Below are 62,703 nucleotides of genomic sequence, written 5' to 3'. Positions count from 1 at the left end.
CCTCGTACCGATGCAGATCAGCTCGAGACCGAGAACATGCTTCTCGATGAACCGTTACGGCCTACGTAAGAAAGAAGAAAAGAAGTTAGAGAAGAATAAAAAACATAAAAGTAATATCAACGAATGGAGTTAAAGCTTACTCGATTCAGAGCTTGTTGCACTTCACAGAAAAGGCCCGACACATCACTAGGGCCAGCAACATCCTCGACTCCAGTAAACAAATCACAGAAGGGGTCCTCCCCTTCATGAGACCGGTTTATCTCGAGGGCCTCCAAAGCTTGGGCTTCCCGAATCACCCCTTTGGAAAAGGCAAGGAGAGTGGGCGAGTCTCAGATTATTATTTCCCCAAGCGACTCGCTTGGGGCGTTCTCCTCATTTCGAAGAGCTTCAGGACTGACCCCTTCTGATATACCCACCGTTTGTTGACTTCGGTGGGAAGCATCCTCGATCTCTAACGATTCAGGGACTCTGCCCGAACCTTTCTCCGATATCTCCTCAGTCCGAGGTAGAGCTTTATAAATCAACATCGATTCAGCTGCCTTTGGGGAATTGATGGTTTTCTTCACTCGGGCCACCAGCACGGACCCGTCATTTTCTTCTTCTTCTTCTTCTTCTTTTTCTTCTTCTTCTTCTTCTTCTTCTTCTTCTTCTTCGTTTCCATCCCTTAGACGCAGAACTTCTATGGTCAAAGATATGGTATTCTTCATCGGCTTACGAGCCATTCTCATCTTCGGTTTTGGATCTTCGAAAGCGGAGGCTCTTTTTCTCTTATTATCCTTCACTGGTTTTGGAACAGAGGCCGAAGCCTCTTCCTCAACGGATGGGGGCCTCAAAATCGCATCTTTGCCCAGGCCTACATAAAAGAAAATTGATTTAAGTATATGGAGAGCATCTCGTTCGAACTACCAAAGATACGAGAAAGAGGCTTACCATGATTTTTGGCCTCCCATCGGCCCGTTGACAAATCACACCATGAGCACTCGGCATATGTAGAGGTCGAAGCTAGACCTCGTACCCAATTCTTGAGGTTAGGAACTGCACCGGGCATCCAAGGAACCGCTGCATCACAAAAGGGGGATATTAGTGAAGAAGAAATAAAAGGGCAAAACAGTAGGAGATATCAGTAGAATTACACTTACGCTTCATGTTCCACTCTTCGGAAAATGGCATCTTTTAAGATGAAATCAGGTCCGAAGTCTTCACTCGAACGAACCTGCCCAGCCAGCCTCGATCCTTGTCCTCGTCTATGCTCGAGAACAAAACCTTGGAATCCCGGCGCTAAAGTTTTATTAACCCACCTCGAAAGAGGCGAGGGCAGTACAATCGAATGAGATGGTCGAGGGTGAAAGGCATCCCCTCGATTTTGTTCATGAAGAAACAAATCAAAATAACGATCCGCCAAGAAGAAGGATGGATCTGGCCTAGAGTTATTTGGTATTGACGGCAGAAATCAATAATAACAGGGTCAAGAGGACCTAACGTGAAAGGGTAAGTATACACGCTTAAAAATTCTTTCACGTGAGTGGTGATATCTTCTTCAGGGGTCGGGATTACTACTTTTTTATTCTCCCAATTGCAATCTTTCCTTATCTGTTCGAGGTACCCCTCAGTTATCGAACACTTATACCTCGATACTGGCTCACATCGGCCGGGAATCGACGAGCCTTTGTAGACCTTAAAATTAGAGGTAAGAACACACGCTCCAGGAACGCACTCCTCAGGCCGTGGCTCCACCGGTATTTTGTCGGCGGCAGAATGTGAAGAAGAAGCTTTTTCTTTTTGAGGAATGATTTTTGATGTTTTCGCCATTTTGGATTTAAAGATCGAAATAGAAGGAGGTAACGAAGATTTGGTATTTTTGAAGAAAGATTTTGCAATAAAAAATCACAGATTTACAGATAAACTCAAAAGAAGAACTTGGAAAATTTGGAGATTTAAGATGTAAAAGTAATAAATGGTAAAATGAGGGACTATTTATAGATTGAGCAATGGCGGTTCAACATCAGCGGTGGCCGACCACCGTCTGACACGCATTAAATGCCTTGGAAAACTGAACCGATGGGACAGCTATCACATACGTCATGGTCGGGCTCGATGCAAACGCCAGTGCATATCCAATCGAACCGTTGGAAAATCATATCGTTTCTCGCCACATCCTTCCCGAGAAATGAGAGGACTATCTGTATATGGTCGAAACTAATTTCGGCCTTCGTACGACTGATCGAGATGGTATCATAATTAACCGAAGAAAGTCTTCATAATATCGAGATGGATCCGAAGACGGCACAAACGAGCTTCAAATTTTAGGTACAGCTCAAATACCGAGCTCGAAGTCATTATCGAGCTCGGGTCCGAATCAAACTATGATGAGATGTGTTAGAATCGAGCTTAAGGGTCAGAGGCCAATCAATACCGAGCCCAAGTCATTACCGGACCCCGAGTCAGCATCGACCTCAAACCCGCATCGAGTTCTAAAATTGGAAACCGAACAATATCGACCAATACCGAGTCTGATCAAGATCGAGCTCATAGACAAGAGCCGTTGCAGCCGCACTAAGGGAGAGAATCTCGGCGAGAATTAGGGAAAAATTAATTTATCATGGGTTCCTCACTATATATTTTTAATTATATCTAAAGTAGGATCCCCCACTATAAAAAGGATGGCTATATTTCTGTATAGGAGGAAGTTATTCATACATTGTAACTCAGATATCATACACTCCCATATTGAAGAATTATCCTTTTTTTAGTTTCATAGATTGATTCATCTTGCTTAATCCATAAATTATCATCTTCTCAACTTTGCTTATTTTTCATTCTTTATAGTCAATATTTGATATTTCTATTTACTCTTACGATTTGTATCAAGTTACACCACATACCCTTAGAACTACGTACACATTCAACTCTATCCGTTTTTTGGGTAAACAGAACTTTTTTTTTTCAATTCTGTTCGTTATCCGTTTTCGAGCTCCGACTAATTTGAATTTACGTCGTGTAAAATTCACTAAAGGAGAAAGAGCTCCTTATCTTGGTTATCACTAGTAAATATCATATAAATGATCTGACTGTGTAAATATCTTTTATACTGTTAGTATATCGTATATAAGTGGTTTGATTGTAGTACTTAGATGACCCCTTTTGTAGTATAGCAATGTTCTCCCTCTCTCCTGCAATATAATATGTGAAATAACTATTGTTCTTCGATTCTAAAACGTTAAATGAGTTAGTTGGACTTTATGATACTTATATTCTCGGGATAAATTAAGAAGAAAAGAGATTTGATTCAAAATTTTGAGTTTATGGGTTCTAGATTCTAAAATAAACAACTTACTGCATTATATTTTTTATTTATGTATATTTAATAGATTTCTTAAAATAAATATAGAGTTTCGACCAAAATTATTGAGTTCTGCCAAACCAGTAGCTAAAACTCTAGTTTCACTAGTTCACATGTGACACCAAATAAAAGAAAATTCTAATGCTACGCTTAATTGTAACACAATTTATCATCTAAAACCTATGACCTCCTCTGCCTCCAACTTTAGAGACAATGCCTAGAAAACAAAGGCATAATTTCATAAAAGTATTAGATTTTAGATTCAACTTCTTGTGAATTACTTTAAAATTTACATACATATATAAATAAATATGTGTGGGAGAGCGATAGTATACATTCTATGATGAAAATAAATGTTTTTTCTTCAAACACATTTCACATATGCAACTACCTAGCCAACTAATCTAGATTTGTGTCGTACATGAAGAACCCATCATATATGAGGGTTTTAGTGCCCCTTACTAAAGCAAATTTTATTCCCAGGACTCAAACGCTAGGCATTTGATTAAGTGTAAAAATAAGGTTTATTATTCCATCACACCCTTCAGTGGATGACGGTGATAAGATTCTTGTGGAGATCATTGAGCTTTGACAAATTAGTATCTAGAGGTTTAACTAACCACATTAATTTTATGTCGAAAATACTCACTAAAAGAGATAAAATGCTTCCTACTAAATATTATTTATTCATCACAAATCTTAATTAAAATATGAGCTTTTAGTTAAAAAAGAAGGAGATTGTTATCATCCTATGATATTTTTTGATGACAAAACATCTATATATTTTTTTTGTTGGATTTATCTACTCGGCGTTCGGTATCTGCTTTGGAGTTCGATTATATCCGGATTCACACACCGTAAAATTTATTTAAGGGAAAAGTACTTCCTAAAGTAATTTCGTACATATTCAGATATTCACGCTCGAACTTGCAACCTCTAATTAAGGGTGAAAGAGCAAAACAACTGTTTCATAAACGTGGCGTTGCTTGGAGTTGCAAAAAAGGTGGAAAGGCTCTCTTAGATGACGGCGAAAATTAAGCGAAATGTCTTAAATAGGCCATTAAATACGTGGCTTTTGGGATAGAGACACAAGGGCAATCTTGACTTTTTGGCACTCAAAGATCTTAATTATAACTTTTGTCCCACGCAACCTAATTAGCAAGCTCTATTATTTATATTTATTTTTTCAAGTATAATTCAAAGTCCCATCCATGTCATTATTTAGTATACCTACAATCCTATTAATTATTTATGATGAGAATGATTAGACAATGACAATATTATACTTTTTGTCCTGATTTTTCATTATTATTGCCCTTTGCCTTTAATATATCAATTCTATTCAAACTCTTGAAACTAGAATAATTGGCGGCGGATCGCAAAATCTTGTTGATCATCTCTATCTGATGAAGAGGAAGTTCGCTTTAAAATTATCCTCCGATAATATTTTTAACTATTACTTAGTTTTAATTTATATGGTAAAAATTTAACTCGATACGAAATTTAAAAAAGAGAGAAGAACTTTTGAAACATATGATTTTAAACCTATAGTAACATTTTTGTGGTTATAAAGTAGTATATATTTAAGGTCAAAATGATAAGTTAAAAGTAAAATTATAAATACAAACATGACTCATTCTTTTTAAAATGGATTAATAAGAATTTCTTTGGCATAAAAAACAAGTACATGATTTAACATCTTTATCACCCTATCCAATCTTTAAAAGGTATGATAGAGATGCAACACAATAATTAGTTCACTTATGTTTTTTGTGTGTGGTGTATATAGTGTTTGATTTCTTAGATAAATTTTACATATCCAGTAATTACATGAAAATGTTATAATTTATAAATATTTACAGTTAGAAATATTTTAAAGTCCTTAAATTTGCTGATTCTCAACATAGTATTGGAATTATTCATGGGAAAGTTTTCAATTCTTAATTATGATGTTTGTATTATTATTATTATTATTATTATTATTATTATTATTAGTCCATCATTATTGGTAGATCCGAAAGATATATTACTGTTCACTTCCTCGGATTATAACATGGTCCCGAAATTCATTAATCCGACTAATACATATTCACACCTATATGTCGGGTGAATCTAAGGGGAAAACACACTCTTTCTCGGGAGTTTCTTTATTCTCAGGGTTAAACCCGAGATACTCGAGCTAGAGGTGAAGGAATCTCATCTATCTCACCATATCCCTTGTGAGCAAATTAACCCAAAGTAGATGTACAAAATTAATATCCTTTGCTCACCATTTCTTTGTAAAATATTTTCAACTATCAGATCATGCAAAGGATATTTACGAGTACACCTCCATAATAATAGAATTTTATGATCTTGAAAATTAGGCGATTACTCGCTAAAATAGGTAAATTATAATTTGATGGTGTAAATAATTTTACAATGAATGTATATATAACATAAACTCTACATTTATTTGTGACCACTGATCAAGCAAAACCATCATTAAAACACCTCTTGATTAAGATATTGTTGAACATTAAAGACTTAAAAGTGACCTAATTATTTGTTGGACCAATCATTTTACAATCATAAAGAAGTGAGGTATTTATTTCTGTGATTCATAAATGATTGAGAACTAGTGACAGCTTGTATTATGTTGCTAAATATTACTACTACTTGAAATGCGTGTTTCCTTTTTTTGAAATACTATCTTAAGCTCATCCTTACCTCTGCCTGACATCAAACAAATGGTAAAAACTAATAGATTTTTTTTAAAATATTTATAATAATTAAAAGATTAAAGGTATGTACACTGACAATGAATTTTTTTTATATGATAATAAGTTACTTATTATTTTAATAATATTCAAGCAAACTAGTTAATAATTAACATAGAGCTGTTTACATGTATTACTTTATATTGGTATGATTTTGTAAATATGTTTTACCTGTCGTTTGGTCGGTGGAATAACGAATAATAATTTCAGAATTAGATGCAGGACTATTTTATTTCGTATTGGGTTAAATTTTTAAATTCGGAATTAGCAATTCCGGGATTAATTTATACCACAAGTGTGGTATTATTCTATCTCATATTAAGAGTGAGATAATAATCTTAGAATTACTTAATCATGGGATAAAATATTACAATGACAAAGATCCTCCTTTTCAAGTCTCTTCCCCCAAAGTCCTTTTGAAAAATTAAAGGTTCAAATTGAAAGTAAAAGTTTATCACAATTTATAATATAGTATACACCAAAGTCCAAACACATATTTTATATTATACCTCATATATCCCATTTTTAGTCCAATAACCAAATATCTCCCACAAAAATATATCCACTAAATAATTCTGTCACTATTTAATTCTCGTATTATATTTCAGTCATTATAATTTTAGGATAACTTATTCCCCAATCAAACTATCCTTTTAGAATATAGAACTTAAAACTCTAATTAAAGGAGTTTCTTGGAAGTTTCTCTCTCCTACATAATTATTTATACTTGATAAAATAGTACTCCTTTAATATTTGCATTATTTATATAAATATGTAATTGATATCCTGATAAAAAATGATAATTAATGAAGAATTAACCTAAATAGTTGTCCACCCAATCAATTAAACTAAAAATAACCGGTGGAGGTATAAGATATGCATAATTTATGTATTATATATGTATAATTATGGATAATCAATGTATATTGCTAGAAAAAGTAAACAGAGCGAATATGACCGACAATTTGTGTAAAAACTGCTACTTTTACCTTTAGTGTATAACTTAAATCCCTGGATCTATTCCCTTAACTATGGCAAAAAAAAGGAAGATTTCTTGTGACTTTGGTTTTTCATGAAAGTTCCAAGAATATACAATAACGAACTTACATACAAAAAACATAAGCTGCTAAAATTAAGTAACAAATTCCAAGTGGATCTTGCCCTGTATATAAATACATACCTTTGCTTCTCTATATATAATATAAATATATTTATCAATGAAAGAAATGAAAGCTTCTTTTAGACTACCAACTTCCATCTTCCATTAAACAAAAATCTCAACAAGAAATTATTCCCTTTCTCTTTCCAAATCCAGAAAATTTTATTGAAGTTCTACTTTTTTCTTACCAAATCAATTTATTCCAAAAAACAAATGGGTTTAAGAGATATTGGAGCAACTTTGCCACCAGGATTTAGATTCTTTCCTAGTGATGAAGAATTAATTTGTGATTATCTTTACAAGAAAATTGCTAATCAAGAGGTTCTTAAAGGTACTTTAGTGGAAGTTGATCTTCATACTTGTGAGCCATGGCAACTTCCTGGTAGGTTTCTCTCCTTAATTCTTCTTCATGTTTTTTTTATCTGTATATTCAAAATTTACTGACCCGACTGATTGTCCAAATTTCATAACATGTTCTTCTTGTAATTTTTCTTCTTCTTCGTATCTTTTTAGATCATATGTGTATCCAAAATTTACTGATCCGACTAATTATCCAGATTTCATGACATGTATATCTTTATGTTCTTTGTTTTCTTGTACTACTACTACTTCTTCATTCTTCTTCTTCTTCTTCTTCTAGGTTATTTGTGTATTCAAAATTTACCGACTCGACTATTGTATGAATTTCATGGCATGTTCTTCGTCTTCTTGTAATTCTTCTTCTTCTTTGTATTTTTTTAGATCATATGCGTATCCAAAATTTACTTACTTGGCTAATTATCTAGATTTTATGACATGTACATCTTCATGTTCTTTGTTTTCTTGTAATTCTAATTCTTCTTCTTCTCCTTCTTCTTTGTATTTTTTTAGATCATATGTGTATCCCAAATTTACTAATTATCCAGATTTAATGATATATACATCTTAATGTTCTTTGTTTTGTTGTAATTCTTGTTCTTCTCCTTCTTCTTCATGTTTGGTTTTTATTTGGTCATCTACGTATCCAAAAGAAAATTAATTCTAATTTTTCCATTTAAAAAGAAATTAATTTTCCATAACTGTTTGAAGATTTTGTTTCGAGAAACTTGTACAATATTTCCAGGAATTTTTTAAACCAAACACCGTTAAGAGAAAAGTTTTTTGATCGATTTCTGCCCAAAAAAACTGAAAAACACATAGGAAAGTAGCATTTTTTGAGTGTTTGCAAAACTGTTAACCTTTATCGATACTATTTATTAATTTATCTTCTTTATAGAAAAAGGACCTTTTTTATCTGGATAATGCATGCTCACTTATAATTCGTACAAAGCCTATTTTGCATCTCTTTTCCTTTTCTTTGGAAATAGATTAAATTTTATCCACCGACACGTAATATATATAGAGAATACATCTTTTTAAACACCTTTTTTCTTCTTTCTGTTTTCTCCTGAAAGTGAAATTGATTTGAAGGAACCTTCCTAAGTTATGTGGACACACTTTTTTGTTTGGTTTTTATTTCCATTCAATGTCCGATACTTTGATATTCGCTTTTGATCCTGATTAATTTACATTCTTGTTACCTAAGGTTCATTAAAGTGAAAAGCGCTCTCGATCAAAATTCTTTCGATTCTTAAAACTTGAACCCGGGACTTTAATTAAGGTATAAAGATCCTATATATTCTATCATAATCCTCGATAGTTAGAGGATACACTAACTTCAAAGAAAAGGATGCCTTTTTCCTCTTTTTTTTTTTATGGAGTAAAAATAGATAAAATTTGGGTTCAATGGATTTGGTTCACATGTAGCATCTGCATAGAGTAGCTACAAGCCTAGCTACTACTCTAATAAAATTAGCAATTTCACAGGAGGAAAATGGATAAAAGAGGAAATTAATATGCTTTTAAGAAATATTCATTTAAAAGCTCCTTTTATGTCTAATTATAATAGCTGTGTCTATAACTTTTTATTTATGAGTCTTGTGCTTGCTGGTTTTGCTCTTGTTGTTCTTACATAGAAGCGAGCTAAAATTTCAACCTTATGAGTTTTGAATTTTAAAACGACGACTTCACCTGTTAATGACTGAGTTCAGAATTTAATATTTCTATTTAATGAATTTCTTAAAATAAAATACAAAAAACAATTAGGTTCGGCCGAACCCGTAACTTGACTTTTGAATCCGCCCGTCATATATATATATATATAGAGTGTGTGTGGTGGGTGTCCCGTGTTATTAATTGAGCACAAATTAGTCCGAACACTACAGTTATCAAATAAAAAAAGCTTGAAATAATAGATCTCCCTTTTCTGTAATGCAGTGCTTATTTAATCATAAGTTGCTGATTTTTATTCAACTAGCTGGATCACTCTCCTCCTTTTGTGTACAGAAAAAAGAGATCGTAAACAATATATGTAGTGTTGTGGGGAGTTTTTCAGTTTTTGAAAATTTTGAAAAAATGAGGGAAAATCTTTAAACTTTGGATCTCTTTATGCTCAAATACTGTATTAAATTATGCGATCATCTTACAAATCTGTGTTTTTCTAATATACAATATACTTTTGTTAAATTAGAGGTGGCAAAGCTAAACTCCAGTGAATGGTACTTCTTCAGTTTTCGAGATCGCAAATATGCTACTGGTTTTCGAACAAATAGGGCAACAATTTCTGGCTATTGGAAAGCTACAGGCAAAGATCGAACTGTGCTTGATCCTCGAACAGGTGAGTGACGAAATCAGGAATATATAAATAAATTTTAACTTATATATAGTATAATTTTTATATATCTAATATAATTTTTCGATAAAGGGCGTTCAACTGAACACTTGTATTGTAAGTGATTTCGTTATTGGAACAGGTGCTCTCATAGGCATGAGAAAAACTTTGGTGTTTTACAAGAATAGAGCTCCTAACGGGATTAAAACTGGCTGGATTATGCATGAATTTCGTTTGGAGAATCCTCATATACCTCCTAAGGTAATATAATCTTCTTCTTTTTTTATTATATTGCCATGCAAATTTTAAATTTTAATTTCAAGTGATAGAGAATACTTTCAACTGGCCTAGAATAGAGTAGAAGTCAAGTGTCTTATTACGCGGAGAGGTGGAGTTAGAAGCTCGGTCGAACCCAATAACTTTTGCTTAAATAGAATTACGAAATTTATTAAATATATACAATTATTAAATTTAGAACTCAATTATTAACACTTGGAATCGTTCGTTCTAAAAGAACTCGTAAAATTGAAATTCGGACGCGGTATGTTTGAAAACTTATTGTCGAGTCAAAGTGACGACGACAAAAATGTCTTTGTAAGAAACTTCTTAGAAACCTCCTAGTTAAGATTTGAGACAAAGGTACGAGACAATGGGTAATAGGTGAAAATAATTGATGGTGTCTAAGCTAGAATCTGATTTAAGTCATACACAGGTACGAAAGACTTTGTACACCAACAATGTAGTTTACAACAACAATAATATACTCGGTGTAACTTCACAAGTGGGATCTAGGGAGGATAAAGAATACACAATCTTATTCCTACTTTGTGCAGGTAAAGATGCTATTTCGATAGGTTATTGGCTCTAAGCAAACATGCATAATCACACCAGTATAGAGAAAAGATATGCAATAGTGAAAAAATCAAGGAATCAATAATAACAACAAGATAATAGTAAAACAAACACATCATTATCGGATAGTATAGAAATCTATAATATGGAAATACGAGAATAATGCTACCACTACTGGAATGAAAGAAAAGACGCTCGACTCTCTGCTACCCCTCTACCCTGATTCTCGCCTCCCTACACCAACAATGTAGTTTAATAATAATGTAATAACATATTAATAAAAAAAATCGCATTTATTTAGGTACCTAGAAGTAAGTTCAATATTGTGTGTGTGTATATTGACGGTGTAAAATTTTGTTACTTGTAACAGGTAGCTTGCTATATTTTTAGGTTCTTAATCCTACTTATGGACGGTTGAATTACTTTTAGTTATCTTTTAGATGAACTGATAGTATAAAGATTTTACTGGTGTAGTGTTAGTATATAAAAGGTAAACTCAGTTCAATAATATTGTTACATTTAAAAGACCTAACCTTATGTTGTCTATGATCATTGAACAGGAAGATTGGGTATTATGTCGAGTATTTCACAAAGGTACTAAAGATGATCAGAACAACACTAGTAACAATCTTAGCCCAGAAAACATGTACGAGGCTAGTGTCACTTCTCCAGAATTTGTTGTATCTCCTCTCAACAATATGGACAACCATGGATCCACCATGCCTAAGTTATTGCACTACGGCGACGGCTACTGCCCGTCGACTGCCAATTTCTCGAGTAACTCTGCCCATCAAAACCAAAAATCTAGCAACTTTCAGTTGTCACAAGAAATAAATAAAGTTTTGGCTAATGACATGGTTCACACAAAATGTGGCAAGGAAGATGAGTTTGGGTTCTTGTATGATATGAATTTTGAAGAATATTCAAGTTTACAAGATGGAGGAGTTCATAATTCATGCATTGGGGATATGAGATTTGAGGATGAAAATAGTTTGGTTTTTATTTAAAATTATTACTCATAATTATTTGTTGGATTGATGTTTGTAGAAAAAAAAATTAAATATTAAATCTTAATTATTTGTAGAAAATGTACAAACTTTAGTGTTTGCTTTTGTGTATAAGATATGATTGATTGGATGGTCCTTTTTTATTTCACTAGCTAGATAGATTTATAAGATCTTAAGGATATTCCATTGTTCATACAATTTGTTTTTCTAAACTTTTGACTTTTGGTGTGAATGGGAACAGTCATAATATTCTTTCCGTTACGTTCCTTTTGATGAGTTTCTTATATTTGAAAGATATTCATATATTCTATAAATGTTTTGGTCAATGTAATTAGTTTCGGCTAACCGACCAATTTTTTCCTTAATAATTGCTTCTTTTGCTTCACTCAACTTTGTTTTTTGGTTTCAAGAATTCAAGAGTAAAAATCCATTAACAATAATTAGATACATTCACAACGTATAATTAATAATATTGCATAACGAATTCGAACACTTTTCCTATAGTACTTAATTGCTGCTGCTGCTGCTTCTTCTTTTTTTCTTTTTTTTTTGGGTTTCACTTATAGTGTTTGGTACCTGTAGTAGCTCCTGATTAATCCAAATTTGTAGTGCATAGCGTTCCCTATTATAAAAAAATTTCTTCGAGCCTCAAATCTGAAACCTTTAATTATAGGTGAGGATTCAATTTATCATGCCACAACCCTCCGTGGTATAGTACTTCTCCCCCCCTAAACAGTGCACTTCATAAACTTAACGCAACATGATATATTACATAGTATATTACATAGAGTAAAGATGGACTATTATAAATTGAGTTAATAGTAGAGTATATGATATTACAAAATTATACTATAGGATAAAGTAGTAGTAGTAGTAGAGAGTGTGGTATTCTTATCTTCTTTCCTTTTTTGATCTTTAATGATGTTTATCATTACAAATTTAAATAATATTGGGTGAATTAAAAAGGAAATTAAAAACTCAATTGTTGGAATTTTTAAAACCTTGAAAACAATTTATTGAGAGTTTAGATAAATTGATGATTGATGTTCGTTGGGATGTTATTTTATAGTTGCGGTTAAAATTTAAAGTTATTTCATAAAGATTTGAGTTATTTGGTGATTTTTTCGTGAATTGAACTTCGTAGGAGACGAAACTTAGTCCCGACTGGTCGTTTTGAGCTCTAGCGCGTCGTTCGGCGGTTTGAGGCCTTGAGTAGCTTCACTTCGGGTATTATGACTTGTACGTGTGGCCGGAATTGAATTTCGGGAAGTTCGGGATGGATTTGGAAAGAAAATTCTAATTTCGAAGCTTTAAGTTGGAAGAATTTGCTAAGATGTGACTTTGAGTAAACGACCTCGGAATCGGAAATTTGAAGGTTCCAATAGGTTCGTATGATGATTTCGGACTTGGGCGTATGTTCAGGTTGAGTATTGGATCACTCGGGAGCATTTCAGCGTTTATTATGGAAAGTTAACATTTTCGAAGGTTTAAGAATTTCATAAGTTTGGTTTGAAGTGGATTTTGATGTTATCGATATCTGTTTGGGGTTCCGAGCCTTGGAATAGTTTTGTTATGTCATTTATGACTCGTGTATGAAATTTGAAGTCATTCCGGATTGATTTGATACGTTTCGGCACAAGATATAGAATTTTGAAATTTGAAAATTTATAAGTTTGATTCGAGGCGCGATTCATGATATTAATGTTGTTTGACGTGATTTAAGGCTTCGGCTAAGTTCGTATTGTATTTTGGAGCATGTTGGTATATTTGGTTAAGGTCCCGAGGGTCTCGGGTGGATTCCGGATGGTTAACGGATTGAATTTGGCCTTATGAAAATGTTGGTGGCAGCATATATGGTGTAACCGCAACTGCGAGATTTTGGCCGCAGGTGCGGAGCCGCAGAAGCGGCCAAGAGGGTCGCAGAAGCGATTCCGGGCGAGTAGGGCAGTGGCGCAGGTGCGAGACCATTTCCGCATCTGTGATGGCACAGTTGCAGCGTCCTTGAGCGCAGAAGCGGGATGGCTGGAGATCTCTGCGGAAGAGGATCAAGTTGGCCCTTGCGAACAGCTTGATACATTATCTCCCTTCAACCCTTTGAGCGAAATGCGGCAAAAGAAAAGGAAGGAAAATCCATGGACCGACCCCATAGGAACTACGAGATTACCCCAAGGACGCCTTCGGCATCCAGGGGTCACGGACTGACCATAGAACCATGTTTAATAAGTGGAACACATTAGTTGTCCGCTATCTGTCTTGAGTTAGACAAGCACATGCCTATCTTAGCTTCCTGTGACCTGCTTCGGAGACCCGCAAATGCGGTCGAGTTCCGCAGAAGCGGAACCGCACCTGCGCATGAGAAGCCGCAGAAGCGAAGGCGCAGATGCGCTGGAGGGGCCGCAGATGCAGAGGTTGAGGGACCTGAGGGGAGCCGCAGAAGCAGACTCGGAGCCGCAGAAGCGGCTAAGGTTCCGTAGATGCGAAAGTCACTGGGCAGTGGGGGTATTTTTAATCCGAGACTTAGCCCATTTCTCTCATATTTTTATTTGGTTGGAAGATTTTTGGAGCTCTTGGAGGGGAGATTTTCATCATATATGTCAAGGTAAGTAATTCCCGCATATTGTGAATTAAATATAAGGTTTATATAAGGATTTAAACATGAAAATTAGTAAAAATTTGGAATTTTGGTAGAAAACTTAGAAATTGGTATTTTTGGAATTTGACTACGAAATTGGACATGAAATTAGGAAAAAATTATATATTTGAGTTCGTGGTGTTATGGGTAAAGTTTATCTTCAAAATTTTCGGAATCCGGGCGCGTGGGTTTGAGGGTTGACTTTGATGGATTTTAAGCGAAGCTGGGAATCATTATAACTTGTTAAATTATGGGTGTTAGAGTATATTTTGATTGGGTTGCACCTTGTTTGACTAGTTTTGGATCGACGGGCATCGGTTTAAGATGTTAGAGAGGCTTTGGAGCCGGTTATGGAACTTCGGAGCGAGGTATGTCTCATGTCTAACTCTGTGAGGGGAAAACTACCTCTAGGTGATATATTTGTTATGTGTTACTTATTGCGGGGGCTACGTACGCACAAGGTGACGAGAGTACGTGCGTAGCTAGATTCATGTTATGTCGGTTCACACCATGCTATAGCTATACTACTTGAGTTGTCTCCTACCTATTAAATTCCTTTATTTTACGTTGCGACTTGAGACTAGACTTGTGTAGAGTGATAGACTCGATATGGTAGAGATTCGACGGGCTTCATGATTATCCGCGAAATGATTGTACTCCTCTTACGAAATTCTTCCGTGTATCACGTTTCACCGAAAGGTTTCCCTTAATATACATAACTCACACGTCTACTCGTGAGTGGGGTCAAGGACCCGTCAAAGCTTCATATTCTAATGGGATCGGGCCGTTCACCTTGGCAGGATAGATACATCTATGGTGTCGTTCGACCCTCGGCAGTGCGCACACTATGATGGATCGGGTCGTACGCCTCGGCAGAATTTTGTACCACACTCTCATGGGAGCAGGCCGTTTGCCTCGGCAATAAAATAGATGTATCTATGGTTCTTAAATGTTATGATGGATCGGGTCGTACGCCTCGGCATTTCTATAAAATACTCTTATGAAATCGTGCGTAATAATTTGGCAAGAAGCCAGGATATATGTGAGTTGTTCCTGATTGAACTGTGATGACTTATTTGGTAAGGTCTATTATATATATACTCTGATTGAGGAGGTAGCTAATAGCTAAGAGTTTGAGTTATTGCTGAGAGGAGGATTCTACCACGTATATTATACTTGTTATTTCGCTTATTTACTCTGTCTCACACCTGTTTACCTCTATTGCATCTGTCTTATTGGACCGCTAGTAAGTGTTGATGTCAACCCCTCGTCACTACTTCTATGGGGTTAGGCTAGATACTTACTGGGCACGCATTGACTTACGTACTCATGCTACACTTGCTGCACTATTCGTGCAGGTACATATATGTCTGGTGGTCTTTTGGGCGCAGAGACGTGGCTATTGCGGGGACTTTACCGTGAGCTGCATTTCATGTTACGACCTGCAGCCTGTAGAGTCTCAGAGTTATTTATATTCTCCTCTCTAATTTGTATTCCAGACAGATGTTGTATTTTATTATATTTTCTAGTTGATGCTCATGCAATTGTGACACTAGGTTTTGGGGGTTCCTTCAGGTTATTCATTAATGTGGTTTGTCTAAATATTTTCATTTACTTTGTAAATCCTATTTTATACTGTTCAATTAAGAAAAATTATGATTTCAAAATACTAAAAGGGAGTAATTAAATTGATAAATCACTGTTGGCTTTTCTGACAACGGTGTTAAGCGCCATCACGACCTATAGTAGATTTTGGGTTGTGACATATATAGTATTATAATAAGTGTATAATATCGTATATCGGGTATATAAACAATATTATAAAAAATAATGGACTATGCAGCTGGAAACTTAAAAATATGACTACTAGGTGCAATATAGTATGTTAGACTTGTATAGGGTAAAATATTCTATGATGCGTGGTTTCCCAAAAGAGGGACACGTGGAACCCAAGACGGGGGATGGCCAAGATCGAAGACAACTGTTCCGTTTGTCACCGGAAATAATAACGCTCATAAAGATGTGATGAATACTCTTCACCCGGTAGCATTTAATAGAAAATATTCCGTGGCATTAAGAATGATTGCCCGTTACAGGAAATTTAGCATTTTATGTTCACTGTTACATCTTCATCAATGACCCTCATAATTGACATTAAAGAGGGGCACGATCCTAGGACCTCCTTCCCTAGACATAGTTGTAATTAGTGAGCTCAATTATCTTTGTATAGGGGAATTTTTGGACAAACTCGTGCAATATTCTATTCGAAGCTTAATACAATTTTATCTTCTTGCTTTTTGATTTCGCTGTTGTTGTACCCAGAAATCCTATTTCCGGAACTGTTATTTCTGTTATTTCGTCTCCATCTCAAGACTAAGTATTGCATAATTCTTCAATTATTTTATTAATTCAGGATCAAATTAATTCACTTGTCTAGAAACCACGTATAAATTCAACTGTACCATTTAAGGGTAAATAGTTTGGCGCCCACCGTGGGGCCTAGACAGTCGTGCGATTAAATTGATCCTTGTCTTTGTTACTAACATGTTTTGATTATTTTGTCCTAGAAAAAATCGTAACAAATGGCAGATAACGTTGTTAACAACACGCACAATCCCGAGATTCGAGGGGACCAACCTCATTTCGAGGACTCAATCAGTGACATCCACAATGAGGGGAATGGCGCCACACCGATGCATGACATGCAGTATCCTCGACATGTTTGAGATATAACTCCCGATGGTGCTGAGGAGGAACATGTAGTTAACGCGGTAAAGGTCTTGCAAGAGCAACATGTGATCATTCTAGACCACCTCACGCGACATGATAAGGTTATGACGGAGTTGAAGCAGGCGTTGTCGGGGGCTTCGAATAATGCGAATAGACGAGATTTGATTCCTCCCAATGCTCCCGCGAATTAAACAGCGCATAGGGTCGACAACAACACTCCTAAAGGCGAAGTTGGCTCTGGTCGGACTGGGGGGGGAGTGGATCCGGCCTAAATAACGAGAACGATCCTTTCAAGAATGAACTTTTACGGTTTATGAGGGAAGTGAACGACCGCATGGACCAAATCCTGGGCACGCCACCAGTGCTGAAAGGTCGAGACTCAAAAAAGTATACTCAATTGCCATACAAGCCAAGTGTGGCACCAGAATTATTCCTGAAGCGGTTCAAAATGTCCGATGTGCCAAGGTATGATGGAACTTCAGACCCTCAAGAGCACGTTACCACTTACACAACGACGGTGAAAGGAAATGATTTAGCTCCTCACAAAATTGAATCTGTTTTGCTGAAAAGTTTTGGAGAAACTCTCACGAGGGGAGCGTTGATGTGGTATTCACTGTTACCCTAGCATTCCATAGACTCCTTTGATATGCTCGCGGACTCTTTCATCAAGGCTCATGCTGAGGCCAGAAAAGTACAGGCCTGAAAGGACGACATATTCAGGATTGCGCAAGGAGAGTCCGAGTTACTACGAGAATTTGTTACCCGATTCTAGAAGGAGAAAATGTTGCTCCCAGCTGTCCCGGATGAATGGGAGGCTGAAGCATTCACCAAGGGATTGAATCCGAGAAGTTCAGACGCTTCCCGGAAACTGAAGGAAAGCCTGCTTGAGTTTCAAGCAACGACTTGGGCGGATGTCCACAACCGGTACGAGTCAAAGATAAGGATCGAAGATGATCAGGTTGATTTTCCATCGTCGACCAAAGGACGGGAGAAGAATAGAGAAAAATCAAAAGACGATTACGACATGGACATACAGACTTCAAGGGGTCGATTTTTGCCCTATGAACGGACCGAAGGCCGCGGCAGAGGCTTCCGGACAGTGGATAGGTTCGTTGTTGATAGAAGGACTGATCGCGGTCGGAACAATAGATCACTGCAGGATAAAGAAGCGTTAGGGTCACGAGATCCTTCTTACCCCAAGTTATCGGAATACAACTTCAACGTCAATATAGTGGAGTTGATGTCAACCATCAGAAACATCAAAGAAGCACGGTTCCCAAAACCAATGAGATATGATCCCAGCCAGAGGGATCCCAACTTATGGTGTGAATACCATGGGACGAATGGTCACCGGATACAGGACTGCCGACACCTCAGGGAAGAAGTGGAAACATTATTGAAGAAAGGTCACCTCAGAGAATTCTTGAGTGACTGGGCTAAGAACAATTATGGTCGTAACTGGGACAAAGCGAAATCCTCGAAAGAAGGAGAAGATCCTCCGCGCCAAATGATCAATATGATCTTTAGAGGAAACAAGATCAACGGGGTCACCTTTTCGGCAGCAAAAATGACGAAAGTATCAATAACTCATAGCAAAAGGCTCCGGAAAGACGATATCACTTTTACGGAGGAGGATGCAGACGGATTGCTGCTACCACACAATGACGCACTGTAATTTCTTTAAATGTGCTAGATTTAAAGATTAAACGTGTTATAGTGGATCAAGGAAGTTCTGTTAATATCATACAATGAAGAATATTGGAGCAAGCTAAACTCACCGAAAGCATTATTCCGGCCACAAAGTTCCTCGCCAGATTCAACCTCGCGAGCGTGACAACCCGAGGAGAAATTTTATTACTTAAAAATGCTAAAGGAGTAATAAAAACAACTCTCTTCGAAGTGGTAGATGGTGATATGGGATATAACGTCATTTTGGGAAGGCCATGGTTGCACGAGATGAAAGTTGTACCATCAACATATCATCAATTGCTGAAGTTTCCAACACCTGAAAGAATTAAGCAGATAAGGGGTGACCAACCGGCGGCAATGGAGATAAATGCAATTTTGGTCTCCAGTAGCAAAGGAAAGGAACACACGGCATAGCAATTACAGGAACTGGCACCTGCTCCCGAACTAGATGAAGTTAGCCCGGAGGCAAAGGCATCGAAATATTATCAGGTGCCGAGATATTTCCAGGTTCCAGAATAGACGGATGCAACGAAATCCACAGCATAAGAGCTTGAGCATGTTGCATTGTTCGAAGAATTCCTAGAAAGGAAGTTCCACTTGGAGACAAGACTGCACCCGAAGCTCAGGTCTGACTTTATTAAATTCCTTAAATCTAATGCCGATTGTTTTGCATGGTCGCATGAGGATATGACAGGTATCCCGACAGAGGTAGCCGTACACAAGTTAAGTTTGGATCCCACCATACCTCCGGCAAGACAAAGAAACTCCCTATTGTCGAAGCCAGGAATAAATTCATCAAAGAAGAGGTAACCGGCTTACTTAATATCGGTTCGATCCGAGAGGTAAAATATCCAGACTTGTTAGCCAATATAGTAGTAGTTCTTAAGAAGAACAATAAATTTCGCATGTGTGTAGATTATAAAGATCTTAATAAGGCATGCCCAAAGGACTTGTTCCCACTGCCAAACATCGATCAAATGATTTATGCCACGACCAGGCATGAGTTAATGAGTTTCCTTGATACTTATTCCGGGTACAACCAAATTAAGATGAACCCGGAGGATCAGGAAAAGACTTCGTTTATAACGAATTTCGGTACATATTGCTACAATGTGATGCCCTTCGGGTTAAAAAATGCCAGAGCCACTTATCAACAGCTCGTGAAAAGGATGTTTGAAAATCAAATAGGAAAAACTATGGAAGTTTATATAGACGATATGCTCGTTAAGTATTTGAATGCAGGTGATCACCTTAAACATCCGCAAGAAACTTTTGACATCCTAAGGAAGCATAATATGAAACTTAACCCCGAGAAATTCGCGTTTGGGGTTAACTCTGGTAAGTTTTTGGGATTTCTGGTATCGCAAAAGGGAATTGAGGTAAACCCCGATAAGATTAAGGCCATAGAAGACATCCCGGACCAACTGTCAAACGTGAAGGAAGTCCAAAGACTCATGGGGAGATTGGCAGCTTTGAGCAGGTTCGTTTCCTGATCATCAAAAAAATGTCATCATTTCTTCGCACTGCTCAAAAAGAAAAATAATTTCGAATGGACCCCGGAGTGCTAGTAGGCTTTGAGTGATTTGATAAAGTACTTGTGAAGCCCTCCATTGTTTTCAAAACCAAAAGAAGGTGAAACGTTGTTAGTCTACCTCGCGGTCTCGAAAGTCGCGGTAAGTGCGGTTTTAGTCCGTAAGGACGAAGGAACGTAATCTCCTACTTATTATGTTAGTAAAATTTTAACGGGAGCAGAAAATCGCTACCAATATTTGGAGAAACTGGCCTTAGCTCTCGTAGTCGCCGCTTGGAAGCTGAGGCCCTACTTCCAATGCCACCCGATAGCCGTGGTAACCACTTTCCCTTTGCGAAACACCCTCCATAAACCCGAGATCTCGGGTAGATTGGACAAATGGGCCATCAAAATGAGTGAGTTTGACATAGAATATAAACCAAGGACTGCAATTAAGCAGCAAGTCTTGGATGACTTCGTGGCCGATTTCAGTCCAAGATTACTGCCTCTGGCAACCAAGGAGGTAGTAATGGTGTAGGAATCAACATCAGGGGTTTGGAGCTTATTTACGGACGGAGCTTCCAACATAAAAAGGTCCGGGCTTGGTATAGTCTTAATCATGCCTTCGGGGGAAACCCTAAGGCAAGCCATTAGAACAGTCTCTTTATCTAACAATGAAGCAGAGTATGAAGCTTTGATTGCAAGGATCGAATTGGCCCGGGGACTTGACTACGAGGTCATCGAAATCAAATGTGACTCACAACTGGTGGTAAATCAGGTCTACGAGATCTTCGAAACCAAAAAGGAGCGCATGAAACAATACGTGGTAAAGGTACATGCTCTGTTGGCACGATTTGGGGAGTGGTCGATTACTCATATTCCGAGGGAAGATAATGTAGAAGCAGACACATTGGCTAAACTTGGATCATCGATGGGAATAAAGGGATCGGAATCCGGGATGGTAGTACAAACTGATGAACTCAGTCCTGGATACATATGGTTATTATGAGGTAAATGCGACTAATTTTATCTAGGACTGGAGAAATTAAGTCATCTATTATCTCGAGCACGGAAAGCTACCCGAAGACCCCAAAGCATCCCGTGCACTGCGAGCCAAAGCAGCGCGATATAGTTTCAAGAGAGGCCAATTGTATAGAAAATCTTTCCAAGGCCCGCTGGACCGATGCCTAGGGGCATCCGAAGCTAACTATGTCGTGAGAGAGGTTAAAAAAGGGATATGCGGCAATCATTTGGACGCATATTTCTTAGTACTGAAGTTGGTAGGGGCATGATATTATTGGCCCCGCATGGAACAAGGTGCCAAAGACTTCGTACGAAAATATGATAAGTGCCAACGCTACGCACCACTGGTGCATCAATCGGCAGAGCCCTTACATTCGATTTTGTCCCGGTGGTCGTTCATGAAATGGGGGATGGACATCGTCGGACCACTACCGCCGGCTCCCGGAAAGGTAAGATTTTTTTTAATTTTGAGTGGCTATTTTTCTAAGTGGGTGGAAGTAGGTCCTTATCAGAAGATCGACAAGAGCTAAGAGGTGGATTTCTTGTGGGAAAATATAATTTGCAGGTTCAGAATACCAAAAGAGAAAGCATGCGATAATGGGCCACAATTTATCAATGCAAAAGTTACAAAGTTCCTCGAAGATTTAAAAATAAAGAGGATCACATCTCCACCCTATCATCCGAGCGCAAACAACCAAGCAGAGTCAACGAACAAAGTAATTATTCAAACCCTCAAGAAAAGGTTGGAAGCGGCAAAAGGTAATTAGCCCGAGGAATTATCCGGCGTTCTATAGGCATACCGAACAGCGACCAAATCGAGCACAAGAGAAACTCCCTTTTCCCTTGTGTACGGTGCAAAAGCTTTAATCCCGGTAGAATTAGGGGAACCCATCTTGAGATATTTCCAAGCAAAAGAAGAATCAAACAGCGAAGCAATGTTAGTCAACTTGGAGCTACTTGATGAGCGCAGGGACTTGGCTTATATAAGAATGGCAGCCCAAAAGCAGAGAATGAAGCGGCATTATAATCGAAGATCCAACCTCCGTTATTTCAAAGTAGGAGACTCGATCCTAAGGAAAGTAACTCAAAACACCCGGGAGCCCAACACAGGGAAGTTAGGCCCAACGTGGAAGGCCCCTACCGGGTTTCAGCTGTCACCAGAAAAGGTTCATATGAATTGGAGAACCAAAATGGATAAAAGTTGCCCAGCAACTGGAACGTGGCGCACCTCATAAGATATTATTGCTGATGAACATTATCCGAGCGGAAAGTATGTACTGCACTCTTTTTTTCCTTGTTCAGTTTTTGTCCCACTTGGATTTTTCTGGCAAGGTTTTTAACGAGGCAAAAACAAAAATCATACTACGAAGACAACAGCAATAAGACCTTTAATAGCAAGGCACACAATCAAAGATCCACTCGGAGACGGTTAGATAATCTTTTGCTCTATGGCAAATTCCCACCGGGAAGTTAAGTTTGCTATTGAGCAAAGGTTACTGACCGTTCACGAGCGCAAACTACTAGAGGATTGTTAGATGGTCCTTCACTCGATAGCATAAATTCCTGAGGGAAAGTAAAGCATGTTACCAAGTTAAGGATTATCTAGCAATTCATTGGTGGAATCCTCAAAGATACAAGACTTTCAGTGTTCTAATTTGCATTCTTCGCATTCGAACACTGGAGGGGGGGATGATATGAAGATTCAATGACAAGCCACGTCAACCGGGAACGAAAAATCAGAAACATTATTGTATCATAATGACCGGGGACTGCGCGGACAGCCTCGTAGAAACAAGTTGTACAAATTAGCCACAAGTAATGGTAATTTCTTTTCAGCATAGCAAATGCTTATGTACTTTTTGAAAATAGAAGGAATAAAGTGAAATGAAATCCTTTTGTTTTTATCATGTTTCTTGTCTGAACGATAAATTAACTTTTTCATTTGAAAGTTAAACAAGTACTTCAAATGCTAGTGACGTAATGAACATGAGACATCCTCTTCAAGAGCACCATAAACATAAGAGGGCCCTCTCTTATAAAAACCCTCACGTTAAAGGGTTGGTTTTAGAAGAATTTATGCCCGGAATCAAAATACTTTCGGGGAAAATACACCCAAGGCTTTACATAATAAGACACAAACAGAAAAACTTGCGCAAAACTCTTAAGTAAAAGGAAGAAAATGCAAAGGTTAAAGACTTGCATTAGTATTCAAATGAAAGAAAGACTCAAACAAAAACTTGAGCAAAAAGATGTTTCTATTTACAATAACATGCCAAAACGGCACAGATACAGGAATTGGAAAAAGAAAAAGAAAAAAAAAAGATAAACTGCAGTATCTCCAAAACCCGTAGGAAGAGAAATGTCCGCGTCCCTGGGAGAAGTAGATGGATCCATCGATGGTTCAACATTTTGATCTTCACCAGTTTGGCCTTTAGCATTATCATCCTCCGATTCTTTTTCAGTTTTCGAAAACTAGAAACCGGAACCAGAAGGACCAGGAGCATCAGACCTCGTTGGGAGACCACTTTTAGTAGCTAACTCAAGCTCACGGGCTTTAGCAATTTCAGCATCAAAATCAATGATACCAGCTTTGGCCTCTTCCAAGGTTTTCCTCCTCGTGTTGTACATAGCGTAAGTTTTCTCTACAATGAGGGAAACCACTCGACGCTTGAGTTCTTCTTTGAGTTGGGTGACTTCGACAGAAAGGTTTTCCCGGGCGCATCTAACGAACTTGAGGCTAACATCGAGCTCACGAACAGTAGAGCTGAAAATCTTATTATGCTCAATGGTCCTCTTGTCATTCTCCTTCAGCTAGGCATATTTCACCTCTGCAACAACAAGTTCTTCAGCCTTGGAATTCAAGGCTGCCTCTAAGTTGTTCAATCTTCAGCAGAGGCAGCTTCACGATCAGATGCATCAAGAATGGCATTATGGACTTCAGCCCATTTGGCCCTAGCCTCTTCAAATTAGACCCTTAACGGGGAAATCTCTTGGCTAAGGGTCTCCACTTCCTGCTCACTTTCCTGCAAACGAGTTTCTAACACAACAGCCTCGACAACCTTATTTCCAATTTTGAGAGGCGAATAACGGCTGGTCTCGTTCAACCAAAAGTTGATCCCGCTCGGAGGTAAGTTCCTCTTTTTCCCTAATCAACCTTTGAAGGACCTCGAAAGCAAGAAAGTTGGATTGCAAAGTGAGAAAAACAAACTCAGGATGTGTTTATACAAAAATAGTAGAAACAACAACATAAGTAAAGAATATACCGATGCGGCATTGTGCATGGTGTTGTTCAACAAGCACTCTCCCGAGAGAGCATGAATCTTTTACCAATCCTTCTCTAAAGCCAAAGGCTTCAGGTAATTATCAAGCTCCACCGGCCGGGATAGCAAGTTGCATCTAGTAGAGCCCGAAAGAGTAACATTCCTCCTCCCTTGCAGATCTCCGAAGGGGGGAGCATAATTTTGCCCCAAATTCCCATGAACTGAGGACTGGGGAAGAGTAACACTTCCTTCATGACCAAGTATGGCCGGTGGAGGTGATGTGGCAACTGCTGGTGGAAGAATAGATACGGATGAAGCAGTTGCTGGTGTATGCGAAGGTGGAGATGAAGCTGATGGGGTTGAAGAGTGAGAAGCAACTGCATCAAATGCAGTGTTGGTTATTGGATGCTCGCTAACCAAATACGGCAGCGACCCGGTACTCAGCCCCGCAGAACCGGGCACAACAATTGGGGCCCGAAAATGTGAGTTGGCATTATCTACCAAATCAAACTCTCCCCAAAGTGCCGAAACATCGTCCTCGATTGGTGTAACAATCTCAACGGGTCGAGCATCCTATTGAGATGACGAGGATCGTCGTCTTCTATGTAGAAAAGCTCCCTCATCACTAGCTTCTTCATCATCATCGATTATCACGGTGTCTACGACCGTCCCGAAAGGAGGACCAGTCATTATCACTACCGGAGATGACTCGGGGGCAGCAATCTTCGCCCTCTTATTCTTTTCCCCTGCCGCGGATGAGCGTCTTCTTTTTGGTTGTTTGTCCTCCGGTCGGGGACTCCGTAATGATACACTTGTACCCGAAGCAGGCCTGGAGATACCTGTTCGAGTAAGCACCTCCTGAAGCAGCCTCGCTGCATCAGCAGGATCAACCAAGATGTCCTCCTCGGGGACAACAACAAAGCCCACGGGTAGACCTGATTTCATAGACAAGGTAGAAGGGATAAATCAAGTTCTTCACATGAAAAATTGAAACACAGTAAGTTTGAATTACCATGATTTTTGGCCTTCCACCTGTATTTAGGGGCCAGTTCTTTCTACAAACGAGTTTCAGGCGTCGTAACATCCAAGATCTTCTGGACCCACCGGCCCAAACCTTCAACCGCCGGTGAGATCCATCTAGTTGCTGAAACAGGCGAAGGATGGGGGATCAATACTGGTATAGAAGAATATTTAATAAAAGAAATATGAAACAAAGAGGTTACAAGTGCGATTCCAAGCGGCCGGAAGGATGAAGCCGTTGTCGAAATGATATCGTTGGTGGCAACTGCAACGAACCGTTCCATCCATCCACGGTCGTTGTCGTCACCCATGCTAGACAACAGAGCATGGTGTCCACGTTTGCAGAGGTTTATCATTCCTCCGCGGAAGATCTTGGGTGAATAGAGATTCATCATATGAGCTAAGGTTAGCTTTTCTCCCGTCTCCTGGCACAAACGCCGAAGGCAAGCAACCGTCCTCTACACATAAGGACTTACTTGTGCCAAAAATACCTGGTAGCGGAGGGAAAATTTCGCAATAACGGACTCAAGCTCTCTACTCAAAGAGAACGCACCCAAAGTAAAGGGATACGTGTAAAAATATGTAAAACCCTCATTGGGTAGGGTCACTTGCTCCGATAGATCAGGAGCAACAATGTCCAAAACGTGACAGAGGCAGTCTTCCTTCACAGTAGGAATGCTAGAAGGATGGATGGAAGAATGATAGCTACTGATGGCCCATGTACGAGAGTTAATAGTAGGATATTTCTCTTCGAAGTCTTTTGTAGTAACAAGGTTTCTAGGGATGATGGAGCCCACTGATGGAGGAGTAGAATCCTCGACCTTGTTCTTGTTCTTTGAAAAACTGGTACGCTTTGAGGAAGAAGCCATTGTATGGAAGAAAGAAAAGGTTTTTGCTTGAAGATAATTAGAGAAAAGATGAAGAGCATGATGCAAGTCGAAGAAGAGAAACTTGTAAAATTATGAAGTATAGATGAGAAGGTTGATGCGTATAAGTAAAAGTTTTGGCGGCTAAATTCATGGCCATGATTACCTCGAGAATTGGCAAAAGTTGTGATGAATCGTGGGATGACGAGTGTTCGGGGCATTAAATGCGGAGAGACGTGGGTCTAATCAACCGTCAGAAGCCTTCAGAGGGAGTTATAGTAATTCTCGCCAAAAGAGTGTTTCTACCAACTTCTCGGTAACACAAAGTTATGTCACCGGAAAGTAGGGAAGCTATCTGTATAGGGTAAAATATGCTATGACATGTGGCCGCCCAAAAGAGGGACACGTGGAGCCCAAGACGGGGGGATGGCCAAGACCGAAGACAACTGTTATGTTTGTCATCGGAAAAAATAACGCTCATAAAAATGTGATGAATACTCTTCACCCGGTAGCATTTAATAGAGAATATTCCGTGACATTAAGAACGATTGTCAGTTACAGAAATTTTGGCATTTATGTTCACTGTTACATCTTCATCAATGACCTTCATAATTGACATTAAAGAGGGGCACGATCCTAGGACCTCATTCCCTATACGTAGCTATAAATAATGAGCTCTGTTATCATTGTAGAGGGGAATTTCCGGATAAACTCGTGCAACATTCTATTCAAAGCTTAATACAATTTTATCTTCTTGCTTTTTTATTTCATTGTTGTTATGCCCGAAAACCCTATTTTCGGAATTGCTATTTCTGTTATTTCGTCTCCATCTCAAGGCTAAGTATTGCATAATTCTTCAATTATTTTATTATTTCAGGATCAAATTAATTCATTTGTCTAGAAACCACGTATAAATTCAAATGTATCGTTTTACGGGTAAACAAGACTATATTTTTGTGCAATTCTCTTTGGAAAAATTACTAGACACATCAAACATATATATTGTATTTATCATTCATAACTATACTTTCAACAAATTTATCATCCGTAGCTATTTGAATTTTATAGCAAATTCATAAAATAAAAAATTATTATTTTGAACTGAAATAAGAGAGCAACAAGCTCTCGTAGCTTTAGTTGGTTAGAGTGCCCACTTAGTTAGAAGAGGTTTTGAGTTCGCCTCTCAACAAGAACATTTTATTTTATTTTATTTCACTTTGATTGTATTCGATACATGTTGTATACACCCTTATATTTCACCTTGCTTTATGAAAAATTCTCTATTTTTTAAAGTGTAAAGGGTAGCCCGATACCTAGAATCCGCGAAAGGGTTGCAATCTAAGGGGGTGTAAGGTAGACAACCCACTTAATGCAAATATCTGTGGGATATTCTGTATTAAAACTGGAATTAAATTTATATCATATTTGATTGACGATATAAAAATTTAATCCCATACTGATGTCTAAGAGCTCGTTTGGACATAAGAAATTTCTCCCTTTTTTAAAAAAAAAATTAACTTTTTTCCGAACAAGGTTTGTTCATAAAATTTCCAATTTTCACTTGAAAATGCATTTTGAAATTTTTCAAAATTTTGAAAAATTCCAAAAAATTATTTTTCAAAATTTTCACTTAAATTACTCACAAAACTTCAAAAACAACTCTTACCATTTTTACTAAAAAAAAATAAAAAATTCACTTTTTTTTTTGGAATTTTACAATTCTTATGTCCAAACGCCCACTAAGTTGTCTCCATATGTGAGTGGTGGAATCAACCGCCGTTTGAAGTTTGAACTGTAATCGTCTCAAAATCTAACTTTATACTCAGCACGTATAGAAGTTTGAAGTTGGAGACAGACAACCTAACATCATCAAATCCAAATTTGAAGAATTGGCATATTACCTGTGCGATTCCAACTCGAGACATTTAGGTTGCACATACAATTAAACGGCAGACAAAAATCCCCCATAGTTGATTCCTTCAAGTTTTATCTAAGCTCTAGGGTTTTGGGTTTTCTTCACTGGACAAACTTTTTTCTTCATTTTCAATGCAACTTCTGCTAACACATTCTTTTCCAGTCAAATAAAAAAATTGGGAGAATCTTTTGATGCAAAACTACCATCAATTCTACCGTCTAATTTCTAGGTACTTGCAACGCATTTTCATTTTCATACTGCTTTGTAAATGTCTTAATAGTTACAGTTGCAAGTTTGATTTCAAGTTTCAATTTTTCACACAATAGATGTGTGATGTGTGTATTCCTATTTGTTCTTTGTAATCGTGCTGAAATGTGAAATGGGATTTTTTGGTTTTTGGGTATTTAGTACTCTTTCCATCCAATTTTATGTGGCCATGTTTGACAAGGCACTTAGCTTACTAAAGAAAGGCGGTTTTTCAAACTTGTGGTCTATAGTTTAGAATTAAAATTTTAGAATGTGGATGTTTTTAGTTACAGTTGCATGTTTTGGTTCAAGTTTCAAATTTTCACTCAATAGATATGTGATATGTGCGCATTTCTATTTGTTCTTTGTAATTGCGCTGAAATGGTAAATGAGATTATTATTTTATTTGTTGGGGATTTAGTACTCTTTCCGTCCAATTTTATGTGGCTATGTTTGACAGGGCACTATGCTTAAGAAAGTACGTGTTTTTTGAAACTCGTGGTCTACAACAACTTATAGATATTTGCGGTAAAATGAGAAGTTTAGAATTACATTTTTAGAATGTTGATGTTTTTAGTTACAATTGCAAGTTTTGGTGTTTCAATTTTTCACACAATAAAAAAGGCAGCCCGGTGCATTAAGCTCCCGCTATGCGCGGGGTCCGGGGAAGGGCCGGACCACAAGAGTCCATCGTACGCAGCCTTACCCTGCATTACTGCAAGAGGCTGTTTCACACAATAAATGCGTGATATGTGTGATTTCCATTTATTCTTTGTAATTGTGCTAAAATATGAAAGGGGATTGTTGATTTTTGGGAATTTAGTACTCTTTCTATCCAATTTTATGTGGTAGTGTTTGACATGACACGAAGTTTAAGAAAGAAAGGTGGATTTTGAAACAAGTTATAGATATTTGCAGTAAAATGAGAAGGTTAAATTTAAATTTTTAGAATGTCAATGCTTTTATAGTTACAGTTGCAAGTTTTGGTTCAAGATTTAATTTTTCACACAATAGACGTGTGATATGTGTGTGTATTTCTATCTCTCCTTTGTCATGGTGCTCAAATATGAGACGGGGTTGTTTCTTTTTGGGAACTTAGTACTCCTCGTCACAATTTATGTGGCGGTGTTTGACTAGGCGCGGAGTTTAAGAAAGATAGAAAAACTTTGGAAACTTGTGGTCTAAAACAAGTTATAGTTATTTGTGTGACTATAAATCATCTCATTAAGGGTAGATTGTGAAGTTTAAAGTTTAATTATTTTTAAATATAGAAATGTATCATTCTTTTTTGGACAGAGAAAAGTGTGCCACACAAATGGGGACAAAGGGAGTAATGGATAATGAAATTACCCGAATCGAGCAAAATGGATACATAGGATTCATATAGCTTACTTTAATTAGAATCTTAAGACCCTGTAACTGCAAAACTACCATCACCTTTTTGCGGTCTAATTTGTAGGTACTTCAGCATATTTTCATTCTTATACTGCTTCATACATGTCTTACTTACAGTTGCAATATTTGATTCAAGGTTCGATTTTTCACGTATAGACAATAGATGTGTGGATATGTGTGTATTTCTATTTGATCTTTGTCATGGTGCTGAAATATGAATTGTTTTGTGCTAGTTTTGATGCTTTCAGAGACTTGTTCTTTTTGGGAATTTAGTATCAAAGAATGAAATGGATCCGAACAGAGCAAAAAGGATACACAGGATTCATATAGCTGACTTTAATTGGACTAGGATTAAGATGTAGTTGATTGATTGATTATTTTTCTGAGAAAAGGAAAATAGTTTCTTGAAGTGAAGTGAAGGCATTATTGAAGGAGAGAGATGTCGGGTCTGTAAATTGCATTTGCTAGGAGATAGAGGGCTTTTTATAACCACGAGTGAATTTCTATTTGATCCATCGTAAATATTCTATCTTTGTTATCCCATTCGACTGGAACTTGCTAGGAGTGTTTGATAGATTGACCAAGCTAAGATGTTATACGAAGAGAGTGTCCAACCATTTACGTTAAACAGCCCTGCACTTGCCCTTGGATTTGGATATGTATAAATTTGTGCCTATTATAGACCTTACATACAAAAAAACAAGTTTATGAAGAATTTGGTTAGAATGTACTACACCCACTTTTATTGACCTTACAATACAGTCACAACCAAATTCATTTTCGGTTACTTAGTCTTTTGTATCTTATACAGATTATTTAATCTTATAATGTCATATTTGGCTAAGGTTTGTGTGCACTCTACGCTCCAGACCCTACTTTGTGGGATTACACCGGGTTTGTTGTTGTTGTTGTGGTAATGTCATATTTGGCTAATGGGTAGTAATTACCTACTTATCTGTGTTCTCTTGTTGCAGATCTCAGTTCTGAAGTTTTAACAGATGGATGTCTGATTGTACTTGACAGAGATATAAAGGTGAAGGTAAGAGGTACTACTTATATGGACATTGATGAAGTATGCCTATATTTGGTTATTTTCTTCCTTAGTGTTAAAAGGCAAAATATGTCCATGCCACATTCCGTGTCCACTAATACTTTCTCTTTTGTTTTAGTGCTAATGGGGGCCAAGCGCACAAGATCGAATGGTGAAAGTGACGATGGTCACAAGTTTTCAGTTCCACCCGGTTTTGAATCGCTAATGTCATTCACATTAAAGAAGGTGAAAAATAGTGAAGAAGCCTGTAATTCTGTGGCTCTTGGGAGTGAGTTTGCGCAATGTCCTAGCCAGGTTGCTGCTACTTCAACAATTATTAGCACAGGAAAGCTTAAGAGTTCCGTTAGGCATAGGCCTTGGATTCTTGATGATCATGTTGATCACATTGAAGACGATTCTGAATTTGAAGCTGATAAGGTCATTTAGTAAGATTTTCATAAAATTTCTCATGAATATACTTTTTATTTCCATCTCCAGTATCGAAAAATTAACCATAGATTTCTACTCCGGCTGTCCTAAATGTATGTGACACTCTTTCCTCTTTAGCCTGTCCCAAAAAGAAAGACACTTTTCTATATTTAGAAATAATTTAACTTTAAAATCCCTATTTTATCCTTAATGAGATGATTTCTAGCCACACAAATGTTTAAAGCTTATTTTAGACCACAAAGTTCAAAATCTTCTTTTCTTTTTTAATCTCCGTGTCAAGTCAAATGGTGCCACATATACTGTGACGGAGGGAGTGTTAATTAATCAAACTGTATTGACTATGTGTAGCTTTTTAATAGCTATATTGCTGTAAAAGAAAAGGTCTCGCTAGATTTCCCCTTGCGGTTCTTATTGTAAAGGCAGGAAAAGAAGAGCAAGGACCATAGCTGGTGCCTCTGGTTGGAGAGGATGAGATAAACATATCTGGACTCTGGTGAGAGATGCATCTAGGGACACTATTTTTATGCTATACTGGCTGCTGAGGGTTATTCCTGTTGACCATAAGCATCCTTGTGTTTTTTGAACAAGAACATTGTGTTAACTGACAGGTGGTTTGCAATAGGAAGAAATAGAGAATCTTTTTTTTTGATAACCGTGGTGTCCGAGCCACCTCGACTAATTTTACGGGATGTCTGCTACCTCCCACCAGCAACAGGTACCATGTAACTCTATCCACTAAGGCTTGGATAAGTGAGAAGAAATCACCTAGTGTTTTTGCCTCCATTGGGATTTGAACTTGAGATCTCAGGTTACCCACTTCATTGACCACTGGGCACAACCTTGGGTGCGAAATGAAGAATCTTGTTGAAGAGATTTATGGCCCAGTGCTATAGGAAGGACAGGATAGGATGGTGTCCAGGAGTTAAATGTGAATGCTTCACAGTGAAATCTTGCTATAGGTGTCTGGATGATAGAGGAGGAACAAAACCTATATGGAGAAATGTTTGGTAGACAAAAACAAAAGGTGGTATTCTTTGCATAGTGTGCTGCACGGGGCACTATCATTACGGTGCGCAATTTGGGAAGGTGGAGGTTTGTATAACCGTGGGTTGGTGTTGTATGTGCCAGAAAAAGGGGTGGGGGTGGGTGGGGGTTCTAGTAATATTTTATCTTCATTTTCACAAGGCAGGCGAGTTGGAGTTTGGTGTATTCCATGTGTAAATATCATCGATGCTACCCCTAATAGTCACAGATGCCCTTGCGATGTGGAACTTAAGCAAAATAAGAAAAAAGGAAGAAAGTTTTGGGGAATAGCACCTCTATGCATTTTTTTGATGACTGAGAGTAAAAATTCAAGAGGATGGCTAAAGGGGTTGAAAGACCATTTTGGAAGCTCAAAAGCTCCCTTGTCGTTTACTTAAACTTTTGGTGTAAAGAAAAGTATCCTTTATTTGTAAATAGCTTGATAGATTTTATTGGGAGCTCTGTACCGAGCATTTGTGCCTATTAGCCCTTGGCATCATCTTGGTGCACACTAATGCTCTTTGCCCCTCACTGTACAAGGGAAGGGCCAACGATGAAATTTTTTGCTCCTTTACTTGTCAATAAAGGAACTAGTATATGTAAGTAGAAATGAAGAGGCGTATATACTTGGCCCTAGCCTTAGATCTGAATCCTAGTGACTCTGGATATTAAGGCCTTTTCACCCATACTATCCGGCGAACATATTCCTCAAAAGCTTACACCATGAAGGTATAAGGCTCTCTCTGATTCTGAAATGAGAGTAACTAACCAGTCCTAAATGACATATCCATTGAGAAAATGGACTTTGGGCCTAACTCAATCTCAAAAAGCAAGTTAATGGGATGAAAATCGTCCAACACCAACGAGACAACCCATTTCCTCAACCTATGTGGCATAGTAACATTCCTGTTTGTGCTCAATCTGGTTATTTGGAGCGTGGACAACATAATATGGGGCCCAATAGTGGGAAATACAACAACAAGATGAGTCCGACTTCAATACCATGTTAAGAAAATTGAACTTTGAACCTAACTCAACTTCAAAAGTTAGCTCATTAGGTAAGTATTATCCGAGACCATATAAGGGGACAACCAATTTCCCCAATCAATGTGTGACACTCTAATAGTGCCAATGGGCTTTATAAAAACATATATCCTGGCAAGGTTGGTTTGATTATTGGTCAAGGATAATCTTGCTCTTCTTCCCAGACCACACTTTGTGGGATTTTACTGGGTCGTTGTTGTTGATAATCTTCTTTTCTTCTTTTCCACGTGTATTCTCTTCTCCATTTGATTGTCTCCGGCATCACTTGGATAAAGGTTAAGGGCTTATGTACTGTAATCTATGTAGCACGGACTTTTCAAAATCCTCGCCACACCCGTGTCGACACAACATGGGTGTGGCTGGCTGTGGCCGTGGGATCTATACCGGATTTGGTCAACTTATCTTGGGTACTTTGACTACATTCTATGACAGAGAAGTATAGATTGATTGGGTATTTGGTTTGATTTTTGGGTTTAGGCCATATATATATATATATATATATATATATATATATATATATATATATATATAACAAATTATTTGTGATACAAAATAAATTGCAACCACAATATAAATACGGAAAAACATAATTTTATTGATAAAATGATGCGGGTACAATTCTGTTTGTTCCCTTGATTCTTCTCTCTAGATCATTCTCCGTAATTCGAGGGCTTAACCAACATATTTCTCGAACGTAGGATGATGCGAACTTCCTTAGGATGTATTTGATCTCCATGAAAAGGAAGAACATCCGTTGATCACTTCGATCACTTTGAGAAAGACAATATTTGATGTCTTTGATCTCTTTGTAAATATTCCATGTATTTTTATGGAATTTCGAGATGCTTTCAAAGGGAATATGTGGTCCCTTTTTATAGGTGTAGCTAGGATTTTGGGTAGAGTACTCTCCAAGCTAGGGTTTCAGATAGAGTAGCCTCCACGAAAACCTCGATGGACTCTACTTATAGTATCTTAAATTTAGGATTTTGCCCAAATTTCATATGGATTTGATCCGATAAAATTTTAATGTCTACAAATGCCCCTTACTTCAAGGCTTGTCGGGGCGTAGATTTACAAGATCGTCGTAGACGAGGCTTGAAGTACCAGCAAAGAAGACACCACATTCTTTTCACCTTGAGAGAAGAGATGAAGGGTAGATTTGGTCCCACTGGGCGTGTCAAAATTTGTTCGCAACAAATTTTCGTAGTACGGAAAATAAACTGCAACAAAAACAATATGAAGAAAAAGAGATTTTATTGATAAATATTTGTGAGTACAATTTTATGTATCCCTTGATTCTCCTCTCTAAAATTCTCCGTGATTCAAGGGCTTGAGAAACGTCTTTCTTTTACTTGGTTGATGTAACTCTTTAGTTTCCTCTTCCTTCTGATCAGCCTTTATGTAGGTTTAAGCTATCTTCCGATCTGAGGCTCCTGGTATTAGTTATTACTTTAGCCTTTCATGGGCGCTATGGAATATTCATGATACAATCTTCTAACAATTCAATCCTTTGTCTATGACCTGGACTCAATTCTTTCTTTTACTTATATCGGAGTTTTCTACGGCTGTATGATTGTCAACATATATGCTGCAAGGATAATACTCCGAAATCTTAAGTGCATTCATAATGTAACTAACTCTGGATCATTAATCGAATAATTCCTTTCACTCCTTCTCAACTTTCTTTAAATGTAAGCAATTACTTTTCCTGGTCGTTTTGCCACTTTTTGCACGAATACTTGGCTTATCTTAGTGCCCACATATATTGGAATTCCATACAACCCATATGATCTTGAATATCACCTTTTGATTTTTTTTTCTTCTTCCTGTTCATTATCCACGATAGCTGCCACTTTCTTATGGAGTGCATACATTGTTGTTGTGAGACTGTTGTTACAAGACCATTTCTTCTTTAGGTCACTGTGCTTAGGTTGAAGCCTTCTTCCTTATTTTCTCAGCTAGTCTTTCGTTGTAGTACTTAGGGAGGACCCTCTGACTCTTGTAAAGCTGCGAGCTTATTACATCTTATACTTGATGGAATTTTTGATGTCCTTCCTCGACTATAATTATCCGTAGTTACTTACCTCCACGCCCTTGTGCTTGTAGGGTTGCATCTGAACTGATATTTTGATTGTATTCCCAGTGGCACTCTCTTTTATTTCCGTAATACTCATACGATACTTTTAACTACCTCAACTCCTATCTGATTATTTCTCAAGTATTACAATGCCATAACTGCGAGACTGAATTCACTATATTTATCTTGCACGTTCCGTTGATTTGTCTGTATCATCTTGTCTAGCCATAAGTAGGTTCTTCCTGAATCAACTGCTAACTATTCTTTGGCCCATTCTCATATCATTATTCCGCATAATCTTTCTTGGGTTATTTCCTTTGTCTTAACTTACGTCTCGTACTGGCTCCTTATCTATCAATAACATCTCGGACAGGAACCCTTACTTCCTCTCCTTGACATCGTGCTAGCATAATGTTCTGGAATCGTAGCATATCTGTATGATTTGAATAAGTGCGATCTCATCTTTTTTCTCATTTTTATCGCATTCTTCCTTTACCATTCCATAGTTACTAGAACCACTTAATTCTGACTTAATGCCTCATCACTCCATATTCCCCCCTTTAGGGGAGTACTAAGATTTAGTGCTACGACGATCTACTCATAGATGTTTTACCTCTTCATCTTTGGCGTCCTTTCACATCATCGATGACCCTTACTCGCCTTGCGGTAATCCTTCTTTACCAAGGATAACAAAATTCCTTACTTACGAGGGTGACATCTAGTGTAACTGGCACACATAGTCCCTTAAGCTTCACTTTGCTCACATTGCTTGCTTTAGGGAAGCGTCTTTCTGAATGAACTTTAAAGGTCATTCTTCTATTGTCTATTCTATTATTATTGGAACGCGATCTCTGAAATTCTCATGATGTCGACTATTATCAAATCTTCCGATCCCTAATTCATGTTCAGTATATCTTGTTCAGTAGCCCATACTGATTTCTATTACTCTGGGGGTCTAACTTTTCCTTCTGGTAATCATGTTTGAGTCACGAATTTATTTCTCGAAATGAGGATATGACTTTATGGCCTATACTCTTTTGTTGTCTCAAGGCCGGACACCTCTCGTCTTTTCCTTTACTTGACTATAGACTCTGTAATACTGTCATTTTTTTTATCTACCGTTGTCATCCATGTATCACATCTTACTCATAATGCTTTATTATCTCTCTTCTTATTTCTATGCTAATATACTTTATTCTGAAAACTAAAATAAGTCATTCTTTTGGTTTTAGCTCCCCTTGCTCCATCCACTGGCTCTTCAGGTTGCCTAACATTCTCTCTTTACTAGGGACGGGAGCCACACTAAGGTAATATTTATCCCTTCTAGGCTTCCAAAATGTAGGACTTTGTTGTTATGGGTTGATCTCCGGGAAGAACTCCATTGATCACTCCTTTGTGATCACTCCTTTGTTGAAGAACTATGCACTTTATGATTGATCTCTCTATTTGTGGATGCCTTCACCAATTGCGAAGTGTTCTTCTCCAACTCTCCATGTCCTGAGAGTTATGTAACCCCTCTATTTATAGTTGTAGAGGATGGACAGTCCAGCTACATATGAACTCTCTTGCTTGATTCTGATTGGCCCATGTCATTTTAGCCACTTGGCGACCTGTGGTTGGTTCTTGTTTTTTGACTTGGATTGTCACATCATTTAACACGTGGCGTCATCTTTTTGGCTTGCAGTTTGACTAGATATGCCATGTCACTTGACACATGGCATGAGTCTTGGCTTTAAGATGAAATGAATCTTGCGCTAGAAAATAATAAAATGGACTAATTTAACCTGTAAAGCCCAAATTAATTATTTAACCCAATTGAATTTAATCCATATTTTGTATGGATTAGACCCAATAAATTTTTTATGTCTACAATATATATATATATATATATATATATATATATATATATGAGAGAGAGAGAGAGAGAGAGAGAGAGAGAGAGAGAGAGAATGCTTTTTCATTACGCGAGATATGTTATGAATAAAATATTGGTAATTAACTAATCAAAATATATACTTTATAGTTCGTGATATACATGTACTGGTTGTATCCGAGCACCCGTATCATTCGGGTCCATACCCTCAAATCATAAACTTATGTGATGAAGCATCCAACCTCTAGATTAACACCCGGATTGGATACGCGCACCCGAGTCCGAGCAATATAGACTGTAATTGTTGGCATGTAGTGCTGCTAGTGAGAAATAGTGGTTTGGTGATTTCATTGTTTCTGGGTTTCGATTTATTTTTGCAGAGTTTGTCTTCAAGTGCTTTTCTTCCCAAAGGAGTGATTCGAGGATGTTCCAGCTGCCACAACTGCCAAAAGGTTCCTTCTTCCTTAATATTGTATAATGTTTGGTTTCAAGGCAAGGATTGTATGTTCTCTACCCAAAAGTTAATTTGGATCGTATTTTTTTATTGTTTCCATTGAGCTTATGATGTTTCTGGTGTGCTTTTTCAAAGGTTATTGCAAGATGTCGTCCAGAATTGGCACGCATACCTTCACTTGAAGAGGCTCCTGTATTCCATCCTAGTGAAGAGGTATTCCTTGACAGTCCCATCTCTCTTTCAGCCTGGTATATGCAGGGGAAGATGTAGCTACCCAACTAAGGGTTCAACTGAACCCAGTAACTTAAACGGGATTTAGTTATATATGTAAAATTTCACCAAAATTCAATAAATACAATATTTTGAACCCTTAATATTAGTTTTGTAATAAGTTCAATGGTAAAAACATGAAGATTGAATCCATCAAGTTAAAATCTTGGTCCGCCTCTGGTCATATATGCCCTCTATTACATCTTAATATCCTGACAGACTCTTCTTTCATGATGTTAAATCTTATTTTAGGAATTTGAAGATACTCTGAAGTATGTAGCGAGCATCCTTCCACATATCAAGCACTATGGAATATGTCGTATCGTTCCTCCCTCTTCCTGGAAACCACCTAGCCGCATTGAAGAAGAGAGCACGGTATATGGAGTCAACACCCATATCCAGCGCACTAGTGACCTCCAGAATCTGTTTTTCAAGAAAAGGCTTGAGGCAGCCTGTACAAGGACGAATAATAAACAGCAGAAAATCCTAAGTAGGAAGTCAGATTTTGGACACGGCATTGAACGTAAAGAATTTGGCTGCTGTAATGAACACTTTGAATTTGAAAATGGGCCAAAGCTAATGCTGAAATATTTCAAGCATTACGCTGATCATTTCAAGAAGCAGTACTTTGTCAAGGAAGATCAGATTACGGCGTCAGAACCATCAATTCAGGATATCGAAGGGGAATACTGGAGGATTATTGAGAATCCAACTGAAGAAATTGAGGTTTTTCTCTGGAACTGCAATTATCTTTTCTAGGGATCCGTCAAAACTCTTTTCCCTTAATCATTGTTTCCTACTTTTCGTCGTCAATTTGGTTTGTTAGGTTCTCCAGGGAACTAGTGCGGAAATTAAAGCAACTGAAAGCGGTTTCCCACATGAATGGGATGTAACTAGTCGTCGTCGTCCACAATATGTAGAATCAGGTTGGAACTTGAATAATACCCCTAAGCTTCAAGATTCTCTTCTCCGTTTTGGAAGTCGTGAGAGTTCCTCTATTTTGCTTCCTCGCCTCTCCATTGGAATGTGTTTCTCATCAAATCTATGGGTAAGATTTAGAGTTTTTTTATTAAGCAATGACATTTATTCCTATAATCCAAATTATTCTTGGGCATATTCTATCTCATCTTTGTTTTTTGGTAAGGGGCATCATCGTTCTTGGGCGGTATCTCTTGGAAGCCGAAAGTATTAATGAGCATTGGTCTATTTGTTAGCAATTAGCATTACCTATTTTATTATGTTGATTAATTGCCAATATTTTCTGCTTTTTTCCATCTTGCAAATTGCAATAGAGAATTGAAGAGCACCACTTGTATTTACTATCTTACATACAATTTGGTGCCCCGAAAATATTTTATGGGGTTCCCGGGAGTTATCGTTGCAAGTTTGAGGAAGCTGTCAAGAAGCATCTGCCGCAGTTGTCAGCACATCCTTGTTTGCTTCAAAACATTGTGAGTTTCAAATCCGTGAAATTATTTTTCATTATTTTGAGAAGGAAAGGCTTGTTAGAAAGAAAGGGATGCATGTTGACTTGGTTCCTTTTTCAATTTTACCAATAAACTGCCCTCTCCTATTTCTATAGCCAGAAAAAAAAATAAAAGTGAAGACCTCCATTAAAGAAATTCGGAAGTATTTCTTTACCTTTTCAAAAAAAAAGGGAAGTATTTGGTGCAATTATGGAATAATAATCCTCTTGGTAATTTATATTGCAAGCATGATGACTTTGGCTGCTTTGATTTCTCTTATTTTTTGTGGGTTTGAATGAGTATGTGTGGGGCAGTAGCAGTGGAGGAGGCAGGATTACCGCCAAGGGGGTTCAAAAAAAAAAGGAAAAAGTGGCCTAGTGGGAATAGAACCAATGACCTTACAAAGATTTTGAACCCCCTTGACCACTAAGCTATGCTTTTGGGCTGTGTCATGGGGATTCAAAACATAATATATAGAGGTAAAAAACAAATTTTGCCTTACATATACATTGTAATTTTTCGGCGAAGGGGGTTCGAGTGAACACCCTTCCGCCCCCTAAATCCGCCCCTGGGCAGTAGTCTTTGGTTAGTCGAAAGTTATCCAGAAGAAGTTGAGCATAATATTTTGAGATTTTCAACCTTAAGGACATATTTTGGTTAGTGCGTAATGTGTATGTTTCTAACAAGACTCGATCCTTCTTAGCATTCTATTTAGTGACATGTATTCCCTGAATCTTTTTATGGTGTTATTAATCATTTATTCTCTCCGTCTTAATTTATGTTGTGCCGTTTGACTCTGCACGGAGTTTAATAAAGAAAGGAAGACTATTAATACTTATGGTTTGAAACAAACCATAAATATTTGCGTGCCGATAAATCAATTCATTAAGGGTAAAGTAGGAATTCTAAAGATAAATTGTTTCTAAATTAGGAAAGGTGTGACAACCTTTTCAGGATTGAGACGGAAAGGAAAAAGGAAAAAGTGCCATATAAATTGAGACGGGGGAGTATATGATTTAAGTTTGATAAGGACTGTCTAAAATTTCTTTTTCGTTTCAGAAGAGATGAACTATCATATATGAAAGGTTTGTTTATTACCTCCCATTTGATCAATCAATCTTCATATCCAAAATGCAGGCCTTTCAGTTTTCTCCTTCTATATTGACTTCAGAGGGAATACCTGTTTATCGTTGTGTGCAAAATCCAAAGGAATTTGTTCTCATTCTCCCTGGAGCATACCATGCACATGTTGATAGCGGCTTTAATTGTTCCGAAGCAGTAAATTTTGCTCCCTTTGACTGGTTACCACACGGCAAGAATGCTGTAGAACTGTATTCTGAGCAGGGCAGAAAGACATCAATCTCTTATGATAAGCTGTTGTTTGAAGCAGCCACAGAAGGAATTAGGGCTTTAGCGGAACTTCCGCTGCTACACAAGAAATCTTTTGATTATTTAAAATGGAGAGCAGTTTGTCGGAGCACTGGGATTTTGACAAAAGCACTTAAGGTAAGCCCTCTATTATTCATGACTTCACTATTTATATTATAAGGAGCCCTTCCAAATTCTTGAACTTCAATTTTAACAGGCTTTCTGCTTATTTATTAGGGCTTTTTTCATTTTTATCCCCTCCGCCAATAATAATTACGGGCGCTAGCCCAAATATACAAAATATATACACTAATTATAAATTATGTATACAACAACAACAACAACAAACTCAGTATAATCCCACGAGGTCTGGGGAGGGTAGTATGTACGCAGACCTTACCCCTACCTTGATCCGATAGACCCCAACTCAAAGAAAGAAAAAGAAAGCAGTAATAACAAGCAATACCAACAACAAGATAATAAGAAAACAAGCATTAACCATAACAGGATAGTAAGAGAACAAGCATTATCAACAACAATATATTAAAAAAACATGTAGTAATCAAGGCTGTCAATAACCGAAATACAAGGATGACTAACTACTACTATCGATATGGGGAAGACGCACACTCGACTACCTACTAACCATCTACCATAATCCTCGACCTCTATACCTTTCTATCAAGGGTCATGTCCTTAGTGAGCTGAAGCAACGCCAAGTCCTCCCTAATAACCTCTCCCCGGTACTTCTTTTGGCCTACCTCTACCCCTCTTCAGACCACCCAAGGCCAACCTCCTGCACCTCCTCACTGGAGCATCTGTGCTTCTCCTCTGCACATGCCCAAACCACCTAAGCCTCGCTTCTCGCATCTTGTACTCCACCGAGGCTACTCTTACCTTGTCCCGAATATCTTTATTTCTAATCTTATCAATCATGGTATGTCCGTACATCTATCTCAACATCCTCATTTCCGGTACCTTCATCTTCTGGACATGAGAGTTCTTGACTGGCCAACACTCTACTCCGTACAACATGATAGGTCTGACAACCACTCTGTAAAACTTACCCTTAAGTTTAGGTGGCACATTCTTATCACATAAACACCGGATCCGAGTCTCCATTTCATCCACCCCGCTCCAATCCGATGAGTAACATCCTCATCAATCTCCCCATTTCCTTGGATAATAGACCCAAGGTACTTGAAACTAGCTATGTAATATTTATTTAAATTTTATGTAACTTATATGTATATTTATACTTAATATACAAAACATATACATTTGCTGGCTATTATATTTTAGGGCGGCCCAAAAATGTAATTATCCCTATTCTATGAATAAAGACATTGTCGTTTCTTCCTTTCCTTGTTACATTATGTTTCTGATTTTGGTATCATCCGCGACTGTTTTCCCTTCTTTAGTCCTTAGAACTTATTTTTATCAAGGTAAAAGATGTCTTGCAGACTTCTGACCTTTCGGGTCGAGCATTTCAAAGGCACGTTCAACATTAAGTCATGCTTCAGATGTTACTAGGAAAAATTAACTGGGCTCTTTTGTAGTTCTCCCTTTTTGGTATGCATGTTCCATGAGCAGCTCAATTTCCTTGTTCCGGAGGTTGAGACTTAGCTTCTGTTTCGAGTGTGTGAGCAATCATTACTGACTAGTATGTTGTCTAGAAATATATTCATGTAGAAAATGATTATTGTTTCATTTCTATTGGAAGTAATTTTGGATTATTTCTATATTGGTATAGTCACGGTTTGCCACTGAAGTGAGAAGACGCAAATATATGTGTGCTTCTCTTGAATCGCGAAAGATGGAGGATGACTTTTGTGCGACAGTCAAACGGGAGTGCCCTATATGCTACTATGATCTATACCTTTCCGCCATTGGCTGTAAATGTTCTCCATATAAATATACTTGTCTTCTTCATGCCAAGCAGCTATGTTCTTGTGCATGGAGTGAGAAGTATTTGCTTGTACGGTACAAAATAGATGAGTTGAGCATCATGGTTGAAGCTTTGGATGGGAAGGTAAGTGCAGTTCATAAGTGGGGAAAAGAAAAACTTGGATTGCCTGTGTCCGACATCTCTAAAGATTCCAGCAAGGATGGAATGAAGGTGAAATCAGAGTCCGGACAGTCATTGGATATTGAACAGGATAGGAAAGAAGAGGTGTCTATTCCTTCAGTTGGTCCAAGTGCTAGAACAAATAATTTGAATCGGGTATCTGGTTCGTGGGATGGATTGAGTCATCGGCCACAATCAAAAGGAATTGTTAATGATAAGATTGAAGTTTTATTCCCAAAAATTTCACAGCATGCTACTGTTGGTAAAAATATTATGACCTCCTCTTCCAATACAGTTCTCAAGAAGCATCTTGCACTGGAGTCTTCGTCTACTAAGAGAAGTGTGATTATTCTTAGTGATGACGAGAATTAGCAACCACAAACTGAAATGAGCATTAGTGGTGCGTTAATACGTTGTTGTAAGTTGGTTCTCTGCTGTAAATTTGTACGACTACTAAGCTTGAGTTCTGCTAAATGACTCTTTCAACTGAATCTTGGCACTTTGATTCATGTATAATTGTATATTCAGCATTGTCTTTAGAGCAATCACTTGGTAAGAAAAAGCCATGTTTTTTGGATTGAACTCGCACTACTCGCCATTAATATGAAACATTTCCATATCAAGTTGGCACAGTAAGCATCAGAGAAGAAAATCTTTGTGACATAACTGACTTTGAGGTCGATGATTTGCAATTAAATATTTTAATATATTTAATAATTTTTTAATATAAATACATGGTCTAAGCAAAAGCTATTAAATTCATCCGAACCCCGTAAGCAATATTGTACCTCCATCCCTGATACTAATCTTTGACAAATTGGTGGCACCCTTGGTACCCATAGCATGTGTTAGTTACCGAGTTTGCAACATATTTAATGCATTTTTTATTATAAATACCACAGCTAAACAAAAGCTACTGAAGTCGTTCGAACAAGTTTAGGAGGTTCCCTATATAAATAATGAAAATAAAATATAAGCAATATTTCTTTCAAACATGTCCTATGTGTAAGATACAATGCTATCACGAACATAAAAAGGAGCCTCACCATAATATACTGGAGAGCAAAAGTCGAACTAGCTCGTCTGCTCATGACATGCTATACCTCATCCTGAAACAGGTAAGGAAGAGGAAGCCAGAAGGAACGGGCAACCGACATAACTCAGTCAGTATCGTCGACTTTCCCTTCAAGAGGTGGGACAAGCCTTTGGCAAAAACATGTACAGTGCAATTGAAATCCCTGATATACACATTAAATAACTAATATGGAATACTAACTTAAATAAAATCATAACCATTTCATATGAAATAAATTGTTGAAATCACTTTCGACTCCTTAGGCCTAATACATATTTTAAGTTTCTTATACTTTACACTGAGACTGGGAGTACTAATACGAAACTGACATAATAACAATTCAACACGGATATCTCCGTTGTTTTTTTTTTTGGGGGGGGGGGGGGGGGGGAGGCAGTCTCCTCTACTGCCGGGCAATAATACACCATCAATATTATCATGGCGGGCATCTTCTCCTCCTCTTTAAAGTTAAGAGTGTGTAAATAACTTTTTGGGACAAGTGTAACTTATGTGTTTTCCCAACCCAAAAATGAAACTTTTATAGCAAGTATGGTATTCAAACTGGCACTTAAAATTCACAGGGTTCTAACCTTGCTCATAGGCAGGAAACAATATCTATACCTCAAACACTGTAGAGCTTTATAACCTGGTCAATCTTTACTCGACAAACAGGGCACTCGCCTTTCTTGGAATTAATCTGGTTCAAACACTGCATGCAGCCAATCATGTGACCACAAGGTACACAAGCTCCTTCAACAGAAGCTTCCCAGCATATTATACACAATGCAGGCTCATGTTTATTTTCCCTTTCAGTTGTAACAGAAGCTGCTTGCTCTCCAGGAGGAATCGACAAGTTCAACGGGCTAAGATCTATAGCCGGATAATGAACCACCTCTTCATGTACAACCTCTTCTGGAACTGGTGGAGCTGAAGGGGCCACAAAATCAAAAGTAGAATTGCCCTCTTGAGTTTCAGTATTTTCAACAAGATTGTTAATGGGCGTATATTCAGGTGCATTGTTTGTCTTGTCCATCGTTTCACAGCTACTGACTCCTGAGGATGTTGTGTTGCTTATTGAAGGCAGTGCGCTGTCCTTTGCAGTTTTTCCCCATCCTTGATAATGAATTTCGGCGGAGGTATCTCTATGTCCCGGCCGAGGTTGGGGCACGGCCCAGCCATTGTACTCTTCTACAGCAGGCTTATCGTTCCATCCACTGCAGCTTAGTTCAAAAGAGGTCGATCTAGGAAGCGAGTGCTGTCGTCTTTGACGGGATACATCTGCAGTACTTCCCCATCCATTTTCTTGAACCTTCATTTGGTCATCCGTCCACCCACGGTAAGTAATCTCAGATGTAGGCTGGGCTCTAACAAGTGAACCCCATCCGTTGTGAGAAGAATCATCTGTGGTATTACACCAATCATTTTCATTTTTTACACCAGAGCTTTGTCCATGATGAGGGAGAACATTATTTTCTTTAGCAGTATGAATAGAAGCATTGATTCCAATTGCTAATTCCATTGCTTCTGCAGCATTTTCAGATTGTTGCACTGTAGTTTGGCTATTTTGTGATAAACGGGGAGGCAGAACCTGAAATGCTAATATGCAGTCAAGCCCCAGAGGTGGTTCTGCTCTATCCTCTTAGTGTATCATAAAATAAATGGAGAAGGATCAAAAGTACCTCTTTACTATACGAAATATCGTAATTTTACCCTCCGTTACACTTTGCGGTCAGCCGGTCATTCATACCCTTGCCTAAATCGTCTCGTATTTTTCCTTGACCCCCTAAAAGAGCTCCAACCTGAAGTACAGCAGAGGGTATTTTAAACCATAGTCACAATTACAGTGGTAAATTTGGATCTTTCTCGCAGTGTTTTGACACGTGGAATCCACCAAGTCCATGTTGGAGCTCCATTAAAGTTTCAAGCAAACACAAGACGATTTACTAACAGCAAGGTATAACCGGATGGTAAAACCAAGATATTTCGTATAGTGGAGGGATAAATTTGGGTTTCCCTAAAATAAATAGAAGAACATGCATAGCACCTCAGGAAAAGGAACCTTACAAGAGATGAATACTATGTTTAAAGAAAATTCAGCTGATGTTACCTATGTTGCTCGGACTCTTTAAAAATGTCTCCGGGTGCGTGTCGGATTCTCCAAAAGCAGTGTATTTTTGGAGAATCCGACAAGCGTGCGACAGTATTTTGAAGAGTCCGTGCAACATAGGATGTTATGCACAATACCATGTTAGATATTTAGCTGGCCACTGTTTCATTCAGTTTCAAAAAGCATCAAATCTATGATTCAAGAATACCATTTATCTAACTAACCCACAATATTCCGGCTTTTAAGTTACAGCTGACTTGGGACACAAAAAACGCAAGACACTTTTGTCAGTTCATAGTTGGTATTCTATACCCGTAGTCATCTTATACCCGTATTTTATACCCGTGTGATCTATAGGTCACGGGTTCGAGCCCTGGAAGCAACTACTAATTCTTACAAACTCATCTGATGAACAAATGCTGGATAGTTTTACTCAATTATTTTTTGAGTCAGGGATACAAGCAACAGATACAGATTGGTAAAAAGTATGATTTCAGTTTGGAGGTGGTAATTACCTCAGTTGCAGCATTACATGCTTTGAGTAACAATTGAAGCTGCTGCTGCTCAGAATCGCTCATTGATGTAAACTTATATCGAGTATCTGATGTGAAAAAAGCAAAATGAAAGAACTACTATAAAAGCTTATCCAAAAAGGAGTTCTGTAGATGAAATAACATAAAACTAAGTCAACTTTTTGGTTGCAACTACGAAAAGTTTCTCTAGGAGATAACAATCACAATCTATATTTTAACATTTAGTAGAAAGAGCAAATGAGAATTTGCGTTTTGCAACAGAATTCTGAAACCTTTAAATTTTACTACTAATATGCAGCTTCATCTATTCCTGCATGATATCTACATATTAATTCCAGTCCCTTAAATAAAACTACAGAGTTCATTAAATATTTGCGGAGACCAAAAATGTTAACTTTTGACAAATTTAAAGGACCAAAACTGCTCAGTGCATACTTAAGGGACTACTTTAAACCTATCCTCAAACATAAGGGAGCATTTTTGTCATTTTCTCGAAGCAGTAAGCACATAAGTACCTCAAACCAATAAAAAGAATGTCCCAAAAGCTTAGCCTTGTAGAGGAATTTCTCTTGAGGCATGTCAATTGACGGCTCATTGATAAATGTGGATAAGAGGAAAAGGCTTTTTCTTAATTCTCCATTTAACAAGATCAACTATAGAACAGAATTTCAGAAAAAGAGTATTACTACTGGACTTGTCAAATATAGTCAGCACAGGATCTGGTTGTTGCCACCTTATCTCTTCAACGTTAGCCTTCCATAAGGCGATAACATTACGAGGCTGGGCATCCTGTTCATCAAAACACAATTTCAGGAAATCCGCCAATTTAATAGAAGAGAAGAAAATCACGAACACTTCATTGAATTGTCAGCCGGCTCTAGCTAGTTCAGGATGGAGCATAGTAGTAGTAATAGTAGTAATAGTTGCTTCATTGAAGTACTAATCAAGCATATTTGAGCATGGAGAGAACAGTGTATATAGGAAGGAGAACTTTGGCACTTGAGGTTTAGGAGAAATTTGCAGGATTGGGGAGTCGGAAAATTTCAAAACCTGAATGCACTATTGTATAAGCAGAAGATTTCACCGACGAATCAGAGCACTTTTGAAGTGGTATGAACGGGGAAATGGACTTCTTTTCAGTTAATGTAACTCGGCCACATAATATACTGAGGAAGGAGAATACCGTTACTTTCTACTCAGTATAACGCCTAGCGCATCAGGAATGCTTATTGCTTTATTTGGCTAACTGCGAGAGGCTTATCCACACAACTGAGGATCATATGAGAACAATCTGGAGAAAAGAAAATAGGAGGGCTTTTTAAGGGGTAAATGGCTCTTCTGTAGAAATGAGGGGGTCCTCGAATTCTGTAAATATTTGTGCACCTATGACATTCCATGTAGTACTGAAGATTGGGTGCTATTTGTAGAGAATCACACTTCCGTTTATGGAGAATCGCACTTCTGTTAAATTCTCCACTCTTGGTTTTCCACTTATACACTAGGAGTCTGTCCCAACAAGTCAATGAAACTATTACCTCATTGAAAAAAGATAGTAGAGATTTTTTTTTAAATAACCAAAAAATCTCCGAAGACCAATACTGCACGGTTTAGAACTCAGTAAAATCATTCTGAATTCACTTGAAGTTCTATTTAGTTATGATTTAGCTTAGGATGGAAGTCCCAAGTTCATTATTTTTTCCCGGAAAAGAAATACAACAAACAACAACAACAAACTCAGTGTAATCCCACAAAGTGGTTCTGGGAAGGGTAGAGTGTAGGCAGACCTTACCCCTACCTTGTGAAAGTAGAGAGGTTGTTTCCGATAGACTCCCGGCTCAAGGGAAAATAAAAGAGAAGTAGATACAACAAGTAGTAACAACAACATGATAAAGTGACAAGATGATAGAAACACAGGTTTTACATTCTTGGTTATGTAAAAATGGCATGCTGGCTCATATATAGATTCTGCTCAAACTGTACAAAGACACAATGTACCTACATTTAGGTCCGAGTTTTTCATAACAAGAGCTATGTCTACTCCTCTAGTATTGCGTATAGCTCGTTAAATCATTCACAGCGATAACCTCATATCCTAGCCTGATATATATATTATGGTGAGTTCTTGACAATTTTCAGAAAAATGGTACAACTACAAACTCAACGCGAGGTACCTAGCAATATTGCCAATGGAATTTGTAAAGAACTAATGTTGGCCAATAATGAGTTATTTACCTCTAAGGATGAGTAAATCGCCAGCTCCAATTTAATAGGCTTCGTAGGATCAGCTATACCGCAAGGTATTACTACAACCCAACTGCAGTTCTAATCATTGGTCAGCAAGCATGAAAAGTTTTGAAACTTACAGCATTATAATGGATTCAAAGCAAAAACAAGGGGCAATTATAGAAAAAATAAGTGAGAATCATACTGACATCTTTCTAGATAACAATTGAGGAGCTAAAGCTTCAAGAAACCCTGGACCATAGAACTCCCTCATCCAGCCCGAGAAAATGCAGATTTGTCTCTAAAAGTGAAAGCAAAACCAGAATCAATGAATTTGCAAACACACAGTGATGCAAGATCAAGAAGGCCAAGAATCCAAGAAATTCAAGAAGCCAAGAATCCATTCAAGATTAGGATTTCTTTTCCTTAAAGATTAGGATTTGTTATTTCTTATTTTCTAGTAATTTAATTCTTGTTTTAGTACCATTATATTTGTAGTTCTAGTCAAGGATTGTTAGTTGGTATCCCATTCTTACTAGAATTCTTTTTCCTATTTTAGTTAGGACTGATTTTCTTAGCCTTATTCTTATTCTAGTTTAATAGGATTAGTTTTCCTTAACCTTATCAATTTTACTCATTGTAAGGGCTATTTAAAGGGCTCAATATGCTCAAAATAAACATTGGTGATTAGTTTTTCTAAGCTCTTGCTTCAAAAACGTGATTTACTTTTATTTCACTGGTCTTCCTTTATTAACCCTTTTTGCAATCTTGTGGGATTAAAGAACGTGTGGGTGAGGTTTCTTTTCATCTTACATTCTTCTAACGTGAGTTTGAAGAAAGCTTTCGCTAGTTTTGTGAAAAACTTTAGATGCTTTTGTTTTTCTCTCTTCTTTGTAAAGTACATCACACAGTCAAAGTTAAGAAGAGGACAGGAAAAATAAAATAATCATGTGAATTCAATGTTAATGTAATTAAAGCGTGAGACTAATACCAAGTATTATACCTCAATAGTACGGACAACATTGCTAAAACCCTTTGCCCGAGCAACTTCGAGTGGAGTTTGGCAACCATCATTCTTGATCAAGGGATTTGCTAGTGCAAAAATTTAATTGTAAATTAGATCAATACATTAGAGTAGTTGAAAACTGTTGCAGATATAATTAAGTAAATAAAAATGTGTTATCTCTAACCGCTTAAGTTTAGATGAGATGATCACACACTTCAACATGGTATCAAAGCAGGATGAGGTCCTACGTTCTACGTTCGAATGTCACCATCACCTAATGTCAAAAAGAATTTCCACATGCTTGTCTCATAAAAAAGAATCAAACCCGAAGGTGAGGGGGCATGTTGAAGACATAATTAAGTAAATAAAAGTGTGTTCTCTCTAACAGTTTAAGCTTTTAGATGAGATAGTCACACACTTCACCAAAAACTAGTAGAAATGATACTGAATCATCCAGAAGCAGTTTGGGAAACATCTACCGAGCAAAAGGAGAAAGGATATTCACTTTGCAAAACCATAAATATGTACCTCCATAGGAAAGAAGTAATCGAACAGTATCATCCAAACCTCTCTTAGCTGCATGATGTAATGCAGTTCCAGCATGATATCCTGAAAACAAAATTAGGAGTTAGAATGTGGATTTGATTATCACAATTATCATGCCACATAACTAATTGACTTCACCGGATAATTGACAAATATGGTGAGATTCCATTAACGCTAAGTTGTAACTCTCAAGCTTAGCGCAAGATAGCTTCTTAATCCTATATTAACTATATTCTCTAATCCTATATTAATTGATTTCATCGGATAATTGACAAATATGGAGAGATTCCATTAGCGCGAAATTGTAAGTCTCAAGCTTAGCGCAAGACAGCTTCTTAATCCTATATTAACTAAATTCTCTAAATAAGAAAATATGTTGAGCTTGTAAGAAATGATTGGCGGTGCAAATGTAGAGCTTTAGCAGTGAGAGCAGGGCCTTGAACTATATATATCTATTTGAAATTTTTTCAAACTATACATTTATACTTAGTGGCTAGTGCACACCTATTACCACGAAGTAGTGATGGCCGTGGTCAGTGGCGGAGGCAAGATTTCCGTTAAGGGATTAAAAAATTAAAAGGGACTGTGACCACTGACATTGGAGGGCCTACAGAGAGGTAGAAGTAGGCCAAAGAAGAGGTGGGGAGAGGTGATTAGCCAAGACATGACGCAACTTCAGCTGACCGAGGACATGACCCTTGATAGGAAGGTATGGAGGTCGAGGATTAGGGTAGTAGAGTAGGTAGTCTAGAGTGTTCGTAACGGTAGTATTGGCACGCAATCTTGCTTTCTGTTGGTAGTAGATTTTTTATGACTAACCGTTGTTTTCTTCCATTGTTGATCGCATTACCGTCTTGTTGTTATTATTCTGTTTTTATATGGATTTTTGGTACTGTCCCTTCTTGTCTATATTTTCATTAATGTGGTGTTTATACTTTCCTAAGACGAGGGTCTATTGAAAATAATTTCTCTATCCTCACAAGGTAGGGGTAAAGTTTGCGTACACATTACCCTCCCCAGACCCCACGGTGTGGGATAATACTAGGTATGTTGTTGATGTTGTTGTTGTTGTTGTGACCACTGAGAATTGAACTAGCAACCTCACAAAGGTTTTGAACCCCCTTGACCACTAAGTTATTCTTTTGGGCACAAAATGAATTTTGCAATATATGTACAGTGTAAATTTTCGGCGAAGAGGATTCGGGTAAACCCCTCCGCCCCACTAAATCTGCTCCTGGCTGTGGTACTTCAAACCTTCTTACTTAAAATCCCGGGACCGTCTCTGGTGAAGACTCTAAAAATTATACGATTAGGATTAGTAGAGAAAAGCATACCTGGCCGGTAAGCATTGATATTAGCACCAAGCTCAAGTAAAGCTTTTGCAACATTCAAGCCATTCGGCTTCATGCACGCTACAATCAATGGCGTCTTTCCTTCTTTGTCGATCCACTGATTCAATGGGGCCACAAAACTACAATTAGTACATACAAATTACTCATATAACCAGTGGCGTAGCCACATAGCTCCAAGGGGTGTCAATTGACACCCATTCGCCGGATAATTACACTGTATTAGGTAAAAATCACTTTCTTATGTATATATACTATGTATTGAGTGTCCTTGACATTCATGTATTTACTTCTTTAAATTTTGATATCTCTTAATGAAAATCCTCGCATATAACCTCCAAAAGCCATCTCTTTATGTTCGCCAAAATAGGTGTTGATAAAAAGTTAAATTATTCAAGTAAATTGGCTACATTTGTAATAGAGTGAATACCCTAAAACCTCCCTAAACTATCATGTTTTTGTCAGTTACATATTTAAACTATCCGGTGTCCCTAAAACCCCCTTAACTTTATCCCCTATATATAAAATAAAAAAACTCGTCGACGTTTTAATGAAATATGTAAGGTAACTCGCCAAAAGGCGCGTGGGAGATGAAATTATACATAAAAATGGCCCCAATTGACTATTTCTAATGGTCAATTACTGTCACCCTCTTTAAAAAATTTAATTTTTGTATTTTCCCTCTATTTTCTTTGTATTCTAGCCTTCTTCATTTTTTTCTCTTTTTTTATTCTTATGGGTTTCATCTGAAATTTTTTTCTTTTCTTATTTCTTCTAAAATTATCTTTCTTCTTCATTTAGGTCTTCTTGAGCCGAGGGTCTTTCGGAAACAGTCTTTCTACTCCTTCAGGGTAGGGGTAAGGTCTGCGTACACACTACCCTCCCCAGACCCCACTAGTGAGATTTTACTGGGTCGTTGTTGTTGTTCTTTATTTAGGTCTTTTTCTTTCAACCAAACCCTAATTTTTTATCCCAAATCTTGTATTAAACTAATTCCCGGTGAAAAGGAAGGTTAATGAAAAAAATCCAATGTTTAGTCGAAGTATAATGGTGAAGATCACGATTGAGACATGGTGTAGCCATTATCGGAGGAGATAGAAGAGTTTTTTCCTTACAAATGATCATGTGTTTATCCCTTCACCCTCTTTCTTTGATTTTTTAACCCCCAAACATTTACCCATTTAATTGTTTTTATTATTAATTAAATTGATATATCAGATTAGGCTGAGTAAATAGAAGTCTGTATCACACTCACCACTAAAAAATCGACAAGGGTTTTTTAATATATAGGTGTATATAGTTAAGGAGGGTTTGGGGGACACCGGATAGTTTAAGTAGGCAACTGACAAAAACGTGATAGTTTAGGTCTTAGGGTTTTTTAGGATATTCACTCTTTGTAATACCTTAAGACTTTTACCAGTGACAAAACTTAGGGCCCGTTTAACCATAAAAAAAATTCGCTTTTTTCCGAAATTTTTTCACATTTTTTCAAAATATGTGTTTGGCTATGAATGTTTCAAATTTCACTTTGAAGTTGATTTTCGGAATTTTTCGAAAATTTAAAAAATTCAAAAAGCTGCTTTTCATAATTTTCACTTCAAATCACTCGTAAAAATTCAAAAACAGCTCCAAAGTGTATTCATGTCCCAAGTCCAAACACAACTCTAATTTTCAAATATCATTTTCAATTGAAATTTTTTTCACTTTTTCAAGAATTTCACAATTCTTATGTCCAATCGCCCACTTAATATGGCATCTTCTAAAAATTGAATCTTTTTCATATTTACCAAGAAGGGTATGTATACCTCAAGACTTGAAACCAGTGAAAGAATTACTTATAGCATCTCCAAAAAACTGAATCTTTTTCAAATATACCAAAAAGGGCGTCGATAAATAGTTAAATATTCCAAGTAAATTATGGTAAATGATTGAATTTATATACCTCAAGACTTGCACCATTGTTGTGAATAGCTTTGATAGCTTCAATGTTTCCTTCAATGACTTGTTGATACAGTAAGTCATCTTTGGATTGCTGTTGCCCCATTAATCAAATGCTAAATAAATCACACTTCCAAATAAGAAAGATTTATGAGTAGTTATTAGTATACACGTGGCTTAATTTGAACAGCCTACTACTGAACCAAACAGGTTTGTTCAAAGAGAATTCTTGAGGCTCTCAGAAAGGGAGGAAACGTCCACGTGTAGGAGAGAAAGAGAGTGGATAGTGTTTATTACTTACTTTAGCTTATATACACTCATTTTAATATTGTATTTAAATTTAACTTATATATTATTATTATTATCACTATCAATGAATTTTAATTTGTGATGCCAAGTTAATTATTATTTTTATGCAACAATTAATATTTATCAAAAGATTTTTTTTTTAATTCCTAACAAAAGACGTGATTGAGTAAATATTTTTCATCATCGATACATAAAAATTAAACTTAAAAATGTATGCGCCATTCCTTGATAGCTCATAAGAGTTAATCGATAACCGACAAAATAATAACTGATTCAAGAATTAAGTTATCGATAGAATAAATATTTTACACTATATATATATATATATATATTATATTTGACTTGAGAATGTAATTATTTTTGACTAATTGGCCAAATGTGCTACACATCTTAAACTTGTTCGATTTTACTCTAACACTTCAAATTCAACCGGTCTTCTTCTTATTAAATACTCCAACCTAAGCAAATGTGCCAAAAATACACTCGCGAATGATATGACAAAGTGACGTATTAAACTAAGTCATGCGGCATTTGGATGAAAAATAATTATTAAAAAAAAGATTGCATTTTAAAAAAATATAAATTACTTATAAAAGTATTTAGCTAATTGATTTAACCCAAAAAGAAAATGCCTAATTTCTACACCCCCACCCACACCTCCACCTCCACCCATCTCTCCCTCCCCACCTTTCTTCTTCGTCCCCTTAAAATCCAGTGGTATAGCCACATAGCCACATTCAATTAAACACCCTTGATTGAAATATTAAATTGAGTATATAAAAAATTATACTATATATAGGTAAATAGTTTTTTTTATTTTATAAATATGTATTAAATTTTGACTATTATTTGTAAAATTCCTGGCTCCGTTACTGTTAGAATCCCCCAACCTCACCCAACTGGCCAGCTCTTCCTCTTTCCCACGATTTCAAGTAATAAGCTAATGGATAAAAAGTTACTCCTTCTATCCCAATTTATAAAAATTTATGTCGCCGTAAATTATCTCAATAAGAATAAACAGGGAAGTTTAAATTCAAATTCCTTCTAAATAACGATATATGTCATTCTTTTGAGGACAGACTAAAAACAAAAGTATGACAACGTTTGGACAAAAGTATGTCATTCTTTTTAGATGCGTTCAGTCATAATCCAGCGCATGTACCTTCGCACTACTAACTTTTTAACCAAGCGTGATGACCCATTGTGCGAATGATACTGTCAGCGCAAAAAAAAAAAATTAAACTTGAGCATGCGTGAGTCATCCCTTGATATAAGAATTAATCAATAAATGATGCAAATAGTAACGTAACTAATCTACTATCACATATTAAACTATATTGATAGTGTAAAATTTTTTTACTCTATCCACACATATAACTTAAACTCTATTTATATAATATTTGGGCCTCTAGATCGAGTTATTTGACAAGTATTAATAAACTTGAAGTTTATAAGAATGTGTCTTAACAAATGAGTACGCCAACTTTTGGACATAAATTTGGTTGAAACTTGAAAAAAGAGCTTTGAAGTTGTGTTAAAAAATATTTTTGGAAGTTGAAGTTGTGTTTTCATCCAAAAATTGTCCTAAATCCGTTTTTAGAATTAACTTGAAGAAAAATTCAAACTTTTTCTCAAAAACTGATCCTATTCCATAAAAAAAAACAATATTTTCAAAATATTTTGAAATGCTTTGACATGCTTACTTAGCTCTCCGGCCAGATTTAATGGATTTTTCGATCAAGTTTATTTTCTGACTAACAAGCCATAATTAGTTCGATCATTTTAAAATGACCAAAAATAATTTAGTAATGCCTCTGCAGGAAAAAGAAAATCATAAGTTGAATGATGAGAAATGTACTCTTAACACAAGACACAAAGCCGATACAAAAAATAATGGACAAAAGTCGACATAATCCAAACGGACAAAAGTCGACATAATCCAAACTGTAATGGCCAAATTTTCATGATATTTGTCATGACATAATATCCATTATAACAAATTTATGCTTCATGATATTTGCCATGACATAATATCCATTATAACAAATTTGTGGATCATGACATTTGCCATGACATAATATTCATTATTAGGCTAAGGATTTCTTACTATAAATAGAGGAGTTTCTTCTCATTTGTAGACACACCAACAAGACTTGAGTCTTCATTTCTTGTGTTCTTCCTTTCTTCCTTTATTAACAGTGTTTTGTATGAGAGTTAGTGTTGGGAAGTACTTGTGTGAACCCTTTCTTTGGAGTGATCTTGTGAGGTTATTCCCTTAGGGTATTTGGGATTAATTAGAGTATTTACTCTAATTTTGTACACTCTTTTATACTCTTATTGTTATACTAAATTGTTTCTCTCCGCTTGTGGACGTATGTCACTTTGATCGAACCACGTTAAATTTGTGTCTTCTTTATCTACTTTAATTGTCGTTGTTATCAACTTCCATTGTCTTTGTTATTGTCATTATACCGTTGTTTGGCTAAATTCCGCACTATCCGGGTTCCCGATCCTAACACAAACGGACAAAAAAAAGACTTAATTGGTTTTATTTGGTTTCAATATTTAAAAAATCCGCTTAAATATTTTGATTTCATTTGATCACTTATTGTGGACCGCATGGAGTATTATTCTTAGAATAATGATTGTGTAAATATTTTTTATATCATTTGTACATAGAGCTTAGACTCTTTTTAGAATTATCTACAACATCTTTAAAGTTATAAAATTAAGACTATACGCATTATTAATTAATGTAATACACGTATCTCAATTTGATACTATAAAAATTTAGTACAATATTAATCACAGAAGTTGAAGAGAAGCTTTGGAGCAATGGTCAAGTTGTCTCTGTATGACTTATAGATTACAGGTTCGAGCCGAGGAATCAGCCACTAATGCTTGCATTAGGATAGGTTGCTTACATCACACCTTCTTGGAGTGCGGCCTTGGATCCTGCGTGAACACAAGATATTTTGTGCATCGGATTGCCCTAGTCACAGAAGCTAAACTAATTTATTTTAGTGATGGGTTTCTTGTTTTTTTTATTTTTTTTTATTTCTTTTTGGAATTACTTCAGTTGTTGAAATGATAATATAATGGACTTCCAATACAGGAACTCCTAAATAAAAACATCAGATAGAAACAAAACCTTCCCCTGCATAACCATGTACTATTCTCCAGACAAATGAAGCCACTTATACAATGAAGACTGAAAGAAAACATGCATGAAAAAATTTAAACTTATTATGTGTAAAGCAGAATGGTTTGGCTAGCCATGCAAAGTGCAAAATGGCACAAAACTTTGTTTTACATATTTTTTGCAATGTGTCAATCTTTAAAACTAATCCTCTGTACTATAAATAACCTTCATTTCCTACTTGATCTTCACTTCCCATCAGTTCAATAATACTTCTTTCTTCTTCTTCTTCTTATTTTTCTGCTTTTATCTGCTAACATTTTATAATCATGGCCACTACATGGTTTTCTTTTTTCTTGAGTTTCCTTTTGCTTTTGCATGGTAACTTTGCTCAGCAAAGGTACTGTTGAATAATACCTGTTCTTTTTTCTTGTTAAAATAGTTCCTATTTTTCACAGTTCTCTAGTCAAAATTATAAGGATGTTATTTACATTAGGTGGTCACTTTTGTAGTCTTGTATTTAAAAGTTGTCCACTTTTTTAAAAAAAACAAATTAGACAAGTAATCTGAATATCAGTTTAGAATTTTAAACTTCAAGGTGGTCACATTCAAACTTCCGACCACTGGTCTAGTTTTGTAAGTACAAGGACATAAAAGTGGCTATTTGTGCAAACCAGCAGAATTCCTGCTCAAACTGTGATTTGAATGTTAGTTTTGAATTTTAAACTTCAGACCAGGTGGCCACATTCCAACTTCAAGCCATTGATCTAATTTTGAAAAGGTTGCTAACTATGGCCATAAAAATGACTATTTTTGCAAATCAGCAGAGTACATGCTCAAGTAGTGCTAGTAGTTGAGGAATTTTTCTGAATTTTATGATAAAATCAAGCCAGTTTTCAGCTTTTTCTCTACTGATCTCTTGGCCTTTATTTGTATTGTGTTCACAGAGGCGGAGCTAGCATGTAAATACGGGTTTACATGAATTTAGTAGTTTTTGTGCAGACGCAATGTATATTTTAAGAAATTTATTAAATATCAATAAATGTTTGACATGAAGGGGAGCGTTGGAGCAACGATAAAGTTGTTTCCGTGTGACCTATAGGTCACGGATTCGAAGCGTAGAAGCAGTCACTAATGCTTGCATTAGGGTAGACAGTCTACATCACATCCCTTAGGGTGCGGCCCTTCCCCGGACCCTGCGTGAACGCGTGATGCCTTGCGCACTGGGCTGCCCCAAGCTATAAATATTTGACAGTGGCCTCAATTATTATTGTATATTAAATTGAGATTGCTATAAAAACCAATAAATTTCAAATCCTGGACCCGTCTTTAATTGTTCGTATTTTATTTAAATTTCCAATAGGTACCAACAGCAACAAGGCCAGTGTCAAATTAACAGACTCAATCCACAAGAGCCATCTTTTAGAATGCAAGCAGAAGCTGGAGTTACTGAGTTTTTTGACACAAATAATCAGCAATTTCAATGTGCTGGAGTTTCACTATTTCGCCATGTTATTCAGTCCAGAGGCCTTCTCTTGCCTTCTTATACTAATTCTCCACTGCTTGCCTATGTTGTTCAAGGTGCTAATTAATTAAAACTTCAATTGATTTTGAAATATTTGGTAATTATGTCAATAGCAAATAGGTCTATGTCTCCTCTTGTGTCACGTGCTATGTTGTTCAGACTTTGCATGTCAGATCCTTCAAAAATAGTAGAGGATCTAACGGTGGACCGACACAGGTGCATCAACATAGGTCACATGAAGTTGTTCGTCTAATTTATTTTATTTATTATTTTTCAAATATATATTGATATATGTTATTAAATGGGATTTTAAAAATTCTTATATATCCATCAAACTCTATACTAACCTATATATAATATTTGTTCTGTTTCATTTTTATATGACAATATTATTACTTTAATTTAGGTTCAAACAGTTTTTTTCCTTTGACCACAACCCTTTTATATATTTTAATTATAAGAAGTTATATTTATACTAGTGTGATTTTATCTATTTTTTTATTAGTAAATTGTTTCTTAAAAAATTGATGTCTGAATTAAAAAGGAAAATAAAAGTGTTGACCTCATATTTTGACCCCTCCACTCCTTTTTGAAACTAAAGAAATGGAGGGAGTATTATTAGTATCTTTAGTATCTAGATATAAAGACACAAAAAGGTATAAATTATGGTGCTTATAAGTATCTCCTAATCAATATTCATGATTATATAATTGATTCTATTTATGCTAATTCTGAGAGTAATGATATAGTAAACCTTTGTTAACTTAAACAATGTGATTTGAAGAACATGACCTGTATTAAATACAGATGAATCATGTTATAAGCTAAGATCTAGTATAAGTGAACTAGATAAAACGAAACAGTAACATTCTTCTGGTTAGTGATGATCTTATTGTATGTAAACAGGCCGAGGATTTTATGGGATCATGAACTCGGGTTGCCCCGAGACATTCCAATCATCTCAACAAACTCAACAGAGAATTAGAGGCAGAAGATTTCAAGATCGCCATCAAAAGATTGAACAATTTAGGCAGGGTGATATTATGGCATTTCCTGCGGGTGCTGCACATTGGCTATATAATGAAGGAAATGAAGAAGTTGTTCTTGTTGTTCTTGAAGATGCCTCTAACAATGCCAATCAATTGGATCAAACCTCTCGGGTACGTTAAGAGAATTATTCTTAGCATGATCAATTTATCACTTAATCACAGACCGCTCTATCATTGTCATTGTCTGATTTTTAGTTGTCTAATCACATCTAAAATTATGTATTTATTTAATCGTATTGTTACCCAATATACAATCAAAATTGAAGTGGTCGATTACTTCTTGAAATTGTCTTTACATAATATATTTGAATGTTCACTATATGCAGAGGTTCTTTATTGCTGGAAACCCGCAACAAGGACAACAACAACAAGGGAGCCAGTATGGTGGCAGCACTATGCGAAGGGAGCAATTTCGATCAGGCAATGTTTTCAATGGCTTTGACATAGAAATTCTATCAGAAGCATTTGGTGTTGGCAGGTCAGTGCTTAGAACCTTAAATGTTAAATTCATCGATTATGTTTAGATTCTGAATCTGCATCTGTTGTTTCTAGGGAGATGGCGAGGAGGCTACAAGGACAAGATGACATGAGAGGTCACATTGTTAGTGTTCAAGAAAGGCTTAGAGTAATTAGGCCACCTTTTTCACAAGAACAAGAAGAACAACAAGAACAAGGACAATATGGTCGTGGTCCTATGACTAATGGAATTGAAGAGACAATTTGTACTGCTAAGGTTAGAGAAAACATTGACAATCCCTCTCGTGCTGATATATACAACCCGCGTGCAGGACGTTTAAGCACTGTCAATAGTTTCACTCTGCCCATTCTTAGCTTCCTCAGACTCAGTGCCGCTAGGGGAGTTCTCTACAGAGTAAGTCATTTCCACTTAAGTTCTATGTACTGACCTTTTTTTATATATTTACACAACCACATCACTCGTGAGGTAATTATAGGTATATTCTACGATAAGCATTGATTAGTCACATTTTAATAAATACGGTAACTATTGCATGTTAAACTACACTGATAGTGTAAAAAATCTTTTCATCGTGAATACAATTAAATCCAATAAAAAATAAACTATTAGTAGTAGTCTAAGTTCTATAGTTATATTGAAGTGACAACAAAAAATCTGCTAACTATCACATGGCATCTGAATGAATATTGGTAACTTTAGAATAAATAAAGAGACCAATTTAACTAGTACAACTAGTAAATGTGTTGGATTATGAACTTTGTATACAAGTGCAAATAGTAAATGTGTTGTCTTCTGAAATTTTCATGCAATAGCATCAGTGCGTAGAACTTAAACTCTTTTAGAAACGTGTCACTGCACGCCTCAAGCTTTCGCTATTTTCTGTAATCTCAATTATGTTCTCTAAAGTTACTAAATTTCCGGCTTAAAAATGAGCAGAATTCGATGATGGCACCACATTGGTACAAGAATGCACACAGCATAATCTACATAACGAGAGGGGAATCAAGAATTCAGATAGTAGATCACAGAGGACGAGCAGTGCTAGATGATCAAGTTCGCGAAGGACAATGTTTAGTAGTGCCACAGAACTATGCAGTTGTAAAACAAGCAGGAAATGAAGGATGTGAATGGATAGCATTCAACACTAATGACAATGCCATGATCAACACCCTGAGTGGCCGTACCTCGGCCATTCGGGGGCTTCCCTTGGATGTCATTGCCAATGCTTATCAGATATCGAGGGATGAAGCGCGGAGGCTTAAGTTTAACAGGGACGAAACGCTCATTTTCAGTTCTAATAGAAGATCGCCGCGTTCCTATGAGAGAGTAATTGGTCTGGTTGATGAGAATAATACTACTAGTATTGCTTGATAATAAGAAGAGGACTTGAGGAATTATGTTCGCAGATGCAATAATATGTAATTGCGGCATGTTTCTGTAATTGAGAAAGAGGGCAAATGAAGAATAAATTTCTGAATGAAAAGAATGTTGTTCAAGTACTTTGAAATCTTGATTGTGCATCTTTCTTAGTTTTCTTCTTTTTTGATTTTTAACCCGGTGTCCAGTACCTTATTAGGATTCAGTACCTCATTAGGATCCTACTAATCCGAATTCGCGCTTGAAATTTTCACATTGGGGGATAAAGCACTCCGTAACAAGAACTCCATAGGTTTTACTTTTCTTTAAGATTCAAGCATTATAAATAAACTATAGTTAGTTTGAAGGTCTTTATTTTTCTCCAGTATAATCTTGGATGATACAAGAGACTTGGAGCAACGGTAAAGAGTTCGAACCGTGAAAGCAATCACTAATACTTGCGTTAGGGTAGGCTGTCTACATTACACGCCTTGGGATATGCCCCTTCCTCGGACCCTACGTGAACGCAAGATGCTTTGTGATAGGTTATATGTATCTCAGTTATATTTTGATGATCTAACAAACTTATTGATAAGAACCAGATAAGAAACCTATTACACATCCTCAAGTACTTAAAGAATAACGAGTCTCAGTTCGGGGGCGTGGTTCAACTCTTCAGAGTCAAAAGAACAACAGAGGGAACAGATGGTCACCAGTTCTCGTGGTGACTGTACAAGTCAACTCCCCACAGCTGTAAAGTTGTTGTCTGCACACGCAATAGTACAAAAACAGTGCAGCAGTCAACTTTATGGGGAATGCCCTTTACCTAACTTACTTACATCATTCAAGTGAGTT

General features: G+C 36.9%; 4 protein-coding genes across 13 annotated transcripts; 3 read left to right on the top strand and 1 right to left on the bottom strand.

Annotated features, from left to right (window-relative positions):
- Positions 1-7,301: 7,301 nt before the first annotated feature.
- LOC104115749 (NAC domain-containing protein 21/22-like) lies at positions 7,302-11,941 on the top strand. The gene is made up of 4 exons (XM_009626442.4): positions 7,302-7,640; positions 9,807-9,953; positions 10,090-10,208; positions 11,360-11,941. The coding sequence occupies exons 1-4, from the start codon at positions 7,472-7,474 to the stop codon at positions 11,804-11,806; spliced, it is 882 nt and encodes a 293-aa protein (XP_009624737.1). The 5' UTR covers positions 7,302-7,471; the 3' UTR covers positions 11,807-11,941.
- A 16,359-nt stretch (positions 11,942-28,300) lies between these two features.
- LOC104118702 (putative lysine-specific demethylase JMJ16) lies at positions 28,301-43,797 on the top strand. Of its 6 annotated transcripts, none has more exons than XM_070196415.1 (10): positions 28,301-28,680; positions 31,067-31,131; positions 31,262-31,560; positions 37,970-38,041; positions 38,179-38,256; positions 38,566-39,039; positions 39,140-39,361; positions 39,606-39,764; positions 40,917-41,285; positions 42,901-43,797. In XM_070196415.1, exons 3-10 carry the CDS (start codon positions 31,267-31,269, stop codon positions 43,585-43,587), a joined length of 2,355 nt encoding a protein of 784 aa, XP_070052516.1. In that variant the 5' UTR covers positions 28,301-28,680; positions 31,067-31,131; positions 31,262-31,266; the 3' UTR covers positions 43,588-43,797. The 6 variants fall into 6 exon arrangements, with proteins under 6 accessions (XP_070052516.1, XP_070052519.1, XP_070052517.1 ...); XM_070196418.1 differs by having other exon boundaries at positions 31,067-31,138; XM_070196416.1 differs by lacking the exon at positions 28,301-28,680 and adding an exon at positions 29,453-29,627.
- A 928-nt stretch (positions 43,798-44,725) lies between these two features.
- Positions 44,726-54,272, bottom strand: LOC104118703 (putative E3 ubiquitin-protein ligase XBAT35). 5 transcript variants are annotated; one of them, XM_009630009.4, is made up of 9 exons: positions 53,997-54,271; positions 52,040-52,154; positions 50,688-50,768; positions 50,157-50,245; positions 49,363-49,454; positions 49,163-49,244; positions 47,617-47,719; positions 46,913-46,998; positions 44,726-45,878 (listed from the first exon to the last, which is right to left on the bottom strand). In XM_009630009.4, exons 1-9 carry the CDS (start codon positions 54,096-54,098, stop codon positions 44,913-44,915), a joined length of 1,716 nt encoding a protein of 571 aa, XP_009628304.1. In that variant the 5' UTR covers positions 54,099-54,271; the 3' UTR covers positions 44,726-44,912. The 5 variants fall into 5 exon arrangements, with proteins under 5 accessions (XP_009628304.1, XP_018633953.1, XP_033508052.1 ...); XM_018778437.3 differs by lacking the exon at positions 52,040-52,154 and adding an exon at positions 50,344-50,433 and having other exon boundaries at positions 49,363-49,452; XM_033652161.2 differs by lacking the exon at positions 52,040-52,154 and having other exon boundaries at positions 49,363-49,452.
- A 2,187-nt stretch (positions 54,273-56,459) lies between these two features.
- LOC104118704 (11S globulin-like) lies at positions 56,460-61,982 on the top strand. Its single transcript, XM_070196413.1, has 5 exons — positions 56,460-59,021; positions 59,872-60,125; positions 60,341-60,492; positions 60,567-60,885; positions 61,429-61,982. The coding sequence occupies exons 1-5, from the start codon at positions 58,868-58,870 to the stop codon at positions 61,861-61,863; spliced, it is 1,314 nt and encodes a 437-aa protein (XP_070052514.1). The 5' UTR covers positions 56,460-58,867; the 3' UTR covers positions 61,864-61,982.
- Positions 61,983-62,703: the final 721 nt, after the last annotated feature.

Source organism: Nicotiana tomentosiformis, chromosome 2, assembly GCF_000390325.3.
Source record: "Nicotiana tomentosiformis chromosome 2, ASM39032v3, whole genome shotgun sequence".
Taxonomy (NCBI): domain Eukaryota; kingdom Viridiplantae; phylum Streptophyta; class Magnoliopsida; order Solanales; family Solanaceae; genus Nicotiana; species Nicotiana tomentosiformis.
The sequence above is the reverse complement of the archived record's forward strand: the minus strand, read 5'-3'. Positions and strand labels throughout refer to the sequence as shown.

Coding starts and splice junctions, on each gene's coding strand:
- LOC104115749 (XM_009626442.4), top strand. CDS start 7,472: ATGGGTTTAAGAGATATTGGAGCAACTTTGCCACCAGGATTTAGATTC. Junction 7,641..9,806: donor TGAGCCATGGCAACTTCCTG/GTAGGTTTCTCT, acceptor TTGTTAAATTAG/AGGTGGCAAAGCTAAACTCC. Junction 9,954..10,089: donor TGTGCTTGATCCTCGAACAG/GTGAGTGACGAA, acceptor TTATTGGAACAG/GTGCTCTCATAGGCATGAGA.
- LOC104118702 (XM_070196415.1), top strand. CDS start 31,267: ATGGGGGCCAAGCGCACAAGATCGAATGGTGAAAGTGACGATGGTCAC. Junction 39,362..39,605: donor GTTTCTCATCAAATCTATGG/GTAAGATTTAGA, acceptor AAATTGCAATAG/AGAATTGAAGAGCACCACTT. Junction 39,765..40,916: donor CTTGTTTGCTTCAAAACATT/GTGAGTTTCAAA, acceptor TCCAAAATGCAG/GCCTTTCAGTTTTCTCCTTC.
- LOC104118703 (XM_009630009.4), bottom strand. CDS start 54,098: ATGGGGCAACAGCAATCCAAAGATGACTTACTGTATCAACAAGTCATT. Junction 49,455..50,156: donor ATGTTGTCCGTACTATTGAG/GTATAATACTTG, acceptor TTTCACTTTTAG/AGACAAATCTGCATTTTCTC. Junction 45,879..46,912: donor CATGTAATGCTGCAACTGAG/GTAATTACCACC, acceptor TTAGCATTTCAG/GTTCTGCCTCCCCGTTTATC.
- LOC104118704 (XM_070196413.1), top strand. CDS start 58,868: ATGCAAGCAGAAGCTGGAGTTACTGAGTTTTTTGACACAAATAATCAG. Junction 59,022..59,871: donor GCTTGCCTATGTTGTTCAAG/GTGCTAATTAAT, acceptor GTATGTAAACAG/GCCGAGGATTTTATGGGATC. Junction 60,126..60,340: donor AATTGGATCAAACCTCTCGG/GTACGTTAAGAG, acceptor CACTATATGCAG/AGGTTCTTTATTGCTGGAAA.